At 44.1% G+C, this 52,849-nt stretch overlaps 2 protein-coding genes across 3 annotated transcripts; both read left to right on the top strand.

The window, feature by feature from the left end:
* The first annotated feature begins 2,126 nt into the window (after positions 1–2,126).
* Positions 2,127–30,101, top strand: CAPRIN1 (cell cycle associated protein 1). 2 transcript variants are annotated; one of them, XM_050335209.1, is made up of 17 exons: positions 2,128–2,389; positions 10,765–10,827; positions 11,634–11,720; positions 13,280–13,518; positions 13,629–13,711; positions 14,775–14,912; positions 15,579–15,631; positions 15,718–15,804; positions 20,218–20,373; positions 20,468–20,576; positions 21,008–21,069; positions 21,918–22,067; positions 22,270–22,420; positions 23,165–23,359; positions 24,340–24,440; positions 24,834–24,897; positions 25,429–30,101. In XM_050335209.1, exons 1-17 carry the CDS (start codon positions 2,171–2,173, stop codon positions 25,491–25,493), a joined length of 2,022 nt encoding a protein of 673 aa, XP_050191166.1. In that variant the 5' UTR covers positions 2,128–2,170; the 3' UTR covers positions 25,494–30,101. The 2 variants fall into 2 exon arrangements, with proteins under 2 accessions (XP_050191167.1, XP_050191166.1); XM_050335210.1 differs by lacking the exon at positions 15,718–15,804 and having other exon boundaries at positions 2,127–2,389.
* A 1,200-nt stretch (positions 30,102–31,301) lies between these two features.
* Positions 31,302–49,477, top strand: NAT10 (N-acetyltransferase 10). Its single transcript, XM_050335202.1, has 28 exons — positions 31,302–31,470; positions 33,211–33,302; positions 33,580–33,751; positions 34,015–34,137; positions 34,869–34,930; positions 35,082–35,196; positions 36,483–36,590; positions 36,751–36,884; positions 37,126–37,219; positions 37,571–37,669; positions 38,205–38,341; positions 38,801–38,925; positions 39,181–39,331; positions 39,774–39,870; positions 40,727–40,843; positions 40,944–41,045; positions 41,154–41,228; positions 41,419–41,535; positions 41,714–41,847; positions 42,827–42,875; positions 43,357–43,450; positions 43,544–43,654; positions 44,538–44,710; positions 44,819–44,938; positions 45,793–45,891; positions 46,289–46,362; positions 47,817–47,900; positions 49,032–49,477. The coding sequence occupies exons 1-28, from the start codon at positions 31,363–31,365 to the stop codon at positions 49,123–49,125; spliced, it is 3,060 nt and encodes a 1,019-aa protein (XP_050191159.1). The 5' UTR covers positions 31,302–31,362; the 3' UTR covers positions 49,126–49,477.
* The last annotated feature ends 3,372 nt before the right edge of the window (positions 49,478–52,849 follow it).

Raw genomic sequence — 52,849 nt, 5'->3', positions numbered from 1 at the left:
TTGCTACTTTGCATTTCACTTTCCCGTGAAGGATGAACATTTCACGTTGGTGGGCAAGACCAGGGTTTTATTGATCCATCACATGTTCTTAATTTATTGTCCCCTCTTCTCTCACCAGCACTGACTTTTTTTTTTATTGCAAGAGAGGTTTTGAGTACAAACCCTATTAGGGCTTGGCTGAAAAATTTGCCTAAGCTGAGTCCAGAGCTTGTGGAGGATTGCAACGGCAACGTGAGAAAAAGGAGAAATGAATAGGAATGGATGAAACAAATCCATATGATTTTAAAGTTTCACATTTTGCGGTCAAAAAGCCTCAAGTGCTTCACGTTTTCATGAAAAAAACTGCATTTGACTTGGAGAAAAAGGTCATTCCAAACCCTGCATATGGACCTGGGAAAATTTACTGCATAAAAATGAAATCTTGTAAATGTAATGGTATTAACAAAGTCTTCTTGGTGAACAGTGGAAAGAAACAGACCTTTAATACTGGAAGATTTGGGGTTTATACTTCATTTATTCAACTGAAGTAACTGGGACGGGTGATTTGTTACTTGTCTTATAACCTGTTATGGAAAACAAGGTGATTTGTAAAGCAAATGACCTAAAATAAAAATGACAAAGCACTGAGCTGCTACAGCAAATGAAGAATACACCAAAGCAGAAGCAAAACAAAAACATTTACAGATGGAGAAAAAAATTCAAAATTAACCACTACGAGCAGGAGAAACCAGTTTATTTCTGGATTATCAGCTTGAAGTAACTCCTGGATTATCAGTTTGAAGTAACTCCTGGGAAGAAAGGATCAGGGTAGAAACAAAAGCAAGGATTTGGCGAGGAAGGGCCACGAGGGCCATCTCTCTTTTGGTGATGCAGAACCATCAGGCTGGCCCAGCTGGCTGAGAAATTGGGATTTTTCTCCTGTCAGTGTCATCAACGGCGTGGATCCACGGCTGAACAAGATCAAAGGAAAAATCAGCTTTAAAAAACAGTGGCATAAATACAGTGTTAATTCAGCATTACAACCAAAACTCCACCTCTAGTTTGCAACTACTGTGAACTGAATTTCCATCGATTCATATTCCATCGATTCATTCCAAAATAGATCAGAACAAATCCCAAATCCTTTCCTATATAGCTTCTAGACTGCTGAAGGCATTTTCCAGCTGCACCTCACTAAACGGACGGTGTTCACCCAAAAATCTCCTTTATTTCACAGAAACCCTGGTGTTATTTCAGTATGCCCTTAGGTTCATATCCAAGCAATGACTTGTTATTCGAGTAATTGTTGTTATTTAAGTAATTAATTGTCATCGTAAAAGTGAATGTTTACCAAGTGCTTTGTGCCACTGAAACACGTAGAACCAAAGCCAAACGCGTTCCGTAGGGACTGCAGGGACAGACATTTGGGAACACAAATCCCCGAGCGCAAGGCAAATGAGGCGAGCGTTCGCAGTGACTGCGCGGCGGTTCCTGCGGGCCGGTTCCAGCCGCACAGGTTGGGTGCCATGGCCCGGGGCATGGAAGGACAGAAATCATGTTGGGGAGCCACGTTTAACGCTGGCAGGAGGAGGAGCGGCTCTGAGGGGAGACCGCCTATTGTGTGCGGCGCGGGCGCTCCCGCGCGCCTGAAGGACCCCTCCGGCCGCGCCTGCCCCGCTCGGGGAGCCGCTCAGGCGCTCTTGGCGGGCACCCGCGCCGCGGCGAGGCCCCCGCGCGCCCCCGCGCCGCCTCCCTGCCCGCGCCGCGTGCGCGCCGCTGCCGCCTCCCTCCCTCCGTCCGTCCGTCCCTCCTCCCTGCTGTCGCTCTCTGCTCTCCCTCGCTGCCGCCGTGTGCTGGGAGCAGCCGTGTTCCTTAGCACAGAGCGGGCGCAGCGCGGTCCCCCGCGGGCTCGGCAGGGTGAGGGCTGTCCCCTCAGGCGGGCTCCGGGGGTGCCGTGAGGGGAAGTGACCGTTGGGCGCGCGGCGGGCGCGGTCACGTGGCCGCCGCCGCCGCCCCGCGCGCGCCCGGGGGAGGGGCAGGTGCGGCTCGTGCGCGCGCGCGGGATCCCCCCGGCGGCCGCGCGCGCGCGCGCTCCCGCGCTCTTCCTTCCCCCCCTTCCTCCTCCTCCTCTCCCCGTGACGCGCCCGCCGCTCGCTCTCTCTCCGCTCCTCTTGTCTCTCCTTTCACAGAGATGCCCTCGGCTACCAACAGCACCATGGCGAGCAGCACCACCAGCGGCGGCGGCGCCGGCAAAGCCGCGCCGGGCAGCGAGGCCGCCCCGGCGGTGGCGGCGGCGGCAGCGGCCCCGCAGGCGGCGGCGGGTGTGAACATCACCACGGTGCAGACCGAGGCCATGAAGCAGATCCTGGGGGTGATCGACAAGAAGCTGCGCAACCTGGAGAAGAAAAAGGTGCTCCCCCGTGTCCCCGTCTGACTTCCCGCACCGCGTTCTGCCCGCCCCTGGCCCTGGAGCTGCCCCGGCCCGTTCCTTTTCGTTCCCTTGTGCCGGACCCTCCGCCGAACCCTCCCGGGTTGTTCCCGGCGTGGCCCCCAGAGGCCGCCCGCTGGAACGTTCCAGAAGGGCGATCGCCACTCGCCCGGCCCGTCCCCTTCCCCTGGCGGGGGTCCCGCTGCCCCGGGGCCCGGCCCCGCTCGGCACAGCCCGGAGGAGTCGCGGCTGCCTCCCCTTCCACCCGCTCTCCCCCCCGCCGCCGCCCGCAGCCCCCTCGGCGGCGCCGCTCCCTTCCCCCTCCTTCCGCCTTTTGTTCGCGGCGGCGGGGCCTTTCCCAGCGCGCTGCCCTCGTCCCGGCTCCGCGCGGCGCCCGGGATGGAGCCCGGCGGGAGCGGTGCCCGGGCGGGCACATGGAGGGAGCCGTAACATGGCGGCGGCCCGGCCTGCCCGGCCCGGCTCATTGTGCCGCCCTCACAAAGCCCTCACAGCCCACCCCGCCCCGCCGGCGCCCTCGGCCCGGCCCTCCGCCCGCATCGGCCCGCCTGCAACGCCCTGTTTTTAGGACCGGGGGCCGGGACGTGCCGGGGGTGTTTTACACCGGCCCGGCGCTCCGCTTGAACCGCGCAGGGCTTTCCGACCTGCAGAGCTGCCCGTCAGTAAAATAACTAACACACAGCCCAGAGACTCGCCTCGAAACGCCACACTGCCAGGCTGGAATCAGGGATTGCTGGAAAACGATTTCGTGTCGGAATAATTTCGTACTGAAGAATAACTTGTGTCGTAGCCCTATTTTTATTTTTATCTTCGGAAGCAAACAGGCACAATAACTCTCCTTTATTGTTTAACTAGCAGTTTTGGTCACAGTAGCCCAGATTAGTATTTTATACTCACACGAGTAACGCTGTGCTCATCCTCTTGATTTACTTCAAAGGACAGTCAGAATGTTCACCTGCAAATTTTAGTTTTTCAAATACACATTTTTAGCATTATATAGATTATTTTCAGAAAGGGAAATATTAGCAGTAAATCAGTGTTTACAGCTGAGCTGTAAATGAAACAAGCTGTGCTTTATCTGTAAATAATACACTGTATGTAAACAACATACTGTGGATAAATAATACAGGTACAAATACACTGTGTAATGTAGCTTCCCACTTAAAAAAAATGGGTGGGGGACTTTGCTGCATTTTAATAATGAAATAACCAAAATGAGCAAGCCAGGAGCTCTTAGATAAATTTTGGAGTAGGAGGAGCTTTTGATCTTTGTCTGAATACTGGTGTGTATGCACAGGACAACACATGTGTCTTGTCATTAATGCGTGTGGATGTGTGCACACACAATACCGGGCCCCAGCTCAAGAGAGGAGGTTTTTATGTCTCTGATTGTTTTATGTCTCTATTTGTTCAAACCAAAAATGGTTTGAAATTACTGCTCCAGCCAATATGTTTAAAAATCCTCTGAAAATATATGATGCTAAAAATGTGTATTTTAAAAGCTGAGTAGGTGAACGTTCTGTCCTTTGAAGTAATCAAGAGGATAAGCCCAGTGTTACTGGTGAGAGGGTCAGCTTTCCTTGTGAGTAGCGTTTTTATTTACCTTTGAAAATAAATAATTTACACCTAATTTACACTTGGCTTAGCCCTTCCTTTCGGAGTGGACTTTTAGTCAGCTTCCATAGTACAAGTGTGGTGTCACAGCAAGTGTATAAAGGGGACAAAGTGCCCTTTTTTCCTAGAAATGGCTTCTGTTTGAAGTATGATCCTTTAAAATGATGTCAGGCATTTTTTTGGGGGTACTCTGTGCTAGACAGGGTGGGCTTAAAGAAGAGGCAGTGGCTGGGTCTTGAAAACCTGGCTGTGATCTCACAGTGATGAATGAAAGTTCAAAGACTCCCGAGTCTTACTGAGCTGAAGTTCTGAAACTTAACTGAGTTGGGACTCAGAGAAGTACTACAGAAGTCAATAGTTCTTGGTATATTAAACAGAACTGCACATTTTTGGGCTTGAGCCTCTACCTTGATTCCTCAATCAAGAGTTTTTACTAAATCAGTGTTCTTTAATAAAGAGTATTGAGGGCTTTGTGTCCTAAAACAAAGCTCATTGTACACGTGGGCCTCGATATTTTTATGTTACTTCTTGGTAAGTGTACACAAATTCATTTGTTTTCCTTTATTTTGAATCTTTGGACACGAATATATTAATTGTTTTAACCATCCAGGAAGTAAAATTATAGTGGATGCTACACAGATGAGAAATCCAGTAAATCTCACTGAAACTTGTGCTCAGGTGAACATTCAACCCTTTCTTTGTCAGCAGCTGATAATGAAGGCCAGAAGAGAGGATTTTTGAGAGCTTTGTGTTTGAGAATGAATACAAAAATATACTTGAGTTAGACCCATCCTTCTGAAGGGTGAAAAATGATTGTTCTATAAGAGGGACCATCTTAGGTTTTAGATCATATGAGTGTGCAGCTTTTAGCTGAGGAAAGGTCACTCTTTATGAAGAAAATAAAATTTTTGAATTAAATGTAGTGTCCTGTTTCCTGCTAAACTCTGAGGATAAAATGGCATGAGCACCACAATACAATACACAAATTGAAATAATATTTATAACTTTGTGCTATACTATTTTGAATGTTTCTGTGTAAACTGTAAATACAAGATCATTAGTTACACTTTCATTTTCTTTTCCTAAGAGCGACCTCATTTAAAAGAAGGAGTATTGCTTGTGTTAAAAGGGACCAGGGTAAACTGAATTGCTGTTGAGAAATGTATGTGAAAACATGGCCTGAAAATGTCTGTGTTCCCTCAGGGCTTTATGTTTGGAAATGATGGGAATGCTCTCCTGTGTTCTTCCTCTGAAAAGACAGGATATTCGTGTGTGCATGGAAGAGGGAGTCAAAGGGGTATTTTCACAACATTCAAACCCACAACTCCAGTGTATGTTGACAAACTCAGGCAACTTTTACATTAACTGAACTCCTCCTGGTGTTTGTTGGGTGTCTGAGATTACAATCCCGCCTAGGAGAAAATACTTCATTAAGGCCTGCATTTTCTTCTTTTACCACCGTTTTGTTTTGTTTTTAGAGGGAAAAACCTTTCCAAATTCCAAGCCAAATGAATGTAGGTTGAACATGGGTTTAGTTCCAGTGATAAATGAAAACCCCAGTGATTTTTGCTTTCACCTCGTGTCACAGAGCACGAGCTGTGTGAGAACAGTTGATGAAACAAACGTTCTGCCCAATGGGCAAAACAGTCCTTGCTAACACGTGGTTTGGGGTGTGGGCAGGTGTTCACAAAGACTAGCCTTGGGCAGCTGTGAATGTGAGGTAAAGCCCATGAGCAGAGTTGGGAAGATGGCCCACGTTGGCTGGGGCTGGGAACTTGAGCTGCTGTTGCTTTATCAGCCGGGCTGAATTTCCTACCGAGTGTAACCCTGGCTGGGGTGGAAAAGGAGGAGTTAACAAGTGCTGCTGTCTTTACTGCTCAGGAATTCTCACGCAGCAGCAGACGGATATTTGACCTGATCTGACTTGGTTCAATAAAATGTTGGATTTCACCCGGGAAACAGGAACCTCCCTAAAAGCTGGGATCAATTTTCCTCCGTTGTAGGTGCAGTTAATGGTGGCAGGAAGCACTGCACTTGAATTGCCCATGGGTAGCAACTTTCTGAAGTGCTTTTGACCACTGTTTGGGCCACTTGGAAGTTCCAGGCACATGAGTGTCTCCAAAGCTTTCCTTGTGAAGCTTGGTTTGGAATTTGTCTTTGGAGATTAAATATTACAGTGAAACAAAGATGTAAAATTCATTTGAAATCGTATATTGAAAGCCCAAGTCTTTGAAACCCCTCCTGACAGCAGTTTTGATTATCAGGCTCCATGTGTGAAAATCCAGGCAGGTTGTCTGTGAAATTGTGGTGGTTGGTGCTTCCAGGTTTCAGTTTGGTCTGTTTTGTTTTTAACTTGTCTCACAGCAACTTGTGTTCACTGGGTAGTGGTGAGTCCTGCAAACTGTGAAACACCTTCTGGTTAAAGGTTTGCAGATGCTGCTTTGAGATGTTTTGTTGACGCTTTCTCTTCAAGAAGAAAAAGACACACAATGTGCTAGGAGAGCCCCATTTGTGTTCTAGAGCCCTGTTTGTGTTCTAGAATTCACTTCTGTTGTAAAAGTCATTTATTTTGAACATGAACGATGTTTAGAGCAAAATCCAGGTCTCTTGCAGTGTACTCGATTTGCCTGTAGATTCCTGGTTTCTGTAGGAAATGCTGTGTGGTGGTGGTGGTTTGGAAAGAATATCCAAACTTGGAGTTCCAGGCCTCTGACTTAATTCTGGGAACTGAGGAAGGTTTTTTTTCCTCTGGGGTGAGCTGCTCATCAAACTGCAGTCTCAAACTAACAGTGTGCAGATACTTTTTTCTCAGCTGTCAAACTTAACAGACTTTGGGGAAAAAAAAACCATAAGAGCATCTACAGCTGTTATTTCAAAAATAAATTCAGTTTAACCAGGAGACCTGTAAATGTTTTGTGTTCTGGAGTATTGGTGTTTTGCATCCTTATATCTTCTTGATTGTAACTCAGGACTGAAACAGCTTCTCAGGATTTGTTGGGGGGGGGTGTATATATATATATATATATATATATAAATTAGAAATTGTATCCAGACGGTGAGTGTGAGAACTGTGATGGGTTTTGAGGTTCTCAACTTCATGTTTAGTTAAACTGATACAGTTCAAGTGTTTTACCTTTTTGATTTTTTTTCCCCTGCCTATTTTTTTGAGGCAATGGGAAGACTGATTTCATTTTGGGGTTTTATTTGGTCATTTCTGAGCAGTTTTTGCTGCAAAGTTAAACAGATGACTGGGTAGAGATGATGGTGGATAGCAGAGAAATTACAGTGTAAAACAGGTTAATAAACTTGTGGTTTGTAACTTGGCTTTTCTTTTGCTTCAGTGCAAAATGTATTACACAGCTAATTTAAATTTTGGATTATCTTAATTGCTTGGTACTGTCAAAAACATCCATGCAGGTTTGGAGATGTCTCAGAAAACAGACTTGCAGTGTCCCCTTCATCTTTCCTTTGCCTGTGGTGAAGTTTGCATTACAAAGGGGTTGCTGCAGCCGGTTGAAGAGGTTACCTTGTCCCCTTGCACCTTGGCACACACACTTGTGCTGCTGTCATTGCTCTGACCATATCACTGAAATGATCAGGTTAAATATAGAGCCTCCCTCCTGCTCCTGACCCCCTTTTTTGAGGGTTATTTTTAATCTGATGATTCCAGTGATCCAGTTTAGAGCACAGCACTGTAAATGACTGTACCAGCACAGCCGAGTGGTCAGGCATTTGTAAAGCCACTGTTGGTTTGGAAGGTAATGTCATGGGACTGCGTTTTTTTGTTTTCACTTCAAGATGACATTTTTGAGGCAATTCAGAGGAGGAAAAGAGAACTTGGGTGTGGGGGGAAGGTGTCTCTTCCCGCAATAAGTAACTGAATTTTGGATTCCTGTTCAGGTAAACTCCAGGGTGTGGTTAAACAATAAACACCAGCACCTTGCCCTTGCCCCTGGGAGCCTGTTTGGAGTGCTTTTCTCCCAGGAAACTCCAGAACACTTGAGGTTTCTCAGTGGAAAAAGCTGGAGCAGGGTGGCTTTGCTGCCTGTGTAACTGGGGAGCTGCTGACTCATGAGCTGTTCAATACACAATTTATGTGCTCACTTTGCCACTGGATTATTATTTTTTCTGCTGGTTTAGCTTTTATGCTTGGAGATCTCTATCTGATGAGTGAGGGTGAGGTTCTGTAAGGGGGGGAAATCAGGAAAACCTTTCCTTCTTGCAGGCACTGCAGTAGGTTGCTAAGCAGGAATTTTACTGCAGTTGTTTTACAGCACTAATGCTGGTCTTAGATTGCTGGTAGAGATTAAAAAGGAGGCATTTTACTTAATATTTGTGTGTAATGCAGCCTTTGGATCCGAGAATGTCTTTGGGATGATAGGAAAGTGCTTACTTGGCATTTGAAATCTTTGTGATAATGTACAACTAAATGCACATTTGCTTGGCCTCTGCATTGCAGCTGACAGGGCTTTCCTTCCTCAGCTTTTACCTTCCCATTTGAATGTTTTTAAGGAAGAACAAGTGAAGACAAGTAACTTTCCTTCTATTCCTTTGTTTTTTACTTGAATAAAACTAAGCAAAGCATTTACATGAGATTTCTAAATACTTGACCATTTAAGAACACCTTGTGCGTTGTTACACACGTTATTGTGATGCCTTAGTCTGCAAACACCAGCCATGCTGAAATGCAGCAGCATGGAAAAAGTATACAGAAATTGTAATTATTTAGGAGATTTTGTCTCTTCCCACCCTCGTGCCCTCAGCCACCAGCATGGATTGTGTGAGTGCTTTGCAGCAGAGTTTTGCAATACATGTTTCCTCAAACAAGGAGGTGTTCTGGGATGTGGTGTTCTACCCTGTTTGTTTTACTGTTGGTTATGGGTTTGTGTTGCAGCCTGGCTCACAGGATTTGTTGGGTTGTTTAATGCATTTCTGCAGACCCTGTTTGATGGTGTTTGCAGGGTGTTCACTGTGCAGCCTCCCAAACAGTTGCATCAGTGTGAGCAGGGGAATTGTGATCTGCAGCAAGGGCTCAGTGACTCGAGGGAGTAGGAGCTTAGGTTAACATTTCCTTCTGTGCAAGCCAGGGTTTTTTAGGATTTAAGCCCCCTTAGGCAGGGAAGGTCTGGATAGGCCTGGCTTTACTCTGGAGCTCTTTTCCCCTCCCTTTTGGCTTCACAGCTCAGCCACGCTCAGAGAACGATGAGAACTGTTCTGTGATTGCCCAAGCGTGTCAGCATCTGTTCTAAAATCGGTGTGGAGCGGAGTAAACTGACCTTACTTCCTGTTGGGGGAGATTTGCAGTGTGCCAAGTGCTCTTCAGGGCTGCTTTTTTGATGTGTTCTGAGCTGGGGCTGCTGTCTTTAACAACTGTCACCATGTAGTGTCTGTCCCCAGCAGCAAATTCTCAGTCACGTATTTTTGAAGCTCAGGAAGTTCTTCCTTTAACTTTGCCTTTGACTTTCATCTTTCAGATGAAGAAGTTAAATTTTGTATTTGACCTGTAGGACTCCCAGAGAAATAAACTGGGCATTGGGTGACATCAAAAGGCCTGAGTCTCATAAGGGTGATTGTGTTTCAGCATCAAATACCCTCTAAGAGGGGCTTTCCTGCTAAAGTTTGGCAGACTTGGAGCTTTCTAGAAGGTCTGAGATTGAGCGTAGAAGTTGAATTAACTAGAAAAATATCAGTGAAATGAAACAAAAGGCCAAAAGCAACAACAACAAAAAAGTCACTCATTGGCAAATATAAACCCAAAACAGTGCTGCATCAGGGGTTTGATTCTTTCACATTAAAAATTAGTTGTTCCTCTCACTTTTCATGTTATGCTAGATTGGGAAGATAATAGTTAAGAATTCATTTTAATAACTTTTTTATTAGATCAAGGGAAGTTTCATGCAAACTACAATCATGTGATAATACAGAAATGATGAAAACAGGTTAATAATGAGGTATGTCCTCCTTACAGATTGCTTCCTTTTGAAGGCCCTTTCTCCTTAGCCTGTAGAATCTCTGTCTTGGGCATGCAGGAGTTTTACCTGCTTTTTTGGTCGTGTCAGTGTTCTGCATGGGTTTCTGTTGAAGCAGATTAGAGAACTGATCCTGCTGAAAATTAGCCTGATGATTCCTTTCTCAGTTTCTTCCCATGAAAAAAAAAATCCTTAATGCTCTCTAAGGAAACTGTTTTAGAGCTATTAATATGAATTGTGTTGGTGGGCATTCTTGCACAGAGGATCAGAAACTATTTTAAATTCTTAACAACTCTTTTAACTGGTGCAACTACAGAGAGTTGCAGTTCTGAATCCTAACAGAGTTGACAGTGGAGGTTTGCAGTCTTGTTTTTGGTGGTGTAGTGACACAGTGGCAATGAGCTCTAGCTCAGACCTCAGTTCAGCTCCCTGATGTTTAGAACGAAGGGAATGTAGTGAGAGTGGTGTTCCCTTTGGGAGGAATGTCTGTTTCCTTAGGAATTCACTCTAGTCATGAAGACATACTGTGATAGCCAAATAAAGGTTAAAATATTTATCCCTTAGGGAAGTATTTACATTGTTTTTAATCCAGAAGACAATTTTTCTCGGCTGGTCTTTTTACATGGCAGTTTGATGCTTGTGGAAGGTATTACAGTCTGTTGACTGGAATTACAGTATATAATTCTGTTGGCACAAGGAGGAAAAAGCAGTAACTGGATTTATACTCTTCCTAACAGTATTTGTCTTGCTTTTCAGAGCAAACTTGATGATTACCAGGAACGAATGAACAAGGGAGAACGTCTGAATCAAGATCAACTGGTAAAAACAACAACAAAACCCCACTATCCAGATCTCTGTTCAATTGTTCTGTGTTCTTGGTGGGGAGTTAAGGGATGGATTTCACTTCCTCTGTGTAGCTGAGTTAGAGGTGGAGCTCAGACCAATAATAAGCTCTGTGTGTGTCTGTCCCAGCTCTGAGTGCAGATGGGGAGCTCTAGATGAGCTCTGTGCTGCTTCTCTTCTTGTTGGGGCTGGTTCTTGAAGCAGCTTCTTGGAGAGCTCAATTCAACAGCAGTTTTGCAGTTGTTGTAAATATGGAACAAGTAACAATTTAAATTCAGTTGTGTGATGCAAACGTGCATATTGATACTTCAAGAGATTACCAGATGCTCAGTAATCAACATTTTCTTGATGATTTTTAACACTGAGAAAAGCAACAAAAAGATAACCTGCAGCTGTTGACACTTACAGAGCTGCTTCCCTTGGTCTGTGTGCTCTTTTCATCTGCCAGACCTTCACTTGGGCCCTTCTGTGCCAGCTGAAAACTGACATATCAGTGTATTTTTATTTTGTAATGGCATCTTGCTGAAGATAAACCACAATCAAGTTGGTGTTTGAGGAGCAGGGCAGAGGACTGACAGGTCATATGGAGGAGGGAAGCTCATGATGGAGTTTTAGGAGGGCAGTAGCTTGACTGCCAGTCCGTAGTTGCCATAGTCCTCATTCAGGGATGCTGTGTCTCACTTAGAAACTAAAAATGTGGGGATTTATTTGTTAAAAGTCTGTGGGGGTTTTTTTCTATTTGTGATGGTTTACATTTGTGGTTTTCTTGGTTTTCTTTTTAGGATGCGGTGTCAAAATACCAGGAAGTGACAAATAATCTGGAATTTGCTAAAGAACTGCAGAGGAGTTTCATGGCCCTGAGCCAAGATGTAAGTTAAAGATCAAGCCGTGCCATGTGGGTTTTCCAAACCTTTGGGCTTTAAACTCCTTTTCACTGGTGCAGTCAGTAGTCACCTCTGTTTGTAGAGATTATTGGTCATGGTTTCTTGTATGTTTGACTCTTCTATATATTATTATAGTTGGTGTCAGGTTTTCTGAAGATGATTTCTAAAAGATTCTCCTGATGCATTACATAAAGGTATGGAAACAAGAATAATGTAGTAATTTTCTGACAGAAAAATAAGTGTTGAATACAGTGGGATCACAGAACAGGCCTGTCATGCAGTGTTGTAGAGGGTCACTTCCTTCCTTAAAGGGATTTCACAGGCCTGCTTCTCACTCTGGGCTTTCATTTCTTGGTTTACCACATGGCATAAAGTCTCAGCACCTGAAAGCATTGCATTTGCTTTGTTACAATATTCTTCCTGTCTTGTTAATTACAAATAGTCTGAATGAAACTGCAGTCTGAGACAAGATTACTCTTACTTTCATAAGGGATAAATGACCTGAACACCAGTAAAACAATCTTTTGCGTTGGTGTTTTATCAAGGATGCAAAATAAGCGATCGAGAGTTCAGTTCTAAAAAGTTGTGGAAGGAGCAGCAGCGCTGGAGGAGTTGGCTGTGCAGGGGGTGTCAGTGCAGCAGACTGGTCTAATGGGTGTATTTAGTTTGTGAACAGACTATGTGATAATGTGAAGGGCATCAGCATCCACGTGTTACAGACGGCTTTCTCTCTTGTAGCTGTAAATTTGTAGGACTCTAAGCCGAGCTGTTCCTTTACTTTTCTTGCATCAGGGTTCCATCTGTGTTTATGGAATGTTAGTAATGGAGAACTTGTCTTTTCTGGGCCAGTTTGTCCTGAGGTATTTCCCTGGTTAGCTGACAGCAGTCAGTGAATCCAAATTGGTGCTCTGCTTTCAAACTTGGTTGCAGATCTTTGGGATTGGAGTTAGTTCTCGTTCAGTTGATTTTAAGATATGTCTCTGATGTTAAAAAAGAAATGTAGATGTTTCAAAAGAGCGAAAGTTACTGTCACAAGCTACATTTTTGGAAAGAGAAGATTTAAGCTAAAAAGGAAACAAGCTGAATTTGGGATGCTTAGATTAAGAATGGAAGAAACATCCTGTAGGTTCAGACTAGTGTTGCATTTAAGACCTGCATTGTGACTGTAGGTTTAGAAGGTTGAGTGCAGAGCACAAGGTTGATGATTATCATCCACTCCCTTCCAGCATCTGTGAAAATGCCGGGGTAGATGCAGATTTGTTCCCCGTAGTGTCTGACTGGGGACCTCGTGTCCAGGAATTCCTTTAAATCCTTTTTGAACTGGCTGATCCCATCTATCTCCCCAGCCTCTCATGGCAAAACGTTCCATGAGTTCTCTCCCGTGGTACATGAAAAAACAAATGCTTTTGTTTCTCTGTTTTAAGCTGCTCTCCTGGTAGTTCCAGTGAATCCCTCCTCCTGTCCTGGGAGATGGTGAATAACCTCTGTACCTTTCCTTAGCAATAAAAGCCATTTCCAGTGTGGTGTTCCTTGGGTTCCCTCAGATCCAGAAGACAATAAAGAAGACGGCTCGCAGGGAGCAGCTGATGCGGGAGGAGGCTGAGCAGAAGCGTTTAAAGACGGTGCTGGAGCTGCAGTTCATTCTGGAGAAGTTGGGGGACGATGAAGTTCGCAGCGACCTGAAACAAGGCTCCAACGGGGTCCCGGTGCTGACAGAGGAGGAGCTCACAGTGCTGGATGAGTTCTACAAGCTGGTGTACCCTGAGCGAGACATGAACGTCAGGTGGGGTTACAGCAAAGAGCTTTGCTTTCTGATCGTCAGTCACTTCATGTATTTACTGTAGTCACTGAAAGACTTAGGAAGAAATTAACTCTTACTAATTATTTTTTAAGGTTGAATGAGCAGTATGAGCAAGCATCTGTTCACCTGTGGGACTTACTGGAAGGGAAGGAAAAACCAGTTTGTGGAACGACCTGTAAGTGTAGTCTCAGTATGAAGAGAGACAGCACACTGAATTTGTGCTTGAATTAAAATACACTTCTGATATAAGAGAACTTAGGCAGTTACTCATCTTTGTGAGTTTTTAGAGTAACTACTTTTTTTTTCAGATCTTGACCAGACTAATAACTTCTCAAGTGTGGGCTCACTGTGTAGTGTATTTTTTTCATGCTGACATAGCATTACTCAGTATTTAAGCTGCTATTTCAGCAGTATTCTGCTACTGGTGGTGCTTAGTGGCGATTCTTTATTTTGTGGAGACCTGTGTATGAACAAGGAGCTTTGTCAATAACATCTAATACATAAACTTTAATGGCCTTCATTAGTGTGATGTTCTCTCCCCCTTGGCTCCTGCAGAAAGCATTCTGCTTTTGCCACATTTTCACTGAACTCTGCAGACCAGGCTGTGATCATGCCAGTAGTCTGCTTTTTTGCAGAAATAGAAATCTCCACAGCAATCTCCAGTGATGCTGCCCTGCCAGTGAGGCTGATTTCCTGTGGGTTAAGGTGCCCAGCCACTCATCATTGAGTGCTGGGCATTGAATGCAAGTGGTTTTGCTTACAAAGGCTGATTTGAGCCACTTCACCTCAGAGGAAGAACCTTCATGAAGGTGGCACCTGTGTAATTTCTTTTGTAAGACATTGTTTTTCAGTAGTGTCTTTTTAATGAGGAAAATACAAGTCAGATACAGTTGAAAGTTCAGTGAGTTTTGAAAACTTCCCAAACTCAAAACTAAGCAACCAGAGATGATTTTTTTTAATAGCAGGAATAAAAGAAAAAAACCCACACTTTGAAGTGTTTCACAAATCTTCTGGGGAGTATTATATGCTCTTAAGGTTATTCTTGCCCTTAAGAAAGTGGGTTATTTATTGATTTATTTAATGTAATCTAGTAAGAAGAAGTCCTGTCAATAGTGGTCATGCACTGGCTTGGGACATCTCCCCAGCAAAAGGGTAATAAAATTGGTGTGATCTTAGGGAAGGGAGGCAGAGGTGATCAGGACTGAGTCAGTGTTAATCTTTTACTGGCACTTTCCTAGACAAAGCCCTGAAGGAGGTGGTGGAACGGATCCTTCAGACCAGTTACTTCGACAGCACCCACAACCACCAGAACGGGCTGTGTGAGGAGGAGGAGGCAGCGCCTGCACCTGCAGTAGAAGACACTGTGGCAGAGGCTGGTGAGAACATCAGGATGCCTGGGACTGATCTGTTTCTGCTGTACTGGCTTGTCCCTGGGTTCCTCACAATGATTGCATTGCAGATTACAGTTCTGCCTGCCTGAGGCTTTCCCATTTTTCAGTGGTTCCCATCGGTTTAATCCTTTGTTAGGAGTTTTGAAGCAAAGTCTTAAGCTCACACACTTAAACTTGGCAATATTGTACCAAATTTTAAGAAAAAATCATTACTTCTTTCCTTTTTCAGTATGTTTTGGAGAAAACAGAAACTTGGGGTAGCTGAACATGACTCACCCTAGCAAGAATTTAATATGGTTTTTTTTTCTCATTCAGAACTCTTCAGATTATTTTTTATTACTAGTATTCTTTATTACTAGTATTCTGTTATTGCCCCTCACATTCTGAGATAAAGAAGAGGTTTTTTTGGTCTAACTTTATCTTCTTGATCTGTAACATATGTGGGTGATGAGGTTTTTCTGTTTGTTTGTTTTGGTGGGTTGTGTTGTTTTTGTTTGTTGGGGTGGGTTGTTAATGTTTGGTTTTTGGTTTTGTTTTGTTTGGGGAGGGGGTCTTCTCTTTGGGTTTTTTGCTTGGTTTTCTGGTTTGATTTTCTTATACAAGGTGGGTTTTTTTCCCCCCACATAAATTGTATATTTCTTTTTCTTACAGAACCTGATGCAGCAGAAGAATTTACTGAACCAACTGAAGTTGAATCAACTGAGGTATTATTCACTGGAAAGATTGTCATTTTGTGTACCTTTAATGCCACTTACTTTTACTTTCATACCCTTTCTTATTTTTATTTTAGTATGTAAACAGACAATTCATGGCAGAGGCTCAGTTCAGCAGTAGTGAGAAGGAACAGGTAGATGAGTGGACAGTTGAAACGGTTGAGGTAAGATCTTGTGTACTGCAGGTAAAATTGCAATCCCTGTTTCTGCTGGCTCACAATTCATGAGAGGTTTTAGTATTGCATCCCTTCTCCCCCAATATATAAAAAAATACATATATTTAAGAAGACTTGGACTCACCACTCATTCTTTAATTGCATATTTAGCTCAGGAGTAACTAAAATAAAAAGAAGTAAAACTTACACAGTCTGGCTAAGTTTACAGAGAACTTGCTTTTGTTCATTAGTGGCTTGCTTGGGAAAACAGGACTTAAAAGTCTTGGGCTAAAAAAAAAGACATGGAATAGTTTTTTGAAGCTTTTTTTTTTTAGGAGAATTTAGCTGCTAATAGAGAACTTGAGGTTTATCTGCCCAGCTGCTGACAATATGGCATAGTTGTGCTTTCATTGAGCAGGTCCATGGAGAGGGAGCTGAAATCAGTAACTCAACTAATAACCTCCTGCAGGTTGCTTTTGTGTGTAATTTTATGTTAAAATATGCTTGTGTGTCGTCTCTGCATCCGAGAACTACAGTTCCTTGAGTATTTCACTTGTTACTACTTTGCAGTTGAGTGATTGTTCACTTGTGGTGTTTGTGGTAAACTGGTGTTGGGATCCATTCCCAGTTAAGTGATTTATGCGCTGGAATTTCTGTTCTTCATGTACTGGAAAGGACAGGTCCCATGGAGTCATTCAGATGTGTGATATGTTGGGATTTGAATTGTGTCCATCTGTTACAAACAAGTATGAGCAGCACCTTTTGGGTGCTGGAAATTCCATCTTTGCATTCACTTTACCAGAAAAATTCCAGATTGTCCATTTTTTAGACTCTTCCTTGGTTTCTTCAGGCTGTTTGAAGTGCAGGAGTGGAGTAAGTGTTCAGCATCTTGGGGTGAAAAAGAGAGCAGCCATTTGGATCCTGCCTGATTTTACGTGGAGTCTACCTGAAATTTGTCTCCGAGGGTTTTCAAGACCCCTGAAGGATTTAGTACTGCTCAGGATGGGTGGGAGGTTTCTACAACTGACCACGCAGCTTTGCCAGGGATGGGAATGCTTGCTAGTTCATTGTCATAGTATTCCATTCCCTTATGTAAAAAACCCCCAAAATATCACTGCTATTGAATGTGCTTCAAGAAGTCTTTTTAAAAAACTGAAGAGACCCTCCAAGCCACACATTAAAGCCATGCTGGATTGAAGTATTCCTAGAAGGCAGAGCATTTTAAAATTACACCCAGAGTGTATCTGTGTTTACACCAAGTGTCCAGAGTTCTCTCTAGTTCTTAGTACTATGGATGGAGACACAACTCAGGTTGAAAATTCGTGTCTCAGATTTCAGAAGCTCATTTTTCATGCATCTTTACTAGTCAGCTAAATCTGCACTGTCAGCTTTGTTTTCACAGAACAATACAAAGAATATATGCTGAGGTTGTCCTTTCTGTCCCAGTATCTTGGACATTGTAAAAAGGAATCAGGCAGAAGAACAAATGGAGTTGAAGACTTTGTTTGTAATTCAGAACCTTATTTCTCAGATGTAACATAAAAGGGGAAATGGAGAATATCTGCCTTTGACATTGGTTTTGCTGCCCTGACTGGCATCACAGTCCCATTTCTCTTGGGAACACAACTGACTTGTCCTTAGGGAAGCTCATGATGCACAGTGTACAGAGCTTTGTGCTCTTCAGCTGCAGGTGGTTGTGGCATTAAGAGAGTGATGGCTGGGAGTTTTGGAAGCTGAAAGAGAACATTTACTCAGAAAATCTCCATAATTTTTCCTGAGGAGGAAGGATATCATAAACTCATCTCTTTTTCAGTAGATGGGATACAGTCAGGATTTCTGGTGCTATGTTTGTAGTTTGAGAAGTGATGGTGTCTCACAGGACATTTTTTGTATGGGCCTTCTGTAATTTTGAATTAAAGAATTTTCTTGTAAATTGTCCAAGTTATATGATTTTCTAATTTTGGTGAATATGTCCTTTGCTGGTAATAGTATTTGTGGGGTTTTGTGTTGTTGTTTGGTGGGCTTTTAATTGATTTTTTTAAAGTGCTTTCTTTGTCATAAGGAATAACCTGAATCTGTTTGTGTGCAAAGTTCTCTGTGTCTTAAATTACGGAGCGTTGGTTGGATGGATTTTGTGTCAAATTGGAACCTGTTCTCAGACTGACAGAATATGAGTTCATTCTGGTGGTTCTGTGGTCTCATTAATCCTGGTTTTCCCTTTGCCCCTCCTTTTCCCTTGGCCTTCTGTGGCCTGTCCTGATTGTGTCTGGCGGTGCTTTCTGCTGCCAGTGTCAGGGGCAGGGTTCAGAGGGGAGCCTGCAATTTGAGTCAGATATTGCTCTGCCAAGCGGTTCAGCTCTCCTGAAAGAAAGCTGCACTGTGCTGCTCTGTCCCCAAGATCAGTGGACATGCATGGTCAGGAATAATTTGCTTTTTGAGTAATGATCCTTTTATTTGAGTAGTCTCTGTACCTTTTTCATGCAGCCCTGTTAAAGAGCTGTTAAATTTAGAACCGTCCTGTCCATTGGCAACTGAACACACTCAACTTGAAATCTGTTTAGCAGTCTCATCCTACTCTGATTGTACTAGGTCAGAGTACCTGGTGGTGCTAATAAGAATAAAGAAATAGGCCCTAAACGATTTCATTTGACATCAGAAGAGGGGTTTTGAAAAAGAGGATCTAGGATCTGAAGCACCATCTGAAGTTCATACTGTGCTACTGGTGAAAAAGGGAAATGATAACATTTTGTCCCTGTTGTGTGTTCTTGATGATTCCATCAGCTTGTATTTTTTTCCTGAAGATACTGGATTTGTATTAATGACTTGGACTTCATAAGTTTAATGACAGTGCTTAAATAATTTTTTTGGTAACAATTATGCAGGAGACCAGTAGTCGATGGTTTTACAGCTCCAGTTCTACCCAGTGATCTGGCTTGTGGTTTTTCTTTGACTTTCCAACTTTATAATGTGCCAAAGGTCTGCATGTGTGATCTTATTTGGAAACAGTTAAGGTGGTGAAATTTGGGGACTGTGTGATAGACCAGAGCAGTTGTGCTTGGTACATACACTGGAGATGTCCAGTCGCTTCTCTGTGGATGGCAAATAGCAGTGATTTGGATCTGGAGGGAATCTTGAAAAGGACTGTAGGTTGTGGTTCATTCTTAGTTTTGTTGACACTTCCTGTTACAGATGGCTAGGGATTTGGTCAAGGAACAAGTCACTGGAGTTTGTGAGGCAGTTGCTTGTGCAGAATGTCATATCCAAACAAGGTTTGGAAGTGGGAGCAAGAAGTAGGAATACTGGAAGATGCTGTGGGTTTCTTTGAGCAATCTGAAAATAAAAAAATTTACAGGCTTTAGTGGCAATTTAAAGTTCAGACCTGTGATTATAGGACTGGTTTGTCACGTGTCCTGACTGCTGTACAAAAGTCTGCCTCCTGCAGTTCTAATGAGAAATCAGGTATTTCACTTAAATATTTTGAACTTTCAGGTGCATGTATCCTAATTTATATCCTGTGCAGCTCTAAGTTGAAGGCATTCCTGTTTATCTGGAAGTTTATTAATATTAGAAGCTCATGGGAATAGAGAAGTGATAGACAAGTTATTGACAATGGTGTTTTTAAAGGACATTTGTTGAAATGAAAAGGGCACTTCTGTATTCTGGGAGCTGCTCAAAGCAAAACTGGTGTAGGGACATCCAAGTGCTCCTTTGTGCAGCTCGACTGTCCTTGTTGCTGTTTGTTTTCAAACTCTTTGATGATGGGTGTTCTCAGCTGCTCATGTCCAGCTTTCCTGGTGGCTCTGCTGTCTCTGATAAGGTGGTATTTGTTGCACATTTGACGTGTTGCTATATTGGAATCTGTCTGGTAAATCTGAGCTTTCCTGCCCACTGTGAGTTGTGCTTCTGCTTCTGGGCTTCTGGTGTCCCCCCATGGTGCTGCCTTGCAATGCTGCCTGCTGTTCCCTGAGACAGTAAATCAGTTTGCTAGAATAAAAGTGGCTATGAAAATTGACCATTTTGAAGTCTTAAAGACCCAAAAATTCGGACTCCACTTGTACTTATTAAAAATAATTGTTCCCAATTTGTGCATATTTCTGAAGCTTTTCTCGTCCCCACCTTTCTTTAAATTTCCAAATGCTGATAAAGTGCTGTCTCGCATCTTGCTCTAAAAACCCCCTAATATTTTATTAATTGAGAAAAGAGTAGATGGAGAGAAAACAGAGCACTCTAATCCTGTGAGTGCTCAGACCAGGAGCTGTCGCTGGTACTGGCATGACTGTAGGATGTAGTATTTTTCTTCAACACCACTACAGTAATTCCATCCATAATGAGTTAGGCAATAGCCATAGATTCCAAGAACTACCAAGTCACTTTTGTGTTGACTGGAGCTGAAGTTTGAGTTGGTTGCTTGTCTCTTGCTAGGTGGTAAATTCGCTGCAGCAGCAGACACAAGCGACATCTCCTCCTGTTCCTGAACCTCACACGCTCCCCACTGTGGCTCAGGCAGATCCTCTGGTGAGAAGGCAGCGAGTACAGGACCTCATGGCACAGATGCAGGGCCCCTACAACTTCATGCAGGTATTTCTCTATTCTGACTGCTCATATCTTTAAGATGCAGTAAATTGGATTTGAATTTTTTTTTTAAATTGTTTTTTAATTTTTTTCCCTTCAGGACTCCATGCTGGAATTTGAGAACCAAACACTTGATCCTGCCATTGTATCTGCACAGCCCATGAACCCAGCACAGAGTTTGGACATGCCACAAATGGTTTGCCCTCCAGGTTTGTAATGATAAATCCTAAACATAAATATTGGGGAAGCCTGCAAGTCATCTAAAAATGCTTCAGTTACTGCTGCAGAATAAAAGGATCACCACAAGTAATAGTACAGCCCTATTCAGGTGTGTTTTTCTCAGAAAGGTATACTAGTTTTAGTCTTCAGTTCTCACTTGCTTTATAGGTTCTGCTTAGAAATGTGGAACATCTGAAACTTTTTTTTTTTGAATGGGCAAAATAGAATTTTGCTTTGGATTATTTTGGACAACTAGAAAAAATATTCTTTGCATGGAGTTGGTAATTTGAGTATGGCTTTGCCATGCTAAAGGCTTCATCACCTTATGCTGATCAGCTCTCAGAGAACAGAATCAGGTAGGACAGTAATGCTGTTCTGTAGAAGGTTTGATTGTATAGTAAGTGAAGTTACTTTCTTTCAGTTCATGCCGAGTCAAGACTTGCCCAGCCTACTCAAGTTCCTGTGCAACCAGAAGCTACACAGGTAAAATGTTTAGTACATTTTATTTTGGATTTGAGCTTTCTATTGGGCCTGGTTTCTGTTTCAAAAGGATTTAATTCCTAACTGTATGAGAAACAAAGTTCTGATTTTGGGAAATTGGTTGTCTCCATTATCTCTTCAGCATCACTGCTTACAGGCATCACTAGGTGCAGATTCTGTGCTCTGCAGACGTTGCAGATTCTCAGGAATGGAGTCTTACCTTTGCCCAGTAGTGTTCCCTTTGATGTTAAGTCATGTGAGGGATATACAGCCTTCCAACCCATGTGTCAGCCTTCCCACACAGCAGAGCAACAGCCACAGAAAGAATCAATTGACCAGATTCAGGCAAGTCAGGTTTCAGAGGGGTGGGAAGGACTCTCCTTGCAGGGATCATCAATATTAGTCTGTGTTTCCTTTTAAAAATAGTATTTTTAGTTGCTATTAATAGGCTACTCCTGTTCCCTGTAATTTCAGAATTTTGACCCTGTCTGTGACCAGTAAGTCCTTCATAGTAAGGCTTAATTTGCAAGATCAATTGTTTAGTTATATTCAACGTGCCAACATCAGTTTGTGAGTGTCATGTTGATGATGGCTTAGGAAATGCAAATTGCCTTTCACATTGGCCAGCAGTTAGGCCAGGAAATACATTTCCCATCTGAAGTTTTTCTAGTTGTGTTTCAAGTCAACAAGGGAGAAGGCTGCAGGGTTTTTCCTCTCTCACTGTGCTGTTGTGAATGAGGCTGTTGGGCTGAAGTAGAAAATAGTCATTTGTAGAGGTGAAGCTCAGGCATTGCCACTTTTTTTTTGGTTTCTCAAAAGCTGCTAAAATGTTGTTTATTTTTCCTTCTTAGGCTTCGATGTCACTGAACGCAGACCAGACCCCATCCTCATCATCACTTCCCACTGCATCCCAGCCCCAGGTGTTCCAGGCTGGGTCCAGCAAGCCTTTGCATAGCAGCGGAATCAACGTCAATGCAGCTCCATTCCAATCCATGCAAACAGTAAGGAAATAAGAAATAAAAAGAAAACAATGTAAACTAAAAGAATGAATCCCTTTGTTTTGGTGGTCATTCCTTTTGTTGAAATCAGTCAGGTAGCTACATAAAATAGCCTTTGGTTATTCACATTTCTCAGACTTTGATACTTCATGTGAAAAGTTGTAAAGGTCAATTGGACCAGAGAACCGTCTGTCTACCATTACAGGTATTCAACATGAATGCACCTGTTCCTCCTGTTAATGAGCCAGAAACCCTTAAGCAGCAGAATCAGTACCAGGCCAGTTACAACCAGAGTTTCTCCAATCAACCTCACCAAGTAGAACAATCAGATCTTCAGCAAGAACAACTCCAGACAGGTACACTTCTTTCAGCAAAAGCTAAAATTGCAGCAGCCTCAGTGTAGAGTGGGTGCTCATGCTGTGAAGGCCTGGAGGATGGAGCAAAGCATGTTACACATTCTCAAATGTTCCTAATCTTGCAAAGCTTTCCCCTGACAATACCAGGTTTTGTTACTCTGTCTCAGCTGGAATATCCAACAGAGAGTGAAATTCAGTGTGTCTTACCTCCAGCTGTCAAAAGAATTTTGGCACTTGATTGGGTTTTCTCTGGGTTTAAAAAAAGCATGAGCACGATTGTTCTAAAGTGAAAGCAAGTAGAGTGGAGTACAAGGTTGGATGATCCTTAAACTTGCTTTTTGAAAAATGATGCTATTTGAGGTGGCATTATATACAGGAAATAGAATAGTAAGGCACAAGTGAGAGCAAATGTGGGTGCTTCTCACAGGTGATGTGAGATTCTCAAAGGGCCAGAACCTTCTGGGGAAATCAGTGACATGGTTTGAATTCAGCAGGCAAAAGATTGCTTTCCAGGGTAGCAACTTGAAAAACTCAAGTCTGTATCCAGAGTCTACTGAGATGAAAGTTACAGATGCAGAGAGAGACAGAGTTAATGAGGGTGACGTGCTAACAACACTGGGTTATGGAGTAAAGAAGAGGCTGATCTTTTTCCTCTATAATTGAATATTGAGTTGGAAGGGAGTTACCTGGGAACGTAAAGAAATACAGACTTAATGTTTCTTTTCCCCTGCCGTTGCGCTGCAGTGGTTGGTACTTACCACGGATCCCCGGACCAGCCTCACCAGGTGGCAGGCAACCACCAGCAGCCTCCCCAGCAGAACACGGGGTTTCCCAGGAACAGCCAGCCTTACTACAACAGCCGGGGGGTGTCCCGTGGGGGATCCCGCGGGGCCCGCGGGCTCATGAACGGTTACCGGGGACCGGCCAATGGATTCCGAGGTGAGCGGCTGCACAGCGCTCCTGAGCGTGCACCTCTGTAAGCACTGTGCCAACCTAGCAAATCAGGCTGACCTGCTGTGGTTAGACTGCAAGAGTATCTCTAGGTGATACTGAAATTTGGAGTAAAAAACCCTCTTGCTTGCGTTAAGAAACTTAAATTTTAGGTGTGGGTTTGGACGTCCTGTGAGGATATCGGGATGCATTAGGCATTTATTGCAAGTATAAGCAAATAACAGAAATAGCCAACAGAATTTTCAAGTGAGGAATTTAAATGCCAGTTGATGGTTCAAAAATGGTTTTTATTTCCATTTGTGGTAGAAGTAGTGTATTTTAGAGTTCTGTGTTTCACCATAGTCAGAAGAGACTGGGTAATGTAGAAGCATAAGAACAAAAGAGTTTCAAAGTCACTACAAGGGAATTGACAGGAATGGAGGAATGATGCTGTAGTTGAGTAAATAAGATAATGTTCATGATTCCTGTAGATGATTATATGTGGCTGTCATTGTTACAATGGGAGAGAGAGATGGTTTCTTTTTCAGGTGTTCTGGGGTTAGATTAATGGACATAGGTACTGTCTGCCACATTCTCCTGTGGCTGGGGAGTAGAGAAGAAACCTGTGTAATAAAAATAGAACTGATTGCAGTATGAGTGCATCGGTCACAGCTGTTAGATACAGATCCTAGTATCATGGTTAGTTCTGGATTGAATGTTCTGTAAATCAAACCTCAGATTACTGGAGGAATGCACTGAATTGCTTTTTCCTCCCAGTTCTTACTAGATCTTTGTTCTTGTTTCTTGTAATAGTATTAACCCTGACATTGCAAACATTTGCTTGACTTGCAGTAAACAGCTCTTGCTGAAGGGGTGGGTTTTTGCTCAGGTTCAGTTAAAATGGTGTCACTGCTTTTCTTTGTGTAGTAGCAGAAAGTGGAGCAGTAAGTTCCCATTTTCAAGTGACAGACTTGTGTCCTGTTCCTTAGGGGGATACGATGGATACCGCCCTTCCTTTTCCAACACTCCCAACAGTGGTTACACGCAGCCCCAGTTCAGTGCTCCTCGGGACTACTCAAACTACCAGCGGGTAAGAGACCACACTGGGGGGGCAAAGACAAAACACTCAAATCTGTTGGTGAGAACTCTGCCAAGGACTTCTGTTGCTAACAAACACCAACTACCTCGGTGTAGTTTGGAAATTTAAATGCTAAATACATCTGCTTACATTTCTTATTTACGTTGAGCAACACATCCTGTAACTGGAGGGAGCGTTTGGCATTGCACATTGTATTACAGCTGCTAGGCAGGAGTAGAAATAAGAACTGATTCTTCTAAGGTTCATGCAGACTAATGAAATGCTGCGTGTTGAAGGCACAGATGTTTTGTCAGTATGTGTTGCTTTAAAAGCTCCTTATTTTATTTGCAATTAATAATAGTGCCCAGTTTTTATGCTGTAACTTTTTCAATTTCTTTGCCTCAGGATGGATATCAGCAGAATTTCAAACGTGGCTCTGGACAAAGTGGACCTCGGGGAGCTCCTAGAGGTAATTTCCTGAGTAGTGAATAATTGATTTGGGCTGAATGGAAGGTTTTGATCCAACTTCCAGAATTCTGGATTTAGAAAGCAGCCTCACCCCTTACTCAGCAGTTCACAATTGAAGAGTAAGTTTACTTTCTCTGACTTCAGAGCTGACCCTGCCTTTGAGCAGGGGTTGGTCTTGGAGAACCTCTTGAGGACCCTGCTGACTTGAATTGTACTGGGATCCTTGGAACTTGTGGAAGTTCTGTTGGCTGTTGAATGAGAAATTCCTGGAAAAGAAGCTAAAACAGCAATTGCTGTTGACACTTTAAATGCAGCAGAACTACTTGCCTGCCTTTTAATAATTAAAGCCTTAGGAAACAAAACAGGAAAACCCCACAGACATAATGAGGCTGTAGTTGAACTTGTAAATTTTATTTTGATCACTGTTGCTATATATTTTAGGAAGCCCAACTGTAATGAAGAAAGTCTTCCACAGTTTACATCAGAACATTTAGGAATATTTTTAAATGCCCCCTTTTTGTGTGTTTCCCAGGTCGTGGAGGACCCCCCAGACCAAACAGAGGGATGCCTCAGATGAACGCTCAGCAAGTGAATTAAACACGTTCACAGGATCACGTTCAACGCCAAAAACACGCTGGCCAGTGTACAATACATGTTACCAGAAGAGTTATTATCTATTTGTTCTCCCTTACAGGAAGTTTGTTGTAAAGGGACTATTTTCATTACCCATAATGACAGGACTACAGTTGCCAGCTTTATATTACCTGGATATTGAAAGGAACGAAACAACGTTTACTCTGCATGTTCTGTCCTAAGCATCATCTTGAGCCTTGCACATGAGATTCAGATTCCTCACCCTTGCTAAGAGTAAAGCAAAAAAAAAAAAAAAAAAAAAAGGCAATTTCCAGGGTGATCCAATCTCCATGGTTAACTGAAGTGGCAGGAAAAAAAAGCAAAGACTCACTTCTGACATTTAAAAGCGATTTAACAAATTGGGATAAAATCTGCAAATTCATAAAGATCTACTGTGGTGGCAGTTGACAAAAAATGTGCCCATGAAAGGATGGAAAAGGTGAAGTGTGGCTTGGTAGAGCAACTGCATTTCAGCTTTTTCTGATTAAATTGAAGCACTGAACAGTTAAAGATGTGTAGTGATGCAATTGCCCTCAATAGACAGATGGGCTTAGAGCCAGTTTTTGACAAAGAAGAAGCACCCTTAGCTGCAGCCTCCTCATCACCAGGGCCCTGATTCCTGTGGCTAAGGATTTAAGAGCGCTTGCATAACTGCTGATGTAACTGTGTAACTATTTTTTTTTTAGGAGAAAAAGAAAAAAAAAACACAAAAACAAAGCTTTGATTTGGCACTTCAACAAAATTTTGCAACAAACGTGGGATATAATCTGGATGGCCACTGTATATTTGATGTGAAGTATTTAGGTATCTCTTTGAAACACTTTTAAGTTCCTTTGATAGCGATGACTTTTGTAAGGATTGGTAATCTCTATCATTCCTTATGACTTGCACATTGTCTGTCACTAATACTTGACCTTGCTGTATTATCACCTAAATAACTGATGCCGGTACTGATGGAAATCTCTAATGGATAATCATAACACTTTTGGTCACATGTCCTTTTGTCTTTCCTGCAGCCTTGAAGGTTTGAAGAAATCTCAAATGCCCGCTGCTGCTGCCCTTTTAATTGCTCTCTTTTGAAAAGCACCAGTATGTGTTTGAGTTGATTTCCCCTTTGAAGGGAAATGACAGCCAGCAGTTACAGTTCTAATGGTATAAGCAAGACAAATAAAACATGTTTATAAAAATTGTATCCTGGAACACTGGTTTTCAACGGCTGAAACAGATTCCATGTGATGGGGTGACATTTCATAAGGTTTTTTTTATTTGTGTTTGGTTTTTTTTTCCCCTGATAGTCTCCTTTTCCTGACTAGATGTAAACCCTCGTCCTGTTTTCCTGGTTTTAATCTACTAGCTGTGACTTCTGGGAAACCTTTGTTTTTATGGACTTTTCCTTTTCATCAAGGCAGCGATGTATAAAAGGAATGGCATAAGCCTAGGAGCTGGAAAATACCAAGTCTTACTCAAGTTTTACTGCATCCTTGTGGTATAATCCTTGGAAAAATCACTTGTGCCTGCCTTCTGCGCACATGCACTCTCTCTGCAGCGGGGAGAATATTTTGATGCTGCCTCCATAGAGGTGTTGGTAGTTCTGTTGCATTCTGTAGCACACGCAAGAAGAAAAGTGCTATATGCTCTCACGTTAAGTATTGCTCATCAGATAATTCCTGCCTGTGGAAAGGTGACATTAAGGAACAGCTGCGTGTTGTTTAACTATTCTGTACAAAACTCAAGGTTGTTTTCACTCAGAACTTGCAGTCAGATGTTTTGACTTCGCGGTGGAACAACTCGGGACTCCGTACAAATAGGTGGTGATCTCACTTTTCTATGTCCTGTGTGAAGAGCACAAATGAGAAATGGTTTTGCAGCGGGAAGTGATAAGTTTGTGAAGACAATATTCCACCCCAGGCATCCTGAAACGGTGCTGATGTCTGGGAGCAGCAGCTTGAGTCAAGGCCTAAAAACATTCCGTACCAGTATCACAATCCAGAAACTGCAGCCGGGGAGAAGTTGCTGTTCTGTGTCTTTTTTAGGAGGTTATTACTGAGATAATAGTCCCAACTGTTTTTTAACTGGAAACAAATAAAAAGACAAACCTTTTAATGTCGAACCGATGTAGGAAAACAGTGAATTCCTTTTAATTAATTTTTTTGGTGCATCAGCTTCCTGCTCAAGTGGTTGGTAGAACACAAGCTGTGCAGCTTTTCCCATTGCTCACCAAATGCTCCTGATTGTAGTTGGGCAGTAAACATGCAGCATATTGAATTCAGGATTCCTGAGTGGATCAGAACATTCCACTGGAAGTTTTGGGGGTTGGTTTGGGGTTTTTTTCCAGCTTAGAACATTGGGTAGTTGAGGGGCCTCCTGACAGGTTTGTAAACCTTTTCCCGTGTGAGAATGGCCTTCAGAGCAGCTGCTCTGCTGTTTGCTGGGAGAGGGAGAGGAGGAACAAGTCCATGAGAGGTGTTTAGGCTGGGAATTTGCACTGAACCCTTTTAAAATCTCACGTAATAAACTGAAGTGAAAGCTCTGCTGGGGTCACCCTGTGGCACATGGGTCCACTCGCTGTTTTTCTGGCCTGTTCAGGGGAGCTCCAAATTATCCTTACCCTGTAGCTTGGCTCTGGATCCCAGTCCCATCCTGATCATGAGCACTCTCTAGGTACGTTTGCTTTGAAAAGGGTCATATCTTGAGCCAAGACTGTTCCAAGAAGTTAATCCTGAGGCAAAGTGGGGGCATTTCAAGGCTGCTCCTATTGCAGAGCCTGGGATGAGCTGTTCCTCTGGGGAAACTCATGCTGTGTTGGACAGAGTGAGAGAACAGTGCTGGGGCTGAGCCTGCAGGTGCACACAGCACTTGCACCTTTTTGGTGGATTTACCTGATTCTTCCAAGAACTGGTGTTTTGGGGAGAATTGGAGCCTAATTCTGTCTGCCTTCTTGAATATACACCTACCCTGAGAGTTTTATTGTGGCAGGGCCTTCGTTACCTGGGCTGTGATAACGTGCAGTGGGGGGTGTTGGAGAACAAACCTCTGCCTTCAGCCTTTTGCTGCTGCTTGGCTGTCATTCAAGGGTTCTTGAGCAAATAATGTTAATCACTCAAATCCATCAGATGTTTATACCTGTTACTACTGTGTTTGGGAAACTCGGATCCTTCCTGGACATCCTTCAACTTAAAAGCTTAGAAAGAGCTGTTGTCTCATACTTGAGGCCAATGTCCTGAACTTCACTTCTGTTGTTCCTGCATATTTTAAGAAAACTGTACAACTTTGGGATTTTGCTGTGGAGCCTTCTGAACTTCATTTAACTCCTGTTTTCTTTCCAAGATACTGCCTTTTGCATCTCAGCAATCAGAGTAGTTGGAAGAGGATTGTTGGCTTCTTGTTTTAACCAGTAAATGCATTCTGCTGGGATTTGAAACTCTCAGAGAACTTTGGGACCTTAATGTGTCTTCTCAAAATGTCCTGCTGACCTTATTTTTGAGGCAGGTTGATTATGTTACAGGGCTTGGGAGAATTGATCGAGCTTCCTTCTTTCCCCAAATGGCATTTGAGTGACTACTGTGGAGAGAAGTTACTGAAGAGGTTTTAACTGTAAATAAATACTGAAAAGATGATAAATATACTGAAATGATGAGATGATAAAGATACTGAAAAGTGGTTGAATTTCGTATGATCAAAAGCAAATCTCCTGTGGATACAATGGGGGACACAAGAACTCTCATTAGCCAGTCCAGTTAATGAGGCTGCTGGTCCCATCTTGGATAAAAACACGTCATCTTTCTTGTTTATGTGAAATGTCTAGGTTTAAGTGTTTGCAAAGATGGAAATGGATGCTTGAAGACACAAATTTGTAGCTGGAGCTGAGGTTTTTGTCACTGTGAATTAGACTTAATTTCTGAAATGTGTTTCCACGATATTCCATCTGCTTCCCACGGGGATGGGACAGGAAAAGTTTTCAATCCTTTGAAAATTCAATTCTTGAATATAATGCTATTAAAATTGCTTGTGGCTCTCTGGGTTTAGCCTTAATGGAGGGAAGGAAATCTGTTGTCCAAAATGCACATCCTAAAGCCACTCTGAGCAGCACATAAAAGAACCGTACTAGGAAAACTTCAGCCTAACCTCACCTTTGGTTCTGAATTGAATTGATTGTTTGCTCTCACAGCTGTCACTTCTAAAAGCCACGTCTGTTTCCCCTCACTTTTTAACACCCATAAAACAATGAGATGGGTGTAACTGGCTCAGTTCTCATGGCTATGGAATGTGTTCCAGTAGTGGATCAAAGTACACCTGAGTTTTGGTCCAGCTAAATTTTAGTCCTTATCCATTAGGTTTTTATTAAATGAAAATGTATCTCCTTTTTTAAGCTCTCCAGTTTTAGAATAAATTAGTAATGCTTCTACCATATAAAATGAGTGTTCAGAGTTTTAGTTTCTTGTCAGGTTTAAATTTTCTGATGGCCTTAAACATACCTGTATATATGTCTTTGCAGTTCTTTAACTCAACGTTGGAAACCAATTGGTCCATGGCTTATGTAAACACTTGAAAAATAAATCTATTTAAATGTTTTATGTCCTTTCAAGCAAATATTTTGTGCCCATACCTTAAGGAATTGTCTTGCTACACTTCATTGGTGATTTTGTCTTAGTGAGGGGTCTGTCTGGGTTCACCTAAAAAGGATACTATTCTCCAGCCTTTATGATTATTAATTCAGTAGCTTTATCATACTTTTGTTATATTTTAAAACAAACATCCCCAAAATACATCCAGTGGTATTAAAGAAGAATTTCCTACCATGTTACCTGGTTTTAAATACTTCACTGTTCAAATGTTCAAGTTAAAAGCCAAATTTTGGCAGTATTAAAAGCTAAGAATAAATACATCTATGCAAATAGCTCGGCTCAGCTTTGGTATTGAAAGGTTAGGAATAGTTTTACCGTCAGTTTGAGAATCGATGTCATGTTTCTGAAAACTGAAATTTCAAGTCAGTTGATAAATTGTTTTGTTTTGGTTTTTTGTTTTGTTTTGCTTGGTTGAAGCTCCTCAGTTTTGCAACTTGGGATTTTATATAGAAAACATTAATGAGATGGTTTTATTAAGCTCCACCTAGTTTTATTGAGGAGCAAAATAACATTTTGGGGGGGTTCAAGGTTTGGCATCAGATAATTATGTATGCTAAGGGTTTTGTTAGTTTCTGTATGTGTGTTTTGTTTTCTGTGGTCATGTTTCCAAGGGAAGGCTGCGTCCAGATGCCCTCTTTTATATCCGTATTTTGTTTTTCCTCTCCGCAGCCCCGACAGCCCCCGGCTCAGTGTCTGGCTCGCCCAGAGCTGCATGGGTGAAAAGGAGTGTCAATAAACTCAGAGGGTCGCGGTCTCTGGGGTCTGTACGCAAGATTCCTGTAGAACAGGGGGTTCAAAGGAATGGGAGTTTGGTTCCGTCCCCGTTTTAGGGCGAGTGGCCCAAAACCCTCCGAAATAACCCCAAAACAGCCGTGCTTGGGGGCCGCAGCACTGCGCGTGGCTCCAGCGGGCGGGCTCCCCCTGCTCCGCTGCGGCTTTTCCCGTGCGGAAAAATCACCTGAAAAATGAAAATCGCCTTAAACACGATTATACTTAAAAAAAAAATAAATAAACAAACACAGAGGCTCGCGCGGCGCAGGCGAACGGCGCGGGCAGCCCCGGGGGCCTCGGGCGGCGCCCACGCGCTGCCCCACGTGGCGCCCGCGTGGAGCGTTGGGAGAGCCGGGAGCGGGACCGGGATCGGGATCGGGATTGGGATTGGGACCGGGAGCGGAACCGGGAGCGGAACCGGGAGCGGGACCGCAGCCATGCAGCGCCGCAAGGTGGACAACCGCATCCGCGTGCTGATCGAGAACGGCGTGGCCGAGCGGCAGCGCAGCCTCCTGGTGCTGGTGGGAGACCGCGGCAGGGACCAGGTAACAGCGCTGCCCCGGGGTCCCTCATCCCCTCCTTCACCCCCTCCCTGATCCCCGCAGGGACCAGGTAACAGCGCTGCCCCGGGGTCCCCATCCCCTCCCTGATCCCCGCACCCACCCGGGGCTCCCTGACCCCCGCACCGGCTCCTCCCTCCTGCAGAGGGGAATTAGGAACGGGTTTTCGAGACCCTGCCCTTAGGCGTCGGTCTGGGAAAGCTCATGGGCATCCAATAAAACCCAGGGATGGCAAATCGGATGTATTTATTTATTGATTGACTGATTTATTTACCTACTTACTTCAAACTGGGGGGAAAGTGTACTAATTTTCTGGCCGGCAGGAGCCGGGACGGGCAAACAGTATTTGTTTGTTTATTTGTTCATCTGTTTGTTTATTTATTCGCTTATTTACTTTAAACTAGGGGAAAAGTATCTTTCATTTCCTGGCTGGCCGGAGCTTTTTTTTCTCCTCTTAAAAAAAGCACTTTTACCACCAATGCTTTTATTTATTCCGGCCTGACTTAAAGGTCGGCTCTGCCGGGAGATGGGATGGTTTTGGGCTCCAACCGTGCTTTGTGCACCGAATGGGTAGCGTTGTGGAGAAGACAGCGATTGCCAAACTGGCTTCATTTCGGGGACCAGCCTTGTGTTTTTCGTGTGGGAGAGGGAAGAACAGCTCGGCAAACCCGTGGTGTTTGAGGATAGGTCAGGCTGTAGAATCATAGAATTGTTTGGGCTCTAAAAGACCTCCAAAAGTCCATCCATTCCCCCAGCACTGCCACACCCTCCACCAGCCAATGTCCCCAAGTGCCACATCCACAGGGCCCTTAAATCCCTCTGGGGACGGGGGCTCCACCACCTCCCACTGTTCAGTGCCCAACAACCCTTGTAAGGAAAACACTTTCCCTAATATCCAATCCAAACCTCCCCTGGCACGGCTTGGAGCCGTTTCCTCTCCTCCTGTCCCTTGTTCCCTGGGAGCAGAGTCCCGATCCCACCTGGCTCCCCCTCCTCAGGGAGTTGGATGGAATAGGGTCCCCCCGAGCCCCCTTTTCTCCAGGCTGACAGAGGGAGCTGCTCCTGGTGCTCCAGACCCTTCCCCAGCTCCTTTCCCATTCCTGGACATGCTGCAGCTCTTCAGTGTCCCTCTGGAATTGAGGAGCCCAGAACTGGACGTGGAATTCGAGTTGTGGCCTTACCAGCTCCCAGCACAAGGGGACAATCCCTGCCCTGGCCCTGCTGCTCTTCTGTTATAACTGATAATTCAGTTATTTCCAGTGTCTGGGGACATAAAATAACCTAGTTACAAAAACACTTGGAAAATAAGGAGTTGGTCGGGTGGCAGTACGAGAAAGTTGTCAATAATTTACTGGTAAGGTGGATGGGTAAGGTCTGTCAGGGCATATCCCAGGTCTGCTTCTGGTCAGTTTGAAATACTGAAATATGCTGTGGGAAATCCACTGTAAGATGCAAATACCAGGAACTGTATTTAGCCAGGCTAACTGTGTTTAGCCTTCTGCCAGAGCAGATTTTAGCAGTTCTGCCAAAGAAGAGAGCTAAATCCCTGTCATGCATCCCTGGAGAGGGCACAGACACACAGGTCTGTGGGAAAACAGAGGCCACCTCCCTGACCTGCCACAGGAGCCTGCAGTTCTGCACAGTGGAAAACGTAGCTATAAAATCAAATATGGACAGGTGTTTTGCTCTTTGGCTCTGTTAATGAGTGTTTCTGGGCCCTGGCAGGTGGTGATCCTGCATCACATGCTGTCCAAAGCCACGGTGAAGGCCAGGCCCTCCGTCCTGTGGTGTTACAAAAAGGAGCTGGGCTTCAGCAGGTAAGAGAAACCTCCTGTGTTTCCTTATCCAAAACTGAATTTGGCTTCCACAATACACTTGGCATCAGCACTTGGTACCTCTGGTTTCTTTCTGTAGCTCTGACTCTAATCTGTCACCCTGGACCAATCTCTCCCTCAGCTTTTTAACCTCAAGAGGCCAAAACTTTAATTCCTCACCTTTGTAACCTCAGCAATCTTCAGGACTGGGCTCTGGCTTCCAGGGAGACTGGAACTTAACCTTTTTCCAAGAAAACTTCTGTGTGATTTGGTCCTCCAGCCACAGGAAGAAGAGGATGAGGCAGCTCCAGAAGAAGATTAAGAGTGGAACCTTAAACATAAAGGATGATGACCCCTTTGAGCTGTTCATAGCAGCCACAAACATCCGCTACTGCTACTACAACGAGACCCACAAGATCCTTGGCAACACCTTTGGCATGTGTGTCCTCCAGGTGAGGACCTCAGCTTTGGGCTCAGAAAGGACATTGCTCTGGGATTGGTTCATTTAAATGCTGCAGGAATAGTATTTGTTGCTTCTTTGCTACTTCAGTTTTACAAGTTCTGTGAGGGTGAGGTGGCCTTGCTGGTAGAAGTTCTAACAGGACATTTGTTAATGCTCATGTTAAGTGTGACTTAATAATAATTTTAGGTTCTCTGTGCCTTCCAGTAGGACTGAGGAACTCCAGGCAACTTTGAAATGTTATTTATTCCCTAGGATTTTGAAGCCCTGACTCCAAACCTGTTGGCCAGAACCATTGAAACAGTGGAAGGTGGTGGGATGGTGGTGATTCTCCTGAGAACGATGAACTCCCTGAAGCAGCTCTACACAATGACCATGGCACGTTCAGCATGATGTGTCTGTTTCCTTTGCACTGTGATGATGCCAAGTGGTTGTTTATTGCTTTTTGTTACGGGCTCTGATCTCCCTTTATGGTCTTTTCTGGTCCTTCATCCATCTCTGACTGAATGTCTCGTGCTCAGGCATTTCTGCCTTCAGGTGCTGCTGGGAAGGAAGGGATTGCAAGGGAGAAACACCTGCCATTCACAAAGTAACTGTGTTCTTTAGTTCCACAATGGCTTTGGAAGTATTTATTCTGTCTGCCCATTTATCAGCAGCTTAAGTTAAACAAAGTAGGTCTTTTTGGTGTTCTGTGATGTTGCTTGGTGAGATCAGCTCCACCACTGTTATGCATTTCCAGATAGGAACTGTGTTCACACTGAGTGTACTTACACCTAGAGCAGGAGCTGTTTCTGTCAGTAAGCAGTGAGAGAACGTTGTTTCTTTGCATCCCCGAGGTGTTTGATAAAACCTGGCAGAGCTGACCTTCGAGTCAGGCTGGAATAAATGAAAGTATTGGTGGGAAAAGTACATTTTGAACAAGTATTTGGAAAAGGTGGGTGTGCCACAACAGACAAAACCAGGGTTCTGTCTGGGGCATGCTGGGGGTGGAGAGGGAGGCTGTGATCCTCAGGAGTGGCAAGGATGGATTGTGACAGGAGTCCCAGCCTTGCAGGTGTCGCCGTGGGGGCTGTCCCTGCTCCTGAGGGAGCTTTTCTCTCTTGTTTCAGGATGTTCACTCTCGGTACAGGACAGAGGCACACCAGGATGTGGTGGGGAGGTTTAATGAGAGGTGAGTTAAGGGGGGAAAGGGTCTGGGAGCACGAGGAACATCCTGTGTTCCTCAGCGTTAAGGACCTATATCTGTCTGTGTTTGGAAAAGAGTTTGAAATAACTACCAAAAAGCGGAGTTTTCAGTGGGCTGCCTCTGCTCTCCTGTCCAGGTTCATCCTGTCTCTGGCCTCCTGCAAGAACTGCCTGGTGATTGATGACCAGCTGAACATCCTGCCCATCTCCAGTCACGTGGCAAACATCACTCCTGTCCCCCCACAGTCCCAGGTCAGTGGGGATGTCCCCCCTTCCCCTCGGGACGAGTCAGCCTCGAGCTGGCCCAGGGTGTGTGAAAGATTTAAAAAGGAAGAATTTTCCCTTTCACCCTGATTGATATCAAATATAATGGCCTTCCGGAGAGGAAGTAGAGTGTTCTACAAAAATGACACCTGGGAGCACTGGGAGATATATTTTCTTTCCCTCTTGCTTTTTTTATCATCACAGGTGGTTTTTTTGTTGTGGGTTTTTTTTTTTTTTTTTTGTGGTTGCTCATATTCATTGATTTTCTTGTGTTGCTGTTTTCCTTGTGAGGTGAGGCTTAATTGTGGTTGCTGTTTGAGAAGTACAGAGAAATTTCAGGCTGATGGACAGCTGGGATGAGACAAATATAAAGACTTTTTGACAGTTAAAGAGTGGGAAAACACTTTGGAAATTACTGTGTTACAAGCTTAGGACACAGCTGGAAACTGGCAATTTCAGTTTCTGAATTCTGAATTTCTGAATCTTGGGAAACATTCCCAGGATATAATCCACACATACTTGCACTGCTGAAATGTATCCTTTTATCATTTTCAGGTGTAAAACTAAAGTAAAATGGAACCAGTTTTAAACAGAAATCTTTCAGCTTTTGAACTGTGTCGTGTGGCCCAAGAAACACCAACGTGGGCTCTGTCAGAGATGTAAAAACATTTCAATAGGCCACTGATTTTAAATTGTTAAAAACCAAAACAGTATCATTAGAACAGTACTGACAGAAGCACAGATGCTTCTCTGTTGGATGGGTAAAGTAGTGCCTTTGGAATTCTGAGTGACAATAAGGAGAATCAGAATTCATTCCCATCTAAAGTTGGCTGTGTTTGTGGCTTTGAACATCTTGCTAGTGGTTTGCAAACAGATCTGGTGCTGCTGCAGTAGTTTTTCCCCCTTCGTGGCAATATGCACAGGTATAACAAAGATCATACAGTTTTGGTACAGCCTGAAGAGTGAAAAGTTAATTAAAAGTTAATTAAAGTCTCTTCTTCTTGCCATCTACTGAAAAATCCTTTCCTTTTTCCCTCCAAGCTTGGGGAAGCCAGGATACATCTCTCTGTGTAACCATTCTCCTGCAGATGCCTGAAAATTGCACTGTTAAATATCTGTCTGTCCATATAAATACCTGTGGGTTTAGGGATTGTATTCTTGGGGTAACATTTTCTTTCATTCCTGGTTTTCTGCCTGACAGAAGACCTTGCAAAGGTATCGTTGTGCTGAAATGTTCTTTACTTACCCTGTTCTGGTCAATCCTGTGCCTGCAGGAAGACAGACTCCGGCCCCAGGACCTGGAGCTGAGGGAGCTGAAGGAGAGTTTGCAGGACACCCAGCCCGTGGGGGTGCTGGTGGATGGCTGTAAAACCCTGGATCAGGTTGGTGTGGGGCTGAAATCCGAAATACCCTGTGCTTGCCCGGTCCCAGCAGTGGGACAGGAATTGCCATTCATGCCAGTACACCAGTCATGCAGTTTAATTCCAGGTGATGCAGTTTAAACCCAGCTGATCTCTGTTTGTTTGTGTGTTTTCTGACCAGGCAAAAGCAGTGCTGAAGTTCATCGAAGCCATTTCGGAGAAGACTCTGCGCAGCACGGTGGCTCTGACAGCAGCCAGGGGACGGGGCAAATCTGCTGCCTTGGGCCTGGCTATTGCTGGAGCTGTAGCTTTTGGGTGAGGGATCCCCCTTCAGGGGGCTTTATCTGCAGCCATTCATTAAAAAAAAATTAGTAATAAGAAAATCACAGTCTTTAAAACTCAAAATAATCACACACAAACTGAGATCGGTGTCTACAAGAAATCTGCTTTATTTTGTTTATTAGGTAAAATCAACCCCTTGGAACGTCCTATTTAGTATTTGTGTTTAAAATTTGTTGGAAAAATAGCTAAACTCTTGTTTTATTTTTCTCTGCAGTTACTCCAACATCTTTGTCACATCCCCGAGCCCTGATAACCTTCACACGCTCTTTGAGTTCATATTTAAAGGCTTTGATGCCCTGCAGTATCAGGTAAGGGGAGCAGAGTGTTTTACAATACCTTCACAGTGTTCCTATCCAATAAGTTTTACATCTTATCTGTGATTTTTTTACTTATATTTGCTACCAGCTTTTTTTCTAATGTTCTGCAAAAAATGAGTGATAGGAGAGTTATGTTTCCTTTTCTAAGTAGAGTAAATCTGCTTCTCTGTGAAGCAGTTGATAGCATTAGTAAATAATTTCTCCATTCTCAGCCCTCTGAACCTTTTATAAGAGTTTTCAACTGGAGTGTGAAAGAACAGTCTCCTCTTAGTGAGCTTATTTTGCTGGTGATGGTAAATGATATTTGTCTTAGATCTTGGCTTTAACAGCGTTTTCTTTCAGGAACATCTGGACTATGAGATTGTTCAGTCTTTGAATCCAGAGTTTAACAAGGCAGTGGTCAGAGTGAATGTGTTCAAGGAGCACAGACAGACCATCCAGGTACCTGACCTCTTGCCTTCCTACTTCTTAGTCCTAACTTGGTTTTTCCAGCTCTGTAATTGTTTTGATTTTAGGCATGTTCGTTTTATGTGATTGTGTAACTGTCCTAAAGCATTTTGCTTTAAGGCAAAGCCTCTGGGTGAGTGACTTTCATGGAATACTTTCTTTCTTTCTGGGAATAACTCAGAGATTACAAAGCTCCCTTGTGGGAGCTGAAATAAAAGCAAAGAAGGGTGAAAGGAACAGTGAAGGAAGAGCACGTGTTTTTAGTGATAAGATTTCCTCTATTTTCATCATCTCTGCAGATAAATTTGTGTGGAAACGTGCTCAATAAATTACTCAGTCCTTACTAGGGTGACATAAACCCTGTCCTGACTGGGTTTTTTCACGTCTCAGTCTCTGGCTTGGTGGCTGTGGGGAACAGGGACAACAAACAGCTTGTCAGGGCTCCAGCTTTACCAGCTCTGATGTTTCCCTGATTCCCAGAGAGGGGGTGCTGCTGTTGGCAGTGACGGTGTCCTCTCTTTCCTTGCAGTACATCCACCCTGCTGACTCGGTGAAGCTGGGGCAGGCTGAGCTGGTTGTGATTGATGAAGCTGCTGCCATTCCCCTGCCCTTGGTGAAGAACCTGCTGGGCCCTTACCTGGTTTTCATGGCCTCTACAATCAATGGGTAAGGCTTGAGCAGCAGCTGTGTGCCTGGGGAAGCAGCTGTGACAGTGGGTTATTACCTGCAGTCCTTGTTTTATTACACACTGTTAGGTCAGGTCATGCTGATCTCGATTTGTCGCAGAAATGCTCCTTAAAACAACGAGAGTCAGTACTTGCTGCTTCCACTGTGGACTTGCAGCTCTTCTGCTCTGCTACAGGGAGCAAATACATAAGCAGGATTCTGCAGTTCGAGAGGGAAGAAGGGCATTTTCCTTCCACTTTGGCAAGGCTAATGAAGTGGCAGGGTCCTGCACGCTCGAGAACATCAGAAGGCAGCGATTCTCACGGATGGCTGGGGCCCTGACCGTCCCCAGAGCGGCACATGGCTCTGGATGGCAGGCTGGGGCCGTGCTGGAGCTTCCCTGTGAGTCAGGATTGCTGTTGGGTTCTTTGCCTCAGGGTGTTGTGTCCTGCTCTGCAGGTACGAGGGCACGGGCCGCTCGCTGTCGCTGAAGCTCATCCAGCAGCTGCGGCAGCAGAGTGCCCAGAGCCAGGGCACCCTGACAGCGGAGAACAAAGCCACGGCCACCGCCAGGCTCACCTCAGGTACGCACTCCTGGGCTCTGGGTGACCATACCCTGTGGGCATCCCGTGTATCCGTGTGCTCTGCAGCTGGGGGAAACAAAAAATGCAGGAACTCTCCTCTGTTTTTTCCCTCACGAGTTCCAGATGAAAAGCTTTCAAGATACTCAATTAACAATTTTCTAATCTGGGAGCCCTTCGAAGGACCTACTGGATCCTACTGGATTCTTTGCCAGCTGTAGCTTCCAGCTCTCCATGTTCCCTGCCATCTGTTTGCAGCTCGTACCTTACACGAGATCTCCCTCCACGAGTCCATCAGATACGCCCCCGGGGACCCGGTGGAGAAGTGGCTCAATGACCTGCTGTGTCTGGACTGTCTCAACATCACCAGGATCATCTCTGGCTGCCCACTGCCCGAGACTTGTGACCTGTATCCTTGGTCAGATGTTTTGCCCTGATCACAGTAAATTGCTTTCCGGTGAAGGAGGCTTTTTTAAGCTCATTAATAGTTGGTTTTCTGGCTAATGTGATAATTTTAGCATATCATCTTTTTATTAAGACCACACTTCTGGAGTTCAGCTCTCACTGCTGCCTCATGGCACTGGTGGTGTGTATTTTACTGGGACATGACCCAGCTCCAGATTTACTCCAGAGAGAATCCTAAAAAAGGGTTGCATGAAGGGAAGTGCTTGTTGGAGTTACAAAAGCTTTGGCTTTGCAGATGAAGGGTGTCAAAGCTACAAACACTGCCCAGTGTCACTCATTCTTGCAGATAAGGAGCACAAGCCAGCACGTAGCCCAGATATTGAAAATAAACCCAGGAGCTTTCTCCCTGTTCCCAAGGAGGTTGTTTCCTTCACCCCTGTGCTCAGATACTACGTAAATAGAGACACACTCTTCTGTTACCACAGAGCATCCGAAGTTTTTCTGCAGAGACTGATGGCCCTCTATGTGGCTTCGCACTACAAGGTAGAGCATGTGCTGCTTCTGTCAGAGTTTCAGCTGGGGGATTTTGTGGGGGGAGCAGTGCTTGTTGTGCTAACCTGATTGAATTGCTCTCTTTGACATTTCTGAACAGCTTCTGTTGCTTCTTGCTGTATCCTTTCTGGGAGATCTCTGGTCTTGGCTGAACATACTGCATTTACTGGAATATTTTTGTCTTGAGAAGTTCTGGAGGCTAAATTCTGGATGAGTCTAGAAGCTTGTCAGTGATGAACCTCTTTTGCAGTTCTCTTTACTGTGTTGTAGGAGTCTCAAGTTAACCAAAAGAGTAGCAGCTCTGTGCTGCTGAAAAGAGGAATAATTCATCTCAAGGTTTCAAGACTGTGGGTGACTATTAAATGTGAGGGGTGAAGTCCACAAGTACTGAAGTCCTGAGTATTAAAAATCTGAGCCTTAAAACAAAAATTAAGATTTGGTAATTAAAGAGGCAAGGAGCTATATAAAAACAGAAAATTCAGTTTCATACAGATTAGAGCAAAAGGTTTCACTTGAGAAAAGCAGATGCTGTCTGGTAGTGTGACAGCCATGAGCTGGCCTGAGGTGATCTCCATCAGCACTGTACCACTTCCAAGTTTCTTCGTATCCCTAAATTCAGAAAATAGAGGATTGTTTAGAAGTCAGCTGCTAACATTACACTGGGCTTTGAAGCCCTTCTCATGGAATAAGCATTTGGACAACACCCTCAGACACATGATATGGTTCCTGGGGTTGTCTGTGCAGGAGCAGGAACTGGACTCGATGATCCTTGTGAGTCTCTTCCAACTTAGGATATTCAGTGATTCTCAGAATACTTTTTCAACTCTGTGATATCTTTACCCACCAGAACTCGCCCAATGACCTCCAGATGCTCTCTGATGCACCTGCCCACCATCTGTTTTGCCTTTTGCCACCCGTTCCACCGACTCAGAATTCATTACCAGAAGTACTTGCTGTGGTTCAGGTGAGAGAGCGACTGAATATAAACTTGGATTCTGATACAGCTGAGTGGCTGTAGGAGAAGACATTTTTTTCTCTGTTGATGGTTTTGCCTTCCTTGGCAGGTGTGCATGGAGGGAGAGATCTCCCGCCAGTCCATCATGAGCAGCCTCTCGAGGGGAAAGAAAGCCTCTGGTGATCTCATCCCCTGGACCATTTCAGAGCAGGTGAGTAGTTTGGCTGTGTCCTCGCCCCAGCTATATTTTCAGCACCATTTCTTACTCCCAGAGCACCCATCTGTGTTCTTTAAACTGACTTTTTTATCTGCTGTGCAGTTCCAGGATCCGGATTTCGGGGGCCTCTCTGGCGGGCGCGTCGTTCGCATCGCGGTTCACCCGGATTATCAGGGGGTAAAGTGCTTTTCTGTCATCTCCTTCTCCAGGGAGCTGCTAAATGGCAAAAAAATAAATACATTTTTGCAGCAACTGAGTGTCATCTGCACTGATTGTTAATGGGTGTTAAGGGGGGGAATGTTGCTGCTCTGTGTTACAAACCAGAGCCATCTTTGTGCTTACACTGCTGTTTGTTCCTGCCCCGCAGATGGGCTATGGCAGCAGAGCTCTGACCTTGCTGCAGATGTACTATGAAGGCAAATTCCCGTGTCTGGAAGAAGAAACAATTCAAAAGCCAAAAGAAATTGCAACTGTAAGCAGCGAGGTATGGAACTTAGCACATTTTTCGTTTTCTGTCATGCTGAGATTGGCAGTTTTCACTGTAAGTCTCCGTAACGATTCCTTTCTGTAAGGGGGGAATTTAATTTTTATACTGAGTAAGAGCTTTAATTTGCAGGTTTCTGTGAGGATTGCTGCTAACCCGTTTCCACTCTCTTTTTCAGACTGTTGGTTTGTTAGAAGAGGTGGTGACACCTCGCAAAGATTTGCCTCCTTTGCTTCTCAAACTGAGCGAGAGACAAGCTGAGAACCTGGACTATCTCGGGGTGTCTTACGGCCTAACACCGAGATTGCTGAAGTGAGACTTTATTTCCTAATTACATCCAGTGCAAAAATACAACTATGTAAATAACAAATATAATAATGTATATTGTTTGGGTGCTTTAGCCCTTGGATATTCTCTTTACCTCAGTTTCTGAAACTGGAACAGCTCCAAGCCAACTTCTCCTGTAGGACCCATCCTGTTGTACACCACATAAAGGTCTTAAGTGCATCATTTTGGGTAGTTTCTCCTCAAACTCCTTCTGAGGGCAAACCTATTCCCTTCTTGGTTGCCTCTGTGAGCCTTCTAAACAAATAATGAGCTTTAATTGCCCAGTTTTTCCAGAATGTAGAAGTAAGGACAGCCTGTGATAAGCAGGGAGAAGTTAAACGCTAATTCCTGTGACCTGCTGAGTTCAAAGTTAGCTTTTTGTTTCCTGACTAATGTGAATGCTTTTTACCAGCAACTGCAGCTGCTTCTTGCTTTACTTACCATGGAGGAGCTGAGTTACTGCTGGTAAATGATTTATTAATATTTCTCAAGTTTTAGCTCCTTAGTTTTGTATAAAATCCCTTAGGAGTTTGGTAGATATCAAGTGTGCCATTAAAGTCTCCCTTCTTGTTGACTAGGCTTTGCAAGATCAAACATTAAAGAACATCCTTTCTTAAGAAATTTTTACATATTCCACATTTTGCAACAGTATTAGTGGTCCAAAGCTCATCTGCCTGTTTTTAAAGGAGGCCCTGGCAGCGTGGGAAATACAATAACTCTGAGATCGTGTCTGTCTTTGAAAGTTTGTTGATTTTTTTGATGTCTTAGTCATAATTTGTCACTCCTTTGAGGTAGAACCTCAGTTTGATTGTTGTTACTGCTTTCAGTATTCATTTCACTGGTTGGTGGGGCATTCCAGAGACTCACCAGTTGTCCTTGTACAGTGGATAAATTGCATTTAACCACAAGTGTTCCTGTACAGTCAACAGCTCTGTGATTCTCAGGGCGTTTTTTCTTCTCCCAGGTTTTGGAAACGGGCTGGATTTGTGCCAGTTTATTTGAGGCAGACACCAGTAAGTACCACACTGTTTCTGAGGGAAAATCCAGCCCAGCTGAAATCCCTGGGCATCTTTCCATTACCTTCTGTGAGATGTGACTGGGACAGGAATGTTTTCTGAGGCTGCTTTTAGGGTTTGGTTTATGTTCATTTTTGGTCTTTGAGCCTGTCCAGTTAATTAAAGGAGTAAAGTTTTTAGGATTGTGAATGTGGGACTCTTAAGTAATTTTCACTTTAAAATTCAGAGCAGAGGTGCAGCTTTTTAATTATTAATTAAAATTAATGTGGATTATTGGTAAAATAAGTGAGATTTACCAAATTCTAGCAGTTCATAGGTTTTCCATTAGATAATGGTGATCAGTAGCAGTTAATATATTTGTAGTTGTTGCTGATTTAGAAGATAATTTGCCTTCCTCAGCTGAGCACAGAGTGCAAAAGGTTCATGGGGATGGTGGGAAATACATCCCAGAATCACAGAATTGTATCTTATTTATCAGAATGACCTGACTGGGGAGCATTCCTGCATCATGCTGAAGATGCTGAATGAGGAGGACTCTGATCAGGAGCCTTGGCTCACTGCCTTCTGGAAAGGTAACCTGGACCTTGCTAACTCCAGAGGAATTCTCTGGGATGCTTATCCTAGAGGTCCTCAGAGGTAATTTATTGTATGATCCTGTCCTGTAGATTTTAGGAGGCGGTTCCTTTCCCTGCTTTCCTACCAGTTCAGCACATTCTCTCCCTCGTTGGCACTGAATATTCTGCAGAACAAAAATATCAAACAGCAGCCACAACCACGTGAGTACCCTGGGTCACAGTGTTCTTATGATCCAGAAAAATGCTTCTGTTTCTAATTAAAAGCTAAAACAACATTTTCTGCCACTGAAAACAGGTAGTGGTGGGCTTTTTTGCTGGTTTTTTTTTTTGTGGGGTGTTTTTTTTCCACCTTGCATTTTTTGATCTAAGATTTAAGTATCATTAAATTAGAGGGCTCCTGACTCTTACAACAAAATGAATGACAGAGCACAGATGGAGACTGACACCTGCTAGATCCAGTGTGGAACTAAAAGAGAAGCCTTGAATTGCAGCAGACAGAGCAACTTGCTTCTTAGGAAGAGCTTTGTCATCAGGAATTTGGCAATTGGAATGTGATGCTCTTTCTGAGAGCAGGCACTGTAACAGAAGGGGCCAGACACTTCTAACACCCCCTTCTGGCTTAAAAGCAAGTTGCTGCTTTCTCAGCATCCTTAACAGAGGAGAGAACTTGGGAACCTGTGTCTGGTGGCTTTTGGGTGTCTCTGTGGTGGGAGAGTTTTGGTTGCTGCTGCCAGGGAACAAACCTCCTTTACAGCAAAACCAGTGGAAGCAGTTAAAGGCTGGGCAAATTGTGTTTCTCAACCTTCGCTGTTTTCAGTCTTTGGCATATTTAAGTTGATGTACTGGTCTGTTTTGACAGCTGCAGTGTTTTCCATATGGACGTATGTCTGCCTGAAAAGACCTGGATTAGCCAAGCCATTCTGGGTAGCAGAGTTACTGAATTCTGAACTGTGCTGGGGAGAGAACCTGGGGGGTGGCGTTTGGCCTTTCTCAGTAACAGGAAAAATAAAGTGTTGAGCTTTAGCCCTGAGGAACAGTCGGGTGGTGTTTTGTTCAGCACCTGTGCTGTGTCTGTGCCCCTCAGCCATCAGCCGAGCTGAGCTGGAGTCCCTTTTCATCCCCTACGACCTGAAGAGGCTGGAGATGTACTCCCGGAACATGGTGGACTATCACCTCATCATGGACATGGTTCCTACCATTGCCAGGATGTTCTTCCTCAACCAGATGGGGGACATCTCCCTCTCTGCTGCACAGTCGGTGGGTGTGGCTGGAACAGGGCCAGGGCTTGGGAGGGCACAGGGAGTGCAGTGGGAAATGTGTGTTTGGATTTGCTCTTCAAGCTTCTGTAACGTGTCATTTCCTCAGGCCCTTTTTCTAGGGATTGGCCTCCAGCATAAATCTCTGGAGCAGCTGGAGAAGGAGGTGGAACTGCCCAGCAGTCAGCTGATGGGCCTCTTCAACAGGATCATCCGCAAAGTAGTGCAGGTACAGCTTTGGCTTGGTTTTATGGGACCACAGTGGAATTCCAGGACTAACAGAAAGTATGGCACTAATGGAAAGCTGAATCAGAACTGTGCATCTTAAACAAGTCCCCACTAATTGACTGTATACTTCTTTGTAAGATGGGAAAATCCCAGTAGAAAGATTTATAAATTGGCCTTGATTTATAAATCCAAACTCCCTTGGCAACGGGGGTTGGAACTGGATGATCCTTAAGGTCCCTTCCAAACCAAACCATTCCATGATTGTATACAGTGTTTTCCCAAATAACAGTGCTTGTCCTATGGTTTTGAACGTTGAAATGTCCTGACAAAAACGCAGAGCATAAAATCCGTGTTGCCAGCTGAGCCTGCTCCGTTTGTTTAACGCTGTTCACTGCATCGGTGGCATCTCAGCTTTTCTTGGAAAAAAAAAAATGCAGAGGTAGACTTGAAGTCCAGTGAAATAATTGGGAAGTTTTGGATGTGATTTTCTGGTTTTCTTTCTTTCTGAGGTTCAGGATACACAGCAAAGCTTCTGCAGCCTGACGTTTGTCATTGTAGAAGTGATAAATGATGCTTAATTAAATTAAGTGTGTTGTAAACTGTGAGTTCTCTAAATTTACATTGAGTGCTGACTGGTTGTAGATTGATGCTTTTTATAAAAGCTGTATATAATCCTGCCCTCAGGAAGCAGCCTCGGGTTTTTATTTCAGTGGGATGGAAAAACAGCTGCCTGATTGTGTTTGCAAAGTTAGAAGAGTTCCATCGGAACAGACAGCATTTCTTTTTTGTTTTGAAGCAATAACCAGGAAGAAACATCAGCAGGTCTTTACATGTGTTGGGTCACTTCATTTTCAGCTGTTCAACACAGTCCAGGAAAAAGCAGTGGAGGAGCAAATGGCAGCAACAAAGGATGTTGTGATGGAGCCAACGCTGAAATCTTTAAATGATGATTTGGTAATTACAGACTTACTTTGTGATGTATATATAAACACTTCATGGAGTTCCCTTGAGTGTAGGGGCATGGTAATCTAAATTTTCTTGGATGGAAAGAATTCCACATCCTGTCTGTCATTTTCTGGTAGCTAAAACCTGACAGGTTTGCATTACGTGCTTGGAGAGTCGTGCTTTGTTAAGCTGCAATGTGGGTTTTTCACAGAAAATTACAATTATATGTAAGGAAATAATGTAAACATTATGTAAATAATGTAAACATAAACAGTTACATAACAGAGAGAAGCTTTTCTGGTGTTTGTTTATAAGGGATATATTCCTTTCTCAGTGGGAAAGGCATTTTCCTCCCGTTGCTTTTGCACTTAGGACTTATTGCATCTGCTGTGCTGTCCTGTTGTAGGAGGAAGCTGCAAAGGAATTCCAAGAAAAACACAAGCAAGATGTGATGAAGCTGAAGGAAATGGACCTTACACAGTAAGAATTCATCTGTATGAGTCTCTGATGTCCAGTTGGATGCCAGGACACTACTGTGCCTTGCTGGGATTTGTGCACAAGGCTGTGGTTGCAAACCATCAGTAAATGAGAATTAGCAGTGGGTAAGACAGTCCTACCCAGGGGACATAAGAATATGCTGCTCTGCTGAGAAAAACTTTTGGAGTCTTGTGTGCCTGTGTCACTTAAATGATAAATTATTCATGGCAGTGACTCTTGCTGTGTCTGTCAGCCTTGATCTTGATCTTATATTCTACATAGATAAGGTATTTAGTTCTAAAACATGGACTGATAAAACAAGCTGCCTGTGGACTGTTTCTAATTTTACAGTTTCCTGTACTCCTAGAAATAGTCATTATTTTCCTCAAACCAGGATCCCCAGGTCCTGTGTGTGCCACTCCAGGGAAAACAGTACCTGGGGAATTTTAGTGGTCTCTTCTTTAACAACAACAGCAAAACCAAACCAAACAAACAATACCCCCCTCACCCCCCCAAATAAAAACCAACCAGAGCCTCCTTTACTCAATGTGTCAGCAGATTTCTCTCTTTCTGGACCATGAGGAGTTACACATGCCACTGATTCTCTCCCTTCTCTCTCTCATCCCATGTTTTCTCTTTTAAATCCTGTTTACTGGCATCCCAGGAAAGTTGTCTGTTTTGGCTTTAGATCGATCTCTGTTCAGAGAAAAGGAATAAAAAGATTCTTTGGATCTTTGTTTGCCTTGTTTGAAGAAAGGATAAGAATGGAAGCGATTTGAAGTGACTTGCAAGTCAGTCACACAAGGAAAATAACATAACCAGAATGTTTTAAAAGTTTTAATTCCATTTTTTAGCATTGTTACATACCTGTTTGTCATTTTGGACCACGCTCCCTTTTTTTTTTCCTCACCCAGAAATAGATTGCTGTTCTCCTCCATGAGAAGAGAGAGACAAAAATCCATTCTGAACACTTTTCAGTACAGGTTATGGAAAACTAATAGAAGAGACAGAGCTGTTTGATTTGAAAAGGCTTTGCCCAGCATTGTTCAGCCTTGTATGAACAAAGCCTCCTCTATTCTACATCTCCAGGAATCTGAGATGGAGAGCACCCACTCCATTTCCCTCCGTGATTGCTTTGCCTGCTTAAATCTCTGTGTAATCTCCAGGGTACTTGAACACCCAGGCAGGGGCCACAGAACATGAGCTCATTTGAATGGCAGTTGTTTTCATTTCTCTTTTCAAAAGAAGAGCTGCAGGTCTTTGTTTTTTCCCAGGTTGATGCAGACAGGCTGTACCGTGCGGGCACTGCCAGCCTGGCTCTGTGTGTGTTTCGCAGTCCTGATCTGCTGGCTGGCTTTGTTTGTAGAGCTGTGTGTGCCTGACAACACAGTCACCTTATTTTTCCTCACTTTGTGCTAACAGTTTGACTTGAATGTTCCTTTCCCTTTCCCTCCCAGGTACATTATCCGGGGGGACGATGAGGAGTGGAACGAGGTGCTGAGCAAGGCGGGACAAAACGCGTCCGTGGTCAGCGTGAAAAGGTTAAAGAAATTGAGATCTCTCTGGTCTTCCCTGCTGCCTTTATTATAACACTTCCCAAAGGAGTGAGGCCTAAGAGTTAAATGCAGATAAATTGATCCTTAAAGGATTCCCAGTTCTCCTGGAGAAATCAGGGTGTGAGCACTGTGAGCTCTGGTACCCAGTGGTTCTGTGTTGCTCTTAGTCCTCTCCTCAGGTAACCTGTTTGCTAATTCTGACTTTTTTCTGATGATCTGGTTAAGTCTTGATCCTGATCACACTCAGAACTTACTTCTCCCTTTTCTCTCCTCTTTCCACCTGACTGTCCTGTTTGCTTTGGGAACTAACACTGGTTGGGGGCCTGTGGAGGTGCCACTGGAGAAAATGCAAATTCAGGAAAGAATAATTCTTTCAAGTGTGAGCTTAAGCCTGCAAAATATCTGCATTTCTGCAATTCCTTCCTTTTCATCCATCTTCCTTCTCCTGTCTTGCCCAGCATGGAGTCTTTCCTCATTTTTTCCTTGGGGATTTATAGCTGAGACTTGCCTTTCTGCTCATTTCCCCTTCCTGGGGTGCCTGACAGCTCCAGTAATTATGTGATCTCAATTCCACCCTTTCTTGGTTGGTTGTTGTTTTTTTTTTTCATGAATGCTGGAGGCTGTGAGTTTCCAGAAGCCTTCCAGGAATTGGAGAGTCTTGCCAGTGCTTACAAAGATCAGAGCTCTGTCCCCTTTGCTCTAATCAGAATCCAGTGCAGGAACTGAATTTTAATGCTTAAAACCATCAGTGGTAATTTTTTTTTTTTCTGGGCACTCCACATTCCAGATGCCTGACTTGAATTGCCTTTAGGACACACTGCTTGAAAAGCAATGACAAGAGCTAAAAATCAGTATCATTTGGGATTTGGTTTGGGTTAGGACACTGGGCAATCTTAAGTCAGGCTGAGGACAATAGAAAATCTTAAGTCAGGCTCTTGATTGTGCTTTTTCCAACACCGACTTTAAATGACCCAAGAAACTGGAAGTATTTTCTCCCAACCACATTTCTATGTTAGAAGAAAAAAAAAATTAGAAAAAAGTTAGGAAAAAAAAATAAATCCCAGCTGAAATGCAATCTAGTTTATTTTTAACAGTGATTTTGTTTCTGCTTCCCAGTGAGAAGAAAAGAAAATTAGAAACAGTGAGAGGACCCAAGCAACTGAAGAAATTTAAGAAGACTAAAGACCTAAAGCAGAAGAGGAAGAAATGACTTTAAAGCTAAGCAATGAACTTGAATTAACAAGTATTTAAGAAGTACTGTTCTCCCTTAAATCAACAGGGTTTCTTTTGGAGGATGAGAGCTGGGGAGAAGAAGAGGCCTTAAGGGACATTTTTAAAGTGTGTTTACTATGGGGAGAGCAGAGACACTGCCAGGAGATACTGTATGAAAATTGTTTTATCAGGTGTGACTGCAGTGTGGGCAGGGCACTGCAGCACACCTGGGGTGTTATGAAGGTGCTTTAAGAGCTCCAGAGTTCCCCTTCCAAGAGGGCAGCTCAATGTGTAACCTTCCTGCATCTTCATGGTTCTGTGATTTATTAAAAAAGAGCTTGGACAACAAAGGATGAAGATCTGTTCCCCTTGGTGTGTGACTGTGCCACTGGCATTGCAGGTATCTGGTATTTGCAGCTGCTGGGTCAGTGGCAGTGTTGTTGTTCTCTGGAGCCTGAGGGTTGATGTACTTGTATTTGGGGCTGGCTGAGCACTGAGTTCTGTCTCCCTGCTGTCCCAGACTGCTGCCTGGCTTTGGTGGAGGGGTTTGTGTCAGGTTGGCAGCAAACACATCAACACCTGGTTGTGGTGCCCTCCCTGACCCCAGGGGCCAGTGGAACACACAGTCCACTGAGCTCCCAGCTCTGCTTGTCCGGTCCTTGCTTTGTAATAAATGTCACCAGTCTGGAGCTGGGATTTCTGTGACTGGAGCACCCTGGGTCTCCTGCATGTCAGGCTGCAAACCCAGGGCAAAACTTCCTTTGCCATAGGATGTCCTTGTCCCAAACCTGATGTATTCCCTCCATGTTCCCTTCATGCTGTAAAGGCTTGGAACAGAATTATCTAGAGCTGATGCACAGCTGTGTTCTACTTACTAACAGGTAGCAGCTGCATTACATTTACTTTAATGCCTTTACTTTTTTTTGGGATCTCACAGCTCCTTTTCCTAGCAAACCCTAAAGGAACAGTTTCTTACCAAGTAAAGGCAATATTTCTTCTCCAGGAGGCTGATGTGTGTTAAAAATGTATTAAACATGGGTCTTGCACAGCACAAACCTGTGGTTTGCAAGCTGCTGGGTGTGAGTTGGTGACAGGGGAAAAGCTGAGCCCTGAGCAGGGAGATGAGAGATCTGCAGCCCACAAAGGCTTTTTGGGGGCTGATCACCCAGCTGTGTGAAAAGCAGCACTGGCAGCCCTTAACTGGTTCTCAAGAACTTGGGAAAGGAGCAGGCAGGGAAGGCAAGAAGTCTGAACTCTTCAGAGCTGCCCAGGAAGTCCTTGGAAGGAAAGGTGGGTGCAAATTCTCTCTGGTTTTGCTGTTGTTATTGTTAAAAATGCTGTAAGTGGTGGCCTTGCTGTGGAGCATTTGTAATTTTACAGTGAAGACCTTCATCAGCCCATGTGAAGATCTAAATGTGGTTTAACAGACTGCATGACAAAGCTTTAAATACCTCAGACTCCTTTTAAAGCCTGTTGAAACTGTACTGCTAAAGCAGCTGTAACTATTTTGGATTCTCTAACCTGTGCAGATTGCTGGATTTTTTCAACCAGGAGGGAGCATTTTACTTTCCCTGGGCCTTGCTGTGTAACAGGTGACAATATCAGAAGGGTTTTTTTTAATTACTCCTTGTGCTAAGAAAATGCTGATTGAACTTGCTTAGAGTGTAGAGGTGGTGCAAATTACAGCGTGTGTCTCACAGGGGCTGTCAATTTTTGGGTCTACTGATAGGCTCAAAACTAAGGTTTAAGAGAAGTTTTATTACAGAACACCCATGTGCTGTTGTTATGGCTCAGAAATTGTTTTTTAAGAGCTAAGGTTTTCTGGTGTGTCTTGGGGAAAGCACATGGCAAGAACGGGCTGGGGATGGGCTGGAGCTCATCTCCGAAAATATCTGTAGTGCAGCCAGACTTGTGAATTGTCTGTAAATCAGGGTGCAAGACAGGAGGCAAAATTAAACGGGATTCTTCGAGCAGGCTGGAGTTTTATTGTTCAGCTGAGATCTTCCTAGAGCTGCCTCCACTGCTTTCTGTGAGCTGGAGTGATTCTTGCTCTGCTGGGTATGACCTGGGAGCAGAGGAGTTGGGAAATCCTTGCAGGGTTTGGGCTGCAGGTGTGTCCTTCCATTTCTGCACAGGAGCTGTGTGTAAGGAGAACTTGCTGTTTCTACAGAAAATCTGTGTATTGAGTTGCACTACTCCTCCTCAGCTTTTCCCTGTGATTTCCCTTGTGATTCCTGGCAGCTTTTTGGATTCTTCTGCCCCTCTCTTGCTCTTTGAACAGCAGAGGGGAAAAAAGCCCTCAGACGCTAAAAATAAGGGAGAGATGTGTATTTTTAGTTTTTTTAACAAGTCTAGTCAAACCACATTTTCCTCTCTGTGCTTTCCATCAGAGAAGCTGGGTTAAAATTCCACCTGGAGCGAGGGCTGCTTGAATGCCATCCAGCAGTGAGGCAGAAATGTGTCTCTCTGTGGCCAGGAGTGCACTAAAAAAAAATGCCACAGGAGAGTGAGTTCTGAATCTCTGAATTCTTAGGATTTGGGTGGATGTGGTTAGATTTGAGCCTGTTTCCCTGTGGCTAGAGCAGGTTTCTGGGCTCTCCATCCCCAGATTCCCTGCAGGTGGGGCTGTGAGTGCTGGAAGGAGCTGGGTGTAGCACTAATTGCAGAGTGTGCATTTAATCCCAGGCTAAGCCAGCTCAGCTGTGCCTTTCCTGGTGGGGGGACAGGGCTTTGCACAGCCCAGTAAGCAGGTCCAGCAGTGTCTCGGGGCTGTTTTAAACCTGCAAGGTCGCTGCTCTGCTCCCTGGATCGCTGATGGCGCTGCAGCAGCTGCCCCCTCTGCTCTGCTGTGCCCAAGTGATGGGGATCCTGTGGCTAATTGGAGGCAAATGTGGGAGCCACGTCTGGCTGAGCAGCTCCCTGCAGGTGGTGGGAGATGTGACCTAGTTGTCAGTGGAATCATCCTGCATGCTCGGAGAGCCGTGAGCTGCTCTGACAGCTGGAGAGAGCTGACCTTGGAGCTGGATCTGGGAGGAGGGAAAAGCAGGGGAGCTGAGGCTGCTGAGAGCTGGATGTGCTCTCAGGAGAGGTGTGAGAGGGAGAAGGGAGCTGTCTGGAAAGCCAAGGCTGGTGCACTGGAGAAGGGCAAGGCAGGAGGAGGTTGTGTCTTTTCCATTCGGCCGTCGTGAATTCCCTTAGGATATTGTCTTGTGAACTTCCAGGTCTGGATTTTTGTTGGACTCTATCAGTCCTACTTCATCTCTGAGTCACAAACTTCTTGGTGGGGGCCCTAAAACTACACATGGTGTGTGATTTCTGAGCAGTGCTTTGTGTTAAAAGTGAGGGCTGTGCGTGGAGAGAGCTGGAGAGGGACGTGGGAAACCTCCTGCCTGAGCCAGACATGGAGAGAGGAGTGATGGGCAAAATCCTGTGCTCAGAACAGCAGGAACAGAGGCAGCACTGAGGTGACCCCAGCTCTGGGCTCTGCTGCTCCTTTTTCCCTGCTCTGCTGGGATTTTTTTCATCGTATCACAGACACCTTTTTTCTGTCCCAAAGAACACCAAGTGCAATATTCTGGTTCTGCTGTGGATGAATGGATCCCTCAGACTCCAAACCTGCCCTCTGGGGAGGCAGATCCAGCTCTGGAGCCCTGTCCTGCCACAGGCAGGGTGACAGCAGGTTGCTGCCCCATCCTCAGGGGAGTCTCCTCCCTCTCCCTTGC

Source organism: Myiozetetes cayanensis, unplaced genomic scaffold (assembly GCF_022539395.1).
Source record: "Myiozetetes cayanensis isolate MyiCay16 unplaced genomic scaffold, myiCay2020 scf6-25, whole genome shotgun sequence".
NCBI lineage: Eukaryota > Metazoa > Chordata > Aves > Passeriformes > Tyrannidae > Myiozetetes > Myiozetetes cayanensis.
This window is presented reverse-complemented; position numbering and strand designations above follow the sequence as displayed.

Coding starts and splice junctions, on each gene's coding strand:
- CAPRIN1 (XM_050335209.1), top strand. CDS start 2,171: ATGCCCTCGGCTACCAACAGCACCATGGCGAGCAGCACCACCAGCGGC. Junction 2,390..10,764: donor GCAACCTGGAGAAGAAAAAG/GTGCTCCCCCGT, acceptor CTTGCTTTTCAG/AGCAAACTTGATGATTACCA. Junction 22,421..23,164: donor GCAAGAACAACTCCAGACAG/GTACACTTCTTT, acceptor GTTGCGCTGCAG/TGGTTGGTACTTACCACGGA.
- NAT10 (XM_050335202.1), top strand. CDS start 31,363: ATGCAGCGCCGCAAGGTGGACAACCGCATCCGCGTGCTGATCGAGAAC. Junction 34,931..35,081: donor GTGGGGAGGTTTAATGAGAG/GTGAGTTAAGGG, acceptor TCTCCTGTCCAG/GTTCATCCTGTCTCTGGCCT. Junction 41,848..42,826: donor CTAACACCGAGATTGCTGAA/GTGAGACTTTAT, acceptor TTCTTCTCCCAG/GTTTTGGAAACGGGCTGGAT.